Source organism: Crocodylus siamensis, chromosome 1 (genome assembly GCF_052110815.1).
Source record: "Crocodylus siamensis isolate JL-2025a chromosome 1, ASM5211081v1, whole genome shotgun sequence".
Lineage (NCBI taxonomy): Eukaryota > Metazoa > Chordata > Crocodylia > Crocodylidae > Crocodylus > Crocodylus siamensis.
In genome coordinates this window covers 132,723,142-132,795,230 of record NC_143395.1, presented here as the reverse complement: position 1 = coordinate 132,795,230, position 72,089 = coordinate 132,723,142, and the positions used below count along the sequence as shown (strand labels likewise).

General features: G+C 44.3%; 1 long non-coding RNA gene across 1 annotated transcript; it reads right to left on the bottom strand.

Moving 5' to 3' along the window:
- Nucleotides 1–30,437: 30,437 nt before the first annotated feature.
- LOC149873345 (uncharacterized) lies at nt 30,438–51,369 on the bottom strand. The gene is made up of 3 exons (XR_016439857.1): nt 50,853–51,369; nt 34,588–35,267; nt 30,438–30,623 (listed from the first exon to the last, which is right to left on the bottom strand). It is a non-coding gene; the product is annotated as an uncharacterized LOC149873345 (long non-coding RNA).
- Nucleotides 51,370–72,089: the final 20,720 nt, after the last annotated feature.

The following is a 72,089-nucleotide window of genomic DNA, read 5'->3' as shown; positions in this document are numbered from 1 at the left end:
AAAGCATGTTGCTACTATTTTGGGCTCATATAATACATTCTATTATATGAACCTTGCAACTCCCAAAAGGGCTTGGTTTCTGACTCTGGCAGTGGGACAAGAAGGGAAGAATCATATTCTGCCAGGTCTCTCCACACCCTGCAGCAACAACCTCCCTTGCAAAGGAAATGCAGGGCCTAATACTCATCTCTCACAAAGAAGAGCCCTATTTTTATGTGGGCCCACATTAAGTCACAAATTGGCCCTAGGTCATGCTTAATACTCACTGCCTGAGGGAAAAAAAGGCTTCCCATAATGATCTGGCCAGTGTGGCAGTGCTGTGTGTTTGTGAACTGGATGGGGGTGGAAATTCCTTGTTGTCTGTCTGGATCCATCTCTTGTCTCTCATACCTAGGTGTAAACTGTCTGGGGAAGGGACTGTTTTTTTGTTCTTTGTTTGCACAGAGGATGACACAGTGGGTTCCTAGTCTATGGTTGGAACTCCTAGGTGCTACAGTAATACAGACACGAAGGATGATAACAATCACCTTTTTATCATTAGTTTGGTACACAAGATCTCACTGTTGTTACCCTAGATCTCATTATTTAACACAAAAATCACCAGTCCTTCCAAAACTCCATCTGCTGCAGTGACCCACATGGCTTTCTGCTTCCCATTTAGCCCTCTACCAGATGTCCCCCTTGTGCCTAAGCAGCCTAGGCACAAGTCTGCATAGAGCTAGAGGTGCCAGCTTTAAATGTGATGCTATGGGGATCACATGCTCCAGAGAAACTCCCTAGAGGCCCTTATGCTTGTTGTGCAGCCCATTTGCACTGAAGTCTAAACTAGAAAAGGCTGCAGGTCCACACTTCTAACCACACAGTATTTTCAGTATGATCAATAAGCATCCCTGCTATATGCCTTAGGTTCAATCACATGCCTTCTGCCAAGCACCCCTCCCCCCCATCTTAGGTTGTAGCACATAGTGGTTAGTAATACTTCACACTGACACCATACATCACAGACCTATCTCATAAATCTGCAGTTTCATGCAGGAGATGACACACAGGATCAATGCCTGACATGGATCTATACTAGTGATGCCTGGCTTGGAGCTGTTAATCTGTAGGATCAGTGACAGAGTTTCTTTGGAGCTGCTACACTGTTAAGTATCATTTCAGTTGTTAATACAAATCCATTAATCTTCAGCTCCGTGTGGTGATACGTTGCAAAGGCTCCAGTCTATTGCCATGTATCATGTCACAGCATAATATGGTGTTGTTAGGACAGTGCTAACACATTTATTTGGGCACTGAGTGGTTCCGGGGGGTTGGTACTGAGCACTGGTGGAATAGGTTAAAACCTAGGTCAGTTCTAGGTTAAAACCCATCAGTCACTGGTAAGGACAGCAGGTTGTCACCCCCTGGTGGATATAGGATGGCCTTTGTGTGAAATAAATTGTCTGGAGTCCTATCCCCACTCTGTAGGAGTTCTGTAATTGCTAGCAGTCTCAAAAAAGAGGCCAAAGGCTGAAGACCTTGATGTCTATCTCTGCCCTGGAGATGGTCCCTCTTGTGAAGGAGGGAGGCATATAGGCAGCAATGCGGGTAACCTTGTGCTGCTGCCTGTGGTGTGCCTGTCACCAGCCCAGCCCAGGTCAGGTGGTGCTGCAAAGCCAGGGTGATGTACTGAGAAAAGGATGTAGTACAGGTATCCTCCCCTGAATACTCCAAAATAGCTGGCCGAAGTGTCTGCATATAAAAGGACCGAAAAACAATTTCCAAACAAAAGATCAGCCTGCAGCTTAGAGCTACAATCAAGAGTCGGGGAGCAGGTGCTGGGATCCTTCCCTTCTACTATCCCCCCTAAAAAGCCCACATATCAGGGAGGGCATACAGCCCGTGCTGTACTCCACAGTTGGACACCCTTGCTCAGTCCTACTCTCAACCTGTCCTTTACCTCAAAGTACACAATGCAGGACCACAGGGAGCAGTGGGGACATCTTTTTGTGCCTCATCCACCACCCTTCGAAAACACATGCAGATTCAATTACAAATAAGGGCACCTGAAATAATTTTGACCCTAAGATAACTATTAGGTTTGTAGAGAGTTGAGGTTTGCCAGAGTCTCACGTCAATTAATCTTAAGTGTGCTGTGCCAGTTTACTACTACAACAATAGCTTTCTTGGTGACTGGCTTGTAACTATGGGTTAAACTCAGTTTGGCTGTGTAGGCACAGTCCATTAATAAAAAAACAGCATCTGTCAAATCTCTTGTGGTCAGGGGTGGATCCAAAGTGGGTGCAATGGCGTGATTACACTCTCCCTTTTGGTCCCTGCTGTGGGAGCAGCAGCTGGGGACTTTTTGGTTTCTTGCCTTGCTCCAGCCAGTCTGAATGAGAAACCAGGCTCAGTTGTGAGTGGCAGTTGACAAGGAAGTGGATGGCTTCCCTCTCCCTGCCTGGTTTTTGTGTATGTTCCCCCTGGCCTGAAAGCAGGTGAGAGGAGGGGAAACATGCCCACCACTACCACTCTGTCCCTGGCTGAGCCCTGCTCCCCGTGAAACCTTCATCCCCACAGCCCTGGCTGGAGCTGGACACAAGAAGCTGGGTCAATGGCAGCATGCGGGCCCAGGGGCAAAAGTAGAGAGGGGGAGATGGGGAATGGGAGGGGACCAGGGAGGGGTGCCAAATGAGAGGAGATGCTTACCTGATTTATTATAGTATGCATTAGAAAAAGAAAAATCAAGAGGGTATAAAAAGATAAGTATGGCTAATTCTGAGAAATGGAACTATAATAGAAAAGGACAAGTTATAATAAAAATCATAAATAAAACAAAACCCTTCAATTTTATTTTTCTCAAAACTTCACCTATTGTGGTCTGCACAGTGCCCCTGCCACTGCTGATGGTACAAGCTCTCAAGTGCCGTCCAAACTCAGCAATGTATTTGTGACGTGACTCTGGGTCGGTCTATGGTGAGTGCTCTCAAGAACACTGGAGACTGAAATCTCAAGAGTGGCTGCAGGAGACATCCTCAGAGTGACTTGAATGCCACATTTCCAAGCCGGGAATGTATAGAGGGAGCAGATGGGCATGGCGATCATGAGCAAATCTTGTATCAGTAGGTGCAGCTACACGTGCAATTACTCTGATGCAATAAACTTTGGTGCAGTTTCCACTAGTCAGCTGCTCCCAGGTACAGTGTTTACATGTGCCCCCAAAACTGCAGCAATTTGAGCCAGGGTGGAGCAGCCCCAGTGTGGCAGAGGCCCTTCAGGGTCAGCCCTGGACTTTGGGTGGCAGCTGGCTGGAGCACGAGGAGAGGTTTGTAGGTTGCTGGCTGGGGCACAAGGGTGCTACAGTATAGGGCTAGCCAACAGGCAGCCCCTCCACTGTAGCACCTTCATGCTCCAGCCACCATCTACACATGTGTTGCAGTGGTATAAATTACTTCACTGTAGGATGGTACTTGTCCTGGGCAGTACTATCATATGGCAAAGTTAGTTAGGTTACTGAGCCCTGATATGGGTGCAGGAGTAGATGGTGACACTTTACTGTGGAGGCAATTAGTACATGTAGATGCACCCAGTGAGGATATGATGTAAACTTTTCTCTTTGTCTGTGCTCTCTTAACCACCTTCACAGACGTTAATGTAGTGCTGTGCTGAGATGTCCACCCTGCTTCTATTCTGGGGGTAGGTACCATGCACCTTGCAAGCACAGCATCTCAGAACAGCCCTGCCAGGTGCTATAATTGCAGAGTACAGACATCTCCTCAAGTGTTTTGCAGCCTGAAGATCAAGGACTGTGTTTGTATGGTGCCTGGTAGAATGACGGTCTGGTCCAGGACCAGGGCTCTTAGACACAACCGTAGAACAAACAGAACAATAAGAAGAGCATATCTAAAATATACATACTTCGTACATGCATGTAAGAGCAAACATAGATGAGTCTGGACTACAAACAGGTGGAGAATGCTTGTTGCCTTTACCAGATGTGAAATACTGTTGTTTTGAGTTGCAGAGCAAACAATGTTTAACTAGTTAATTATTATGGTAATGAAGAAAAGACTGTAGTAGTATTTTTCTCTGAACAAGTGAATAGGGTTGTTAATGACTACAATAGTCAAGCAGTTGGTTTCAATAACTTGTCCTAAAGAGAGCACCTCCAGTAGGTAGCACAACGTTCCTTCATACCTTTCCCATTCCCCAATTCAAATAGAAGAATGCCATTTATTGAATTACAGACACCATATGCAGTAGCATACTGGGTTTTTCTACAAGACATTACATTCAGGCATCGATAGATTTAGGCAGGCTATACATAGCCTGCTGAGGCTAATGATAACACACAGGGTTAGAATTACACTTTGACTCTTGTGGGGGGTCTGCAAAAAAATTAAAGCAGTTCACTGGAATGAGCAATTTGATTGGAGACTTCCCCAGGTTATGATTTTCAAACCTTGCAGGGGGGCATTCATTTCTTATGGGGGGGCTCAGCCCTCACCACGTTCCCCCATAATTCACACTCTGATAATACATCCCAAAAGGAAAGGCAGCAAATAAAAGTGGAAATCCAGCATCTGCTAGAAAGTAGATCAGGGTAAAAAGCCTCAACCTAATTATTTCCTCAGAGCATTTTCTTCCAGAACAATTCCTACAGTGATTTCGTCCCCCTCCCCCGCCTTAGAGTTTCTCCCACATGGAGTATAGTGCAGATTTATCACATATATTTAAACAATAACACATTTGCTACATCTTTCCTGCCTGTAGCCAGATAACTATAAACTACCTTTTCTGCTGTTGAAAAGCTTATAAGACCCATGTTGTAATTTGAATTAGACTATGGCAGCTACCCTTAAGCATCCACTATAGACTTGTGGTAATAATTAGCATACTACCAATGGCCCAAATTGTCTTATTTAAAGGGTAACACAATCCATTTTTCTATTGTTGCAGAAGAACAATATATCATTGAACTGTTGTAATCCAAATTGTGTGTGCTTAACTAAAGCATAACAAAAAATGTTTTTTGGGAGCTTTTTTAGTTAGAAAAAAAATGCTCTCTCAATTGTATTCCTGTATTCTGTGTACAATGCTAAACCAGGTGTATTTCTAGGTGATGTGTTTGCTATGGGTTTTGGTATTCAGCAGTATTATTTCTTTATCACTTTCTTTGATGGGTGCTGGACACAGAGCGGGTGACACCAATATGGTATATTTGATGGACTGTAAAAGTCTTACATTTAAGAAAATAGCAAAAGGATCCATGAAGTGTTAGAGAAGAGAAAAATAAATAAATATATTAGTAGCAATATTTTTGATAATATGTACCTGTTTGTCTACTTAGGGGACTTCCAGACATACTTAAGATGTGAGACGCATTTTAAGTAGACATTTGATGAATAACTTTATATAGATATATATTGCATACAACACTGAGCAGAGGGTTGTACTTGATGACCTCCTGAGGTCCCTTACAACTCTACTTTTCTATGGTTTTGCATTGTCTATTATAAAAGCTTGTATCTCTTTAGAGGATTTTAATTTGCTTTCTTTTTAGTACCGGTGTTGTTTTACATTTATATAAAAGTTACTTTGATGAGAGATAGTTGCAGAGGACAAGAAAAAAAACAAAACAAAATATGCAAGATCTACTGTCATGACTCATTCACAGCGAGAGAAGCTCAGACCTTTTGATAAGTGAAATGGTCACATTTTTCAATGATTTGAACACCCTGTAGCAATCTGCTCACTCAATCTGAAACACCTTCTTGGCAGCTACATCAACTTGTGCTCTCCGGAAGAACTTTAAAAACAATTGTAGGCCTTAGTATTAGGTGTGGTAAGACAATAACTTACTCACTGAAGTTTAGCTGCTTCAGTTAACTAAGCTTCAAAAGCCTTTAAGTTGAAAGAAGTACAATTTCATTCCTTTGTCGTAAACAATGACACCTAGGCATGTCCCGAATTAAATTTTCTGAAAAGGTAGTTCACTGTTTAAATAATGCCCTGTGAAACTTGTTTGCTGCTTAATCAATTTCTTGAAAAAGAAATCATGGTTTGATGTTTACCTTTGACCTTGACAAAGCAAGTCTCTTGTAACTAGTTTCTTTTAGCTTGAAATAAAGCCCAATCCATCTTCTGTCAACAGAGATAGCAAAAGTTACAGCAAAGAACTGAAACTCCTGTCAGCCTCAGTGAGAATACTGAGAGCATTATAAATGCAGGACAGATCCCCAAGCGTGTTTTCACAAGCCATTCAGGCCTATCTGTTCATTTCAACACAAACAGCAGGAAAACAGCAACATGGCTCCCTGTTATCCTACTCTAGTCCATCAATTCACAGCTCTACCGCATACCTGTCACATACACAGAGAGTGTATAATTCAAATTAATCCCCAATGTCCCACCAAACACACCACTTCATTCATGTATGGCAAGATGAACTGGCAAGTCTAATATTAGTTCTGGGTAGATCTGGGCAATGTTATTGGAATATAGTTTATTCATCAAAAATGCTGCATAGAGTTAACCAAAACTTCACAAATTCAGGGTGAATTTTTCCCCCAGCCTCCTGCCCCACCCCCACCCTCACCCCTCCGAAATAATCCAGAAAAGTAAATAATTTTGTTTCAATATTTCAAAAAACATTTTGGTTTCGAGACAAAATTTATCCTAACTTTAGTTAATGAAGTAAAAATCCTCCCCTCCTCCCCCACCAACATGAAATGTCCCATTTTGGTTTTGGGCCACATTATACATTGTTTGAAATGAAACACATTTTTAAGGGTTTATTTTGGTGAAAAAAATAACCCCCAACATTTTCATTTTATGTCTGCTCAAAATGAAACATTACTTGATGGTTTTGGTCCCCAAATCAAGAATTTCAGTTATTCACTCAGCTCGGAAAGATACCTAGCAATTGTGAAATATTTAAACTACCAGAAGGACAATTTTTGACTGCTTTTTATATTTGTAATAAAACCCGTCTGCAAACAAAATTCATCAGGCAGTTTCAAGTGAACACGGTCTAAATTTTAAGCATGTCTGGGTAAGATTTTACATAGTGTCTGATAGGTTTGTGATTGAAAACTTGCAAACAAGATCAGCTTTGATAGAATTTCAGTTTGCAGTTTGTCTAGAACTGGGACTCAAAGCTATATTCACTGAGTGTGAATTGCAGTCTGAATAAACAAACACCGTCATGTAGCACATTTCTGAAAATGAATTCCTCATCATGAATACAATAAAAAATTCAGTATCTTGAGCAGTTTTCCGAAAAGGAAAAGTCCATTAGGGATGAACCTAATAGCAGCACCACTTTTAAGATTTGTTGTTGTTGGGGTTTTTAAAAATGCTACAAATCCTTATTCTTAAAGTTTCCCTTCTTAAAATCCTTCTGCAGAACTTTATGCACACATTTAACTTTATATACTGTGACCATGAGAACTCTAACTCCCCAGTTTACCAGGTTTTGGGGTGTTGTTTGGGGTCCTGTTGGTAAGGTTGTTTATTGTGAGCCACTCGAAGCCTTTTAGATAGAATGGGATATAAATCCAATAAATACCTAAGTATTAATTATTCATTATATAAAACAATAAATTTAACATGCCCTGCAGCTGCCCCCCCCCCCCATAAAACACTACTCTGAATAGGTTGTCTCTTGAAGAAGTGTAGTCACATCCATGTTACCTGTCCGCTCCATGTTTTTGGGGAACCCTGACACAGGACACAGACTGTCTGACTCACAAAGAATCCCCCCCCCACCTAAACAGAAACTAATTAAGATGCAGTGAGAAACGCACCTAAAACCCTCCAGATAAGGGTGACAAAAGTGGAACAACTGCCCTAGGTCTCATTTGCATCTGAGATGGGAACAGATGACCATTCATTTACATGAGAGATGGAGAACAGAAAGCCTGAAGCAGAGACCGCAGTGAATTCTGGGATCAGCGAAGCAGGGGAGCACTGCATGATGGGGAAGCTGTGCTTCAAATACTAATCAACCCCACACCCTGCTCAGCATTTATCAGACCAGTTCTAATCTGGATTTACAAAGGACTTTTCCTCCCCCCTCCGCCCTCACCTCTAAGCAAATGTAAGTTCATTGGGCATCTCGGGCCGTACAGTCCCCGGTCCCACTATAGGAGGCCTATGTAAACTTAATTGGCTACAACTCGGTTGCCGGGTTGGGGAATGCTGAGGCAATAGACCGAGTCCGAGGGGGTATGGGCAACATTTGAACAATGGTACAGGGTTCATCACAGTGTCCAGCTCGTTGGAGCCCTGACCACAAGTGTTGTCATACTTTTCCCGAGACGACTGGTGGAAGTCCTCTCCACAACAGGTTATGAACACTCTAATAATTGCCTTAAGTCTGTTAAAAGACTATAATAAGATCTGGAAAAGTCATGCTAAGTTGAGGCTTGTTCACAGCAAGTAAAAATCCAAAAACCCTGATGCTGCAATCTATTGTTTCTGAAAACACCAGGAGATATCCCATCAAGTATATCTGCTATTAATGTCAAGCTGGCTGCCAAGTAAATGTTTCCTGAGTATCAATCAAGTTCCTGAGATGTTCCACCCAGATAACTAACCCCTTGTCAATAGAAAAGACAATTTAATTTACAATATTGAGAATGCTTGAAAAAAACTGAACTGGGGGTATAAAAATCTGTAAAAGAAGCAGCAGTGTGTGCTGACACCACTCGCTTTCTTCTGGAGAGGCTGCAGGAGGAAGATCATCTCCCTTCAAGGATCTTGCTGAGAACTTTGACCTGTCAGCTTTGCAACCCGAGTGCCTTGGACTGGTGAGATCCCAGCTCTCTCTCTTTTCTCTTCTCTCTCTAAGAATAGATTTCTGAACTTGAACTGTATTAGTTAAGCTTGAGCTAAGTTTCCCCAAATACTTAGTGAAACCAGGGTATACTGTGACTGTTTGTGTTTGTTTTTCCTTTGCATGTCTATTGCTACTAGTGTCAATATATATTTCATCTACTTAGCAATAAATAACTTTTATAGTCAAACTGGTGGTAACTGGGTATATTTTGCCTTCTTTACTTCTCTTTCCCCACTTGCTCTGCAGCAATGCCCCTCTTACCTAAGTCAAAGATCCCTGTGAAGCCTAAAAATACTGTGGGGTCTGCTCATCAAGAGACTAAAAGATTGGAACGTGCCGAGTTCGAAACACATAAGGGGATCAGCTTGTACAGGCTGATTGACCCAGTTTGGCTCAGATGTGCCCTAATGAACTGAGTGCTGGCCCATGAGGGTGTCATCTGGACACGCAGCCAGATTCAGAGGGATTCTGTTTAACTGTGTGCTTGTGTCTGACTGTGGTTATTGTTGCTCTGATGAACTGATTCTTGGCATATGAGGGTATCAGCCTGTCCATGCTGATCAATCCGGCCAGGTCAGGCGTGTCACGTTAATCTGTGTGTGTTTGTGTGTATGACTGATTTGGGGACTGGAAAAACCCAGCCCCACTGAACTGAGTCCTGCAAAATAGCTCCATTGTGGGTGAGGGCTTGCAGAAGGGAGAGATACAGCTCCATACAGAAACACAAGTAACACAAGCAGCACATTGATAAAATTACCAAGACCCTAGCCCTAATAAATGAGCACACCCCAAAGCAGCGGGCAAATCTGGTAACAAAATTGGTTTAGAAGGTAGGCAGCATGTGGCTCTAATCACGTGGTAATTGTTGGGTAGTTGCTGCAGAGTGGTAAACTGAGGCACCAGTCTGAAAGCTTTACTTTCTTTTTTTTTTTTTCTTTTCTCTCTCTCTCTCTTCTTTCTTGTCAGACCAAGCTCCTTCAGCCAGGTCCCTCTCTCAAAACCTTCTGTAACTTTTAAGTTAAGAACTGTGCTGAAATAACTTTAAGACTGTGCTATAGAATTAAGAGTTGTGCTTTAAAACTAAGATTGTGGAGTAATACTGTGTCAGTGTAAAATCTAAGTGACTGCGTAAAAGAGACTTTTTGATAGTAAGCATTAGTGTGATAAGGGAAATGGAAATGTCTGGAAAAACCCCTTTAGCTGCTTGTTTGAGGCAGGAGAAACCCTGCAGGTTAGAAAGATGGGTAATAAAGAAAGGAAAATGTCCCTGGGAAAAAGGGTGCTTCAAGGGTAAGAATCCCCTGATTGAGGCAGGTTTAAGTTTTGAACAGTACTGCACCACTCTTAAGCCATGTAGTAGGGCAAAAGATGCAGCTGCTGCCTGGGCATTGTTTTATGCATGTTTGAAAATGATTGAAATGTTGAAGGGGAAGCAGGAATTGGAGCTTAAAACCCCCCAGTTACAACAGCGTTTGCAAGATTGTGAGATAAGTGGGTGTGATTTTGTAGCAGAAAAGCTTAAACTGGTAACTTTGCTTAGAGATATACAGGAAGACAGAAACAAGGCCAGCAAGACTTTAGAGCTGTATAAGAAAGAATTAACACACACCAAAGTGTTGTTAGAAAAAGCCAGAGCTGCAACTCGTTTCCTGGCAAAGGAAAACAAGGCAGCAAAGACAGCAGCAAGTCATCAGAAGTGTGAGGCAGAGATCAGTAAATTGCATGCCCAACTTAGTGCTCATAAGGGAGTGGTAGCAGCTGTAAGGTTGAGAGAGAATTTTGAGTCCCCTGAAAAAGTAAAAATACTCCCTGATGCAGTCCCCAAAAGCCCATTCAACCCCGATTGGCTCCCATATGCAAAGGAGGTTAAACGCTTAGTTGCAGGAGATTGTCTTCCCACAACGGAGCTAGTCACTGACATAGTGAGATGGTCTCCCAGTCAAGCCAAGGCTATTTCTGAGAGACTGGGGCCACTGAACTGAGACACTGCTATTGCACGGCTGGCTCATGTTTGGCAAATGTACCCCTCTGCTGATGGCATAGACTTAACTCAGCTCAGTTATGTGCCTCTCCTTGTGATGCAGATGCTCTAAACATGGGCATAGGGTCTTGGGAGCGAACTGCTCCTGGACCCCGGAAATGGATGATAAGTGCTCTTAAAATATTACTGCCTGCATCTTCCCTTAAGAAATTGTATGTACTGAAAAAGCAGAAGCCAGGAGAAGCCCCAGAGTCTTACCTGATCCGAAAGAAAATGCTAGCAGCTCTCTCTGATTCATTACCCCAGACAGAAAAAAATGGAGTTATCACTCTCCAGTATCAGGGACCTGAATTAATACAGAGCACCTATGCAGGATTAAATTCCCAGACAAAAATGACCATAGGGGTTGTGGATTTCGAACACATAGCCTGGAATGAACTAGTGACGAAAATCAAACAGGCAGGAGATTTGCTGCGAGAGACTGGTGTCTTAAAGAAACAAGCAGGCAAAAAGATTACATCAGAGCCTGTGCAGGCTATCACCTTTGCAAATAATGGTCCTCACTCTGCCAGTTGCCCTCCCAATTCTAATTGCCCTTTGCCTCACAACTCTGGGCAACGACAACCCAAGGAGTCTTTTAGAAGAATGATTTGGAAAGAGCTAGTGAATTTAGGGGAGGATATAGGAAAATATAATCGCCAGCCCATTAGTCTCCTGATTAATGCTTTGTCTCAAGCCATATGGAGAGCAGAGCTAATGCAGGGAGCACCCCCTCAGCCCACTGCCCCAGGACAGAGTGCATCCCATGCACCCGCTCCCTGTCAGCGCCAGACCCCTGCCTCCTCTCCCGAGTGCAGTCTCCAGAGGGAGTCCGCTGATCAATAGGGGTGCCCGGTTCTTCTCGGGCCTCCCCAGCTGGTCGCAAGATTTCAGTGTGACGTATGGGGGAGACCCACTGTGAGGGCTACGGTGGGGAACCCAGGGATGTTAGCCCAATTGCTAGTGGATACTGGATCTTCTGTAAATATTCTAAGTCCCCAGTGGCTCTCTGGAGGGAGACCTACCATGAAACATGTTCAGCTCAGTGGATATGGGGGAGAAATTCAGGAAGCTCCTGTCTGGCAGGATGTTCCCTTACAAGTTAACAGATTGCAAGGAAAAGTAGAGTGCTGTGCTCATGAGGGAAATGAGAAGGGAATCCTAGGAGTTCCGTTCCTCCAGGCATTTCAGCTAACTGTAGATCTAGCTAATGGGGTGTTATGGAAGTTAAAAGGAGGACCTGCAGAAGTCTCTGCTGTGCATCGTTGTGCTGCCATAAAAGCACCTACTGCCACCCTAACCTCCATTAGTGATTCATGGGTACAGGAATTTCCCAGGTTGTGAACCAAACATAAAGCTGAGTGTGGAAAAATAAATGCTGAAGTTTTAATTGAAGGAAAAGATCCCCCTCCTCAAAGGCAGTATAAATAGGCAGCTGCAGCAGAGGAAGGCATTAAGGATACTATACACTGTCTCTTAAAACAAGGAGTGCTTGTGCCTATGCAAAGTATTTGCAATTCTCCAGTATGGCCAGTCCTTAAAGCGGACGGGGTCACTTATAGAATAACAATAGATTTCCGTGTCTTAAATGCAGCCACCCCTGCCGCTGCTCCTGTGGTAGCTAAATACAATAAAATCTTGGCAGCAGTAGCAGCCGGCTCCAAATGGTTCTCTGTAATCGATTTGGCTAACGCTTTCATGGCTATCCCCCTCCATCCTTCATGTTAGTATAAGTTTGCTTTTACCTATAGGGGACAACAATATGCCTTCAGCCGAACTCCCCAAGGTTTCCACTCTTCCCCTAGTATTTGTCATGCCCATGTCACTAAAATGTGGAACCGTTTGAGCCCTAAACACCACTCACACATGATGTCATACGTGGATGACATTTTGATACACACCCCCACTTCAGAAATGAACAGAAAAATCACTAAGGAGGTGCTGACTATAGTACAGCAAACTGGATTTAAGGTGAATAGAGAAAAGGCTCAGTTAGTGCAGCAACAAGTGAAATACCTGGGTGTATATCTTGGAGAGGATGGTAGGTCTCCAGATCAGCAAAGGGTAAAAACGATAGGAAAGCTGCCTGCCCCCACAGACACACACTCTTTGCGAGCTCTTTTGGGAACTTTTAACTTCTCCAGAGAGTTCATTAAAATGTTCTCTGACAAAGCTAAGGCTCTGTACAAATTATTAAAAAAAACCCAGGATTTGGGAATGGGGAGCAGACCAACAAACTGCCCTGGCTACCTTGAAACAAGATTTAGCTTGTGCAGCAAAGAAACACTCTTTGACTCACACCTGGGATGGTCCTTGCTTTACCGTAAATCAAGCCAGTCCCAATGTTTATCAGGTTAAAATCCTGAATGGAAAAAGGTAGAAAACCTTGAAAAAAATGTTTTCATTCTTCACAGCTCAAAAAATGGAAGGGTAAACCACCGGACTGTCAAGGAATAGGGTAAACAGTCTTCTCTATCCTGCCGGCCACCCTTCTTGGCTAGCAGGAAGGAACGGCTTTGAGCCGCTGGAAAATGCGCATCGGATAGGCTTGTCAGTGCCTACCCCGATGCTGAGGCAGGAAAAGGCCAGAGAAGTGCTCAACTTGTTATGGCCACCCTCCCGTAGATCAATGCTCCACTTTTACCCTGCAATGTGATCCCAGCTTCTCCCAGTATATACGGGGGGAGTGTGGGAGTTTGTTTTTCTTTTCTCTGTCCCCTCACAGGTCTCCAGACATGAACTCTGATGTCCCATAGCTGCGCCCAAACGCTGCTGTATCTGGAGTCACATGTCCAGACTCTATTTTGCAAATATAGAAGTTTTTGCTAATAAACTGTCATATGCCACTGAAAATATGGGGAAAATGGGAACTCCATTAACTGCATCCTTAAAAATGTTAAGTGAGGAACAACAGCTAATAAGTAAGGTATTTCCTGGGTGGGAAAAAGTCATAGAAGGGGATGAAAAGTTATTGATGTCTGGTGTACAGTCTCTCCAAAATAATGTATCATTGGCTTTAGCATGTAAGCAAGCTCAGGCTCTCACCCAAAATGTCATCATGGGAATGATTCGGCAAACAATGATGGAACAAATTCCCATGGAAGCAATCAACCTGATTCGGCCCCATGCAACCGAGGAAAAATTAGCCCTCCAGCTCTGCAGCAATGCCCCTCTTACCTAAGTCAAAGATCCCTGTGAAGCCTAAAAATACTGTGGGGTCTGCTCATCAAGAGACTAAAAGATTGGAACGTGCCGAGTTCGAAACACATAAGGGGATCAGCTTGTACAGGCTGATTGACCCAGTTTGGCTCAGACGTGCCCTAATGAACTGAATGCTGGCCCATGAGGGTGTCATCTGGACACGCAGCCAGATTCAGAGGGATTCTGTTTAACTGTGTGCTTGTGTCTGACTGTAGTTATTGTTGCTCTGATGAACTGATTCTTGGCATATGAGGGTGTCAGCCTGTCCATGCTGATCAACCCGGCCAGGTCAGGCGTGTCACGTTAATCTGTGTGTGTTTGTGTGTATGACTGATTTGGGGACTGGAAAAACCCAGCCCCACTGAACTGAGTCCTGCAAGATAGCTCCATTGTGGGTGAGGGCTTGCAGAAGGGAGAGATACAGCTTCATACGGAAACACAAGTAACACAAGCAGCACATTGATAAAATTACCAAGACCCTAGCCCTAATAAATGAGCACACCCCAAAGTAGCGGGCAAATCTGGTAACATCCATGCATTGCCATGTGCAGGCCTGGTCAGCAGGAAGCTAAGTAGCATCACCATCCTGCAATGCTCATTACCCCACCTACAGTGCCTGACAGATGTAGCTGGTCTGCTTCCAGTTTGGGAGGCAGCCTGCATTAAGAATGTATTTAAGTGTGCTGCTAAGAGGCACAGTAATTTACCATGTAGGCATCATTTTAGAGTTGTCTTGCTGATTTCATTGGGCTACTAAAGGGGATAGGCTATATGCATAAGTCTTTGCAGGAATAGGGCCCTAGGGAGATGAGGTATAGAAGGAGGTCAGAAGATGGGCTAGAAAATGGTCAGAAGTTATTGCTGCTTTCCATTGGTCCTAGCAGGCCAATGTCTGAGTTCCTAAGGTGGCTAAAATCCTACTAAGGCCCATGTTGCAGAGTTGTTGGTTGTCTAAGGCCATAGGCAGGCAAGGTTCTTTGAGTAGTTGCGATAGCTTTTATTATACCAACTAAATAGTTGGAAAAAAGTTCTTTGCAAGCTTTTGGGCAAAAACACCCTTCTTCAGACACTGGGGGACTCTCCTGCTGTTATGTATTCTCCAAGGTAGAAAAGAAGCACCTTTTGTAGACAAGCCTACAAACTTCATGTCATAAATCTACTGGATACAAAAAACCATGGACTTTATATAGATATTGGATTTATGACACATTACAACTTGCCTGACATCTGATATACCAGGTAACCTGCCTCCAGCTGACCACTTGCATTCCTTCACACATTTCCCTCCCTTCCCCCCCTCCCCTCCTCTCTCTACCCATAAGCAGAGGAAGAAAAAAAAAAATTGGGCAGGGGGGCTGAGTGTGCATGCATACCTCTCCAGGCAGGGAAGTTTGAGGTGGGAGGGAGTGGGGCTGGGGCTGGGACCAGGGAGGGAATGGAGCTGAGTTGGGCCCAGGATTGGGCCTGGGGCCAACTGCCCATGCAGCCACCCTTTCCCTTGCACCCGGGGGTCATTACCTGGTGTCACCCCCCAGTCCTGCACTGGTCCTGTGTGCCTCCCTGCACCAGCCCCAGCTCCACACCACCCAGAAGGGCCTAGAGCTGGGGGCCAGAGCAGGGCTAGCCTTGGCTGCGCTGCTGGGACGGAGCTCTCAGGACCCCCTACCCACCTTGCCAGGCCCTGCACATCTGGGGTGGGGCATGGGATGAAGCTGCAGCTTGCCCAGTGGAGGCATAGGAAGAGGTGGCAGCTCCTGCTGCTGCTGCACATGTCCTGGGAGACACGGGAGGCACATGCCTCCAGATCTACATGGGGCAGGGCAGGCTGAAGCCAGGGCAGCACTGGGCTGTTCCTGGCAGGGGTGGCTGTGCTGTGCTCTGGGTAGGCAGTGGTGGTGCTGCGCCTGGCCTGCGTCGCTGCCCAGCCCGCCCAGTAGCGAGACACACATGGTGCTTCACCACACCATGGTCGAAGCAGTGGCAGTGACGTGCAGAGGCAGGGAGCAGAGCCCAGCCTGCAGCTGCAGCCCACCTTTGCCCTGTGAACAGCTTGCGGGGGGAATGTGCCCCCCCCCTCCAGCTCCCCCATGCTGTGCCTCTGGACAAGCTGCCAGGCTCCGATTGTCCCAAGACCTGACCTGGCTGGGGCCCTCAATCTGTGCCTCCCCCCGTCCCCCCAGGCAGTCATAAAGAAAGATTAAAAGAAACTTACCCTGTGCAGCCAGGATTGCAGCTGGCCTAGCAGGCAGGTAGCTGAATATGTGCACCCCTCCCCTCCACTGCAGCAGCTTGTGGCCGGGCTGCCCTGGCATGTGGGCAGGGGGCTGTCTGGTAGCCTCCCCTTCTACAGCTTGTCTCTACCTTGTCTTCCAAACTTTCACTCTTTTGCATTTCAGACTTCTGGTTGTACTTTAGCTTCTTGTCCACCTTGGAGAAGATATAACAGCAACAGAGTTGCTCAATGCCTGAAGAAGTGTCTGTGCTAGAAAGCTTGCAAATAACATTTTTCCAACCATTTAGTTGGTCTAATAAAAGTTATCACATCTGCTCAAAGAACCTTGCCTGCCATTGAAGCCCATGAAGACTCTGCTTGTATGAAGACTGTAGAAGAGTTGAATAGGGAATTCTAGTTTAGTCTTATTGACTTCTATAGGCTACACATGTGAAAGAATCAAATGTACTATTGGAGCTGGGCAAATGCTAGAAATTTCATTTTAAATTACTGAACAACAGCAACAAGGATTCCATTCACATTGAAACCAAATGGAAAATCTAGAGGTTTCTTTGACAAATAGAAACAACTGACTTGAAAATTCATTTCAGGTTAATCAGGAATGTTTTGTTTGCCTGAAACAAAACATTTCACTAAGTTTTGAGTCAAAGAAAATATTTAGTGCAAGGTGAAACAACATGTTAAAACGCTTAAAATGTAGTTTAGTTAAAAAATAAAAAATGCTCATTTGCAATGAAAAAGAAAGGATTCACTTCAAGTCAAAATGAAACTACTCTGATTTTTTCTCTTGCTTTTAATTTTAAACTATTTAGCAAATCTTACCCCAATTCAGAGCTTCAATCTCCTTGAAACTGCCTTTTCTTGGTGATTTTATTATTTGCCAAAGAAATGTTGCCTAGCTCTACTGAATATACTTTCCTACTTCAAAATAGTTCCACAATCCATTTGAGCTATTTAAGTGTCCCTACTTGGTAATCAAAAAAGTTCTCTGTCTCTTCTTAAGAATAAAGGTTTTCAGTTTCTTGAGATCCAAGCAAAATTATTCAAGACCTAACACAAACAGGTGATTATGGGCTCAGCTGATGAATTTGAGTCACCAATATCTTTCATTTCATCAGAAGAAGAAATGCAGAAGGTATTTGATACAGAAGCAGAACTGAGTGTTGGCCTAAAAGCCTAGTGGTAGAGCATGTGAAGGGTCTGAAGTAGGTTTTGAACAATCAAGGGCAGCAGAATCTGAGAGGCGGGTCAAAAGCAGCAATGCAAAACAAAGCATAGCAACACCAGCTTCCCTCATCCATAACATTTTTTATACTAATCTTGAATACTTGTTGCTTAACATGTGGGGGAGAGAGGCAGACAGGTGAGGTGGCAATCTAGGAGGAGTTTGGCACTACCTGCTGTTGCGATAACATAAGCATCAGATAAACGTAAACCGATCCACAGCAAAGGCTAATCCTGAGCTGTGGATAACCCTCTCCCCTTCCCCACTGTGGTGGCCCTGGATACAAGTTTCAGAGGCAACCTAAAGATTTCACTGCAGAGTTAACATGAGTTATTCATTTATAAGATAACTTTTATAGTTAGTTTTGCTTCCCAATCAGGGCACTCACTTGAACAACACTTGAGCTAAATTGTGATTGGATTAAACACACAGGGTCATGATGTTAGTATCTGGCCTACTAAGAGATCCAGCTCATGGTGGCTTGGAAGGAAAAGTCAGTGGCACGTGGCAGCAAGGACTCCAAAGGGGGCAAACCAAGATCGTTCTGCCTACTATGTGCCATTCATCCCAGCACATTCTTGTGCTGTGCCCCTCCTCCCCCACTTGCATAGCTCCTGCCCTAATCTGCACTGCTGAATTTACCCCTCAGCATGGTCACTGGCTACAGGAATGTGGCACTTGGTGACAACAGCAAGCAGAGTGTAGCAGGGCACAAGAGAGTGAGAGGGGGAGTGCGGGGCAGCAGCAGAGGATTGGTGGCCCATGGCAGTGGCTGGGACCACTGTTCATGAAGGCTGCTGACCTTTGCACCAGCGCCGTACCTAGACTCCTGATGACCCCAGGCAAACTTTTAGTATCAGCCCCCCCCAGTCAGAGATAATGATAATAATAGTAAAAAAAATTACCCAATTCACCCATGCCTGTGTCCAGCCCTGCCCTGAACTAGGGAATCAGCTTCTATTTCTGATTTGACTAGCCAGCTTGAGCTAAGAGCATGACAACATATTTGCGAAGGATGCGTGTGCATAGAAAGGATGCGACAGAGGGGTAAGACTTTAGTCAGAGTTTGTGTTAGCTCAGTGAAGATAATGTCATATTCAGCTCTAGGGCAGAAAGATGTCAACTAAGTTTTCTCGTTTAATCTCACACCTCAACTGCCCTTCCAAGTCTGAACTGAAGTACATTTTATAATAATAATAATAATAATAATATCATGATGCAAGAAAGCTTGAACTGCTGCTGCTACATGGCATTGTAGCATACTCTTTAAACTGCTAGTCCAGCCTGATTCAAATAATACTGCATGTTCTTTCAACATTTACTCCTGAGCAATAGCTCCCAAGCCCTATGCCTGGGTACAAATCAGAGAGAACTCTCTCACCCAGTGGAATTACACCAAGTTAAATGAGCTGTAGACAATAAGGAAGTGGATGTCTCTCTCTCTTCTCCCCCTCTTACTTTGTCTTCCCTTTTTTCTTTCCAGCTTGCTAGCTAGCTTTGGAAGAGAACATCAAGTTAACAATAGTCTTTTAAAAAATCTATACATTTTCACTCAAGTGAAACTCCAGCTTAGAAGAACTCTTCATTCTTCAATTTTATTGGAAAAAAGAAATAAAGTCTTTCTGTCTAAACTTACAATCATTTTTTAACTTCTCTCAACAAAAGCTGTTCCATCCCTGAGGTAGCTGCAATTGGATCATATTAGTAGTTTCTTCTAACCTGACTTTAAATTCACTAATTCAATTTGAAAGGGGCTAAAACAAATGTAATGTTATATTACTTTGACAATTCTTGGAGGTGATCTTTGGTCCCGAGTGGAAAGCAGGGCCAGATTAATGCACAGGCAAACTAGGCACATGCCTAGGGCCCCGAGCTACACGGGGGGGCAGTTCTTCCCTCCACAGTGGCGATGCAAATGACCCCATCTCCCTTCCCTTCCCCTCCTTTCCCCTCTGCTGGCCTTGCTGCTGTGGTAGCTGCTTCTTAGTAGTGGCCTCACTCCCTGTGGGCAGCAGCACTAGGGTGAGGAGGGTGGGTCTTGACTGGTCTGGGGCCCACAAATTTGTTTGCCAAGGGCCCACTAAGGGGTTAATCTAGCCCTGATGGAAAGTATTTTCTCACAAGCACCAGCTTGCCAGTTTTCATGTAATGCCTCATCTTCCTGATTGCAGACTGCATTTGGACTTATTTTGTTCAAGAACATTCACAGACCCTTTTGAGAGCTCCTGTTGAACTTTTGGTTAGAAATGAGCGGTCATTAAGTTTTCTAGGTTGAACATGAGCTATGGCCACATGGCTCAACTTCCTGAAAACCTCATTTTAGCCATCCCTCAGGTAGAAAGCTATCCATCACTGGCTGACCTCAAACAGCTTTAAACAGGATACAGGCAGGGCAAATGGACACTGGATTTAGGAATGAAGAACAGCAATCATGTGTGAAGTTTCAATCACCCTCCTCAAACCAAGTTGTTTTACTCTTATTCCAGGAAACAATGTTGCTTTGTTTTTTCCTCCTTTTGTGGGAAAGATGTTTCTCGTCTCATTCTGGTCTGTTCCCTGCCCCCCTCACAAAGCAGGTCTGCAGACAGGTTAACAATATTCACTTTTGGTGCTGGCCTGTAATCCATTCTAACCACACGTTCCATTTGGTCAGACAGAAGTTACGTGCTGTCAGGAGCCACATTGTCACCAAACGTTTGTACTTCATCCATAGGCTGTGGAAGGGGTGGGCTAATGGGGCTTAGTCCCCCAAACCTGGGGCAGCGGTAGGGCCATAAGGCCACCCAGCTGAGGGCTTTCATCAGCTGCAGCAGGGATGGGGAGGGAATAGGGCTGAGGCTAGGGGAGGGGCAGGTGCTGCACAGCCAGTGGGGTGTGGGACTGAGCCACAATTGACTTGTCCGGGGGGGTGTCTCCTTGTGCTACACGTACCCTAGGAGGCATGGGGGCATGTGCCCCTGGATCTGTACAGGGCAGGTCAGGCTGCCACTGTGGGCTGGGGTTGCACCAGACTCTTCCCAGGGATGACTTGGAGAGGGGCAGGGCAGGGTGTCCCCTCTGGCCCAGTGGTGCAGCCAAGGCTGACCACCTCCCCCAGTGGTGCGGGGCCAGTGCATGGAGGCAGCCAGGGCTGGTGCAGAGCTGAGGGGTGGTGGATTCCTTGGTGCAGGGGGTACCAGCACTGGACAACAACCCCGGGCACAAGGGAAGGGGTGGCCACACAGGCACTGGCCCTGATCCTGATCCTGGGCCTGGCTTGGGTCTGCTCCCTCCCAATCCTTGCCCTGTCCCAGCTCCAGCCCCAGCCTAACTCCCCCCACCCCTCTTCAGTCCTTTCCCCTCCCCCTGCACTTTCCTGCCTGGGGGTGTGTGCGCCTATGTTTGCACACTCAGCCCCTCCCAACATTTTCTCCCTCCGCCTCCAACTTCATCCTATGCTCTTGCTGCAACTTGCATGGCCAAAACTTGCCTGACCATCACTGAATTTAGCTCCTGAAGTTCTGCAGATCAAAGTGAATATGGGTTTCAATTCAGCCCAAGTTTATGGTAACTTCTGATAGGTCCACTGAGTTGGCACTATGTTGAAAGTCCCCAGTGACAGGAGTGAAAGTTGCAGTCATTTTTCTATATGACAGCTTTCCTCAAGTTGTACACACCCTTGTCAGAGGCCAACAGAGCTCCAAAAATGAGCAATGTTTTACAGGAGTGGTAGTTTAGTTAATTAGAGGAAAGGACTAGAATCAGCACTGAGGTACAATCCTCTACTTCACCCTGAACTCCCTGCATGACTTTACTTTCTCTGTACCTCAGTTTTCATTCTGTAGCTCACAAAGGGTTTAATATTTCCAAAGTACTCTGCAATAAAATTCAGTGTAGAATTAGAAAAATATTATAATTGGCATCAAATGTCTTGCCTTTGTAAGGCTTACAGTACTCTGAATCACTGCCATATTTCCATCTTTACAGTGATTTTAGATGTGAGGAATCTTAGGTACTTTAACATTAAAATCACCAGTGCCTGAATGAAGTAAAACCCATGAGAGGGTCCTGTACATTTGTGCAACAGTGAGCTTTTGTGCTTCTTTTTCTACATATTTGGGTATTTTCTTTTAGCACGTGGGAAAGCAAAGGGTTAAGGTTCCATCTTATATATTTTCCAATAGAATTCTACTACATCACTAAGCCCTTTCAAGATGCTAGCAACGTCTTACTCCAGAGATTTGTAATTGTTTGTCTGGTTGCTGGGTCAGGTGTGGCATGACCCTTTGAGTCTGGATCCCTGCTGTGCAAACTTAAGCCGCAGTGGTAGGCCCTATTTTTTGTGCTACACAAGTCTTTTGTTCGATTGTAAAATGAAAACCTACAAGTAAGAAACTGCAAGTCTCCATATTGAAGGTTTCATAGTTGGTAGGGTCAGAAGGGACCCAAGCAGATCATCAAGTTAGACATCCTGCCATGGAAAGGATGCTGGGGTCAAATGACCCTGGCTAGGTGGCTGTCTGGTCTCCTTTTGAAGATGCCCAGGGTAGGGGTGAGTACCACTTCCATTGGAAGTTGGTTCTAGCTCTTAGCCATCCTGACTGTGAAGCAGTGCCTCTTGATGTCTAGCCTGAATCTACTCTTGGTCAGCTTCTGGCCGTTGTTCCTTGTTACCCCCGGTAGTGCTCAGGCAAAAAGGGACTCTCCCATTGCCTGCTGGTCCCCCTTGGCCAGTTTATAGGTGGCCACCAGATCCCCTCTCAGCCTTCAGCTTGCTGTTTAAGTTTCACACTGGATGGCATTTTCATTAATGTGCTTCACTCTTTTTCTCTGAAGTCCCTTTGCTTAAGTCAACTTAAGACTTCAGTCAAGCATTAACATTTTGTTAAGGTCTTTAGGCTATATCCAATTCCCTCTTAAGTTAATGGAAAGAGTCTCGGTGACATTAAAGGAGTTTACATCAGGCTCTTTCCCCTCTCCTTCCCATTAATAATGGAGCATGATTGGTTTTCCCCCTTAAATATGAAAAGGTTACTTCAAAGAAGTCCTGCATTGTAAATGGAATAGTCACATGACAATACACATGGCTACAAGGCTGCCTAGAGTGGAACCTCTTTTGTCATTTAAGTGCCCTTATTTCCAGAATCATGAACAGAATGATAGATCAAGTCTACAGGTTAGGTTGTGGAACATAGCCCAATAATACTTAAAGCCTATTCCATAATGATGTATTATGGCAAACATTACACATGTAATTATTTCTATATAAGAATATTATTTCAACATGAAAATAATTTTTTACTGGACCAAATCCATTTACATCCAGTTTCTACATCATGGAGAAGGAAGCTTCTTTAATAGTTAGTTGGATTTGGCTAGGAAAATTAGAGTCCTTACTCATTCAGTACTCCAACTAGAGTTAAGGTCACTAAGGACTGAGTAAAATCTGAGCTAACGACTGCAAGATTTAGGTCCAAGAACTAGAGGAAACATAATATGTAGCAGGCACTTTCAGTCCTGCAGTGGGAAATGTTACGATCTCTGAGTAGGTCACCCTACACCTACCTCGTTTCAGATCTCCTCTGTTCTCTAGTTAGCTCAAGAACAGCCAAGGGGGGGCCCTGCCCCTTTTTAAGCATTGCATTCCTCCTCTCAGGGTCTAAGTCAGTCTTCACAAAAGAAACAAACTATTCCTTAGGCCCTTGTAAGATCGTATCCTTGTCTTATTTACCTTTGTTTCAGGGACTCTGCCTCCCACTCTTTCTTGTCTTCCCAGCATCATCTGAGTAATGGTGCTCTATTGATCCCACTATTGCCACTCTCAGGAGGCTTTTTTTTCCAAGCCTTTTCTTAGCCCTAGCAACTTAACCAATTTCCTTTATCACTGAGACAGGTTCTCATACTGGAAATCTGCTTAAACCCTGCCAGACTCCCTCCCCCACTTACCTCTATTGTCTATCCATCAATCAATCCTTAATCAACCACAGGTGAGTCTCCTTCAAGTCTCACAAATTTAGGCTCTTCCCTAACTGAACAGAGAGTGCTTCTTTTTAAGCTCTAGACTCTGCTCTCCTGGAGCAGAAAACACAGCTCAGAGCTGCAAAGTATCCTGGTGTGCTGTAGGACTGTGAGTTAGCTTGGACATAGATGGGCTCTAGGACAGAAGTTCCATAAACTAGTTTGACCTAAGTCAGTTCAGTCTGATGCTACATCCAACCAGATTAGTCTTAAATCAGTTTTGGCCATTTTGAAAGTGGTTTAAGTATGCTGAGCTTTTGTTCTGTTACTGGTTTCTGATCACTTAAACCAGTTTATGTGTAACTTCTGCCCCTAGCATTTGGTCTTTCTGGAGTTACTGACTTAAAATGGTTGGCCCTCTTTTTTTCTCAATTACTAACAGACCTGGAAGTATCTTTCCCCACGTGTAATACTAATATATCCTTCTCCTTTCCAAAAAAATTGAACAGGAATATTAATAAACAGTTTTGCCTTCCTTATTAAAAAAATTGACCATGTCCACCTTGTAAAGGGTCTGATTCAACACAGAAATTTCTTTTGTTACTTATGTATTTTAAAAATCCTTCAGAACTATCTTCTCACTGCCCACCATGAATGTCTTCCTTATGTTTTCAGCTTCCTTTTTAACTTTCTGCACTTCATAACTTCTAATTTACTTCAGTTGCTATCAATTTCTGTTTTTTCTATCCATGATGTATTGCTTTTATATTTCATACTGCTGCCTTCATTTCACCACTGAACCAAAAAAGGGCTTGTTGTTAGAGCTGTCTGATTTCTTGATAGTGGAACTGAAGCATTTGTCTAGTCTAGCTAATAAGCTCTTCCTAAATAGCTCCCAATTTTTATTCCCTTTCTTCTGTCTAAATTTTTACTCCCAATTAATTTTGCTCATAATTTTCCTCAGCTTTCAGAAATTAGTCCTTCTGAACAGCTAAATCAGCACTATCCTTTTTCTGCCTACAATTAGATTGTGATGACTAGTCCCTAGGTAACTGCCAGATTCCAGGCTAGTGATTAATTCTTCTTATTTTTCCCATCATACCTCATGTTGAGTGCTATACCTTTTTTGTATTAGGATATTATAGTCTATAATTTTTAGGAATTTTAACAATGTTTTACTAGTGGCTTCATGGAGGGCATCTGCTGCAGTGTCACAGTAGGGCACATGTGCTTTGCTAATTAGTACTTTCCTCCTGGGAGAGCAATCCGAAAATCCTGAAGTAGACTTCGGTTCCAATTATATATGGATTATGTTGGCACCTCTTGCTCAGATGATAGTAATACAAGGCATACCAGTTGGTCATAGAGCAAGCTGTGTTTCCAGCTGTTGAAATTATCATCGAGTAAACCAATTCAACTTCCCTTGCATTAATGTAGATTATAGATGTGTAGGTGTTTGCAACAGTTATGAGCCAGTGAAGGGTATGGTTCACTGACTGCCTAAGTCACTTTGAAGTTCTGGCACATCTCCAGACATCACACACTTCACTTACAAAAATTAGATCATGGTGACAGTTTAGGACACGAGGTTGAGTGTGTGTGTTTTGTCTCTGTTTTGGAAATGTATCCATCTGCTAGCTGCTGGTGCCTGTAACATCTTCTTGCCTCTCAGCACAGCTTGCTGTTCCTCCCTTTCGATCAGCTCTCCAGGGGCCCACTGTACAAGTTTGTGCAGGTCCAATGCATGCAGAGAAGTCTTTTATTTTGCCACTGAGAAAATCTGCATTTCTGTGAAGATAGTAGAATCCTCTGAAGTTTTTCTTAACCTCTCCTTTTCCCCTTCAGGATTAGGGAGATGCACATTTCATCTTACTCTCAGTGATTCAATTAAAATGCACAAAACTGCTAGCTTTTCTATCCATCTTGCCATTCATTTGATTGCAAGTCTCCTTTAAGGCATCCGAGCTTCCTTTAAGGTAACCAACATCAGGAGTAAAAATCCCTTTAAGACTGATTTAAGGTTTGTATTGCTTGTATTCAGCAGAAATGTTGCACCATCCTTCTGAGCAGCTGCTTTCCTTTCAACCTGTTCAGCAGGAAGCCTACCCATTCCTTTGCCAGTTCCACTGGGGAGAGTGGCTGTGAATAATTCATTAAAATATTCCTTTCTCTTCCACAAACATACTAATTCACAAGGGACTAAATCTCCTTTTACTTGATTGCAGGTTTCCCTTTGTCTTGCATAGTTAAATTACCTGTGATCACAAGGGGCCTGTAACTTACCTTACTATAGAAATATTCAGGATAGACAGATATACTGATGACTGGGGGTGTTGCCTTTAACACACAGGGTTGAGGTTCGTGATGTATAATCATTCTGCTCAAGCTGGCATTGTGTCTATTCACATCTCAGTGTGCTGCTCAGACCAGGACACAGGCTCAAGCCCACAAAAATGGATTTACACAGGTAGACTATTTCAGAATAGTTGGTATCCTCTCTTCTACTGACAGTGGTAGCAATGAGACCCTGACATTTTAATGTGTGATTACATGCGACACATGAGCTACACAATAAATGACTGCATCTACTAAAAAGAGGAGGAAGAGAATAACATTGCATTTCAGGTGCATGTTGGAAAGAAACAGTATCAACATAAGAGCAGAGAACTAAGAATAGAGATCCCTGGATTCTTTTCCTTGCTCTGGCGAAGGCTTGCGGTGATGTCTTGAGCAAGCCATTTAACCTCCTTTTATGTTGGTTTCCTTAGCTGTTACATACAACCTACCTCTCACAAGATATCAGGGGATTCATGTGTCTGCCTTGCTCTGACAACTCTAGATGGAAGTTTGCATTAAATGCCATGGCCAGAAAAACAAAACAACCCCCCAAAACCAAACAGCAAAGCATGAAATGTGGAGTAGTGCATGTGTATGGCTTGAGGTACAACTAGGCTACAACTAACAGTGCCCATTTTAGCAGGCAGTGCACAAGCAAACATGACAGAGTGCCTTTTGGCACTCTCCCAAGGTGAGAGTGCCAAAAGGCTTAGCTTTCTCACTTAACCTAAGAAATGAGGAAACAACGACCCTGACTCCTTGCTTTTTAATATATTGGAAACCCTTTCAGGATGGGCCAAGGAGAAGTAGAGCCTTTTTATGTATTGGGCTTTATCCAATGTGCACTGTAGACATTGCCAAGATGTCTATTTGCTTCAGTGGAAGCAGGACAGGCTCCACTGCTTGTTTTTGCATTTGGGAGTCCACTTTAATGGTCTGCTATAGTAGCCTGGGGGTGGGTCCTTCTTCTCACTCAGTCTCTCAGGCTAAGTATACGGTTCCTTACAAAGGCAATTGTGAATCTCTGCTGTAGTCACTCTCTGAGCATTATGACCATTGCACCAGTTGTGGTAGTAGTTCTGCTGAGTGGCATCACTCATATGTCCACACTAAAGAGAGTGAGGTAGGGGGAGTTAGATGTACTCCGCTTCCCTAGGCCCTGATCCACTATGAGGGTTGACCAAATAGACCTTGCTTCTCCTATAACAAACAGTTCCCTGGTTGTTGGTGAGTTAATGACTGGAACAATAAGCTTGTTATAAACATCATGGTTGTGATTCTGGGCATGCCTTTAGCAAGACACGAAGAAATAGACCTCAATCTCTTTGCAGGTCTTCATTGTATTAGGGGGCTGCTGCTGGCACAGCTTGAGCTGGTAGAGATATGGTGGTAGACTCGCTCAGTGGAGATGGTGTGTGGTAGTAGGAAGGGTTATTCTGACAGCTTCACCTCATGTTCCTGAACGACAAAAGCTCCACTGGCAGAAAAGCCTCTTCTGTCACTAAGGATGTATCCAGATGTGGAGATTTTGCTGGCACAACTACATTGTCTAGGACAGTGCTTCTCAGTCTTTTCAGACTCAATGCACCCCTTGATGGACTTAAGGCATCCCCTTGAGAATTTCTGTGAATTAAGTAAGACCCCATTTCAAAACCTAATTTATTATAATGCTTACTTTGCAGAGGGGTCAAGCAATGTGGGCAAGGGAACAATCAGGCAGGGAGACCTAGAGTGTGCCCTTATCTTCTTATCTTTTCATACCTTGCTTATTTCCTCATACTTCCTGCAGCACCCTTCAAAGGGTCATGTGGTTCCCCAGCACCCTGACTGAGAATCAGAGATCTAGGAGGCACAAGTAAAAATAATAAATCTTTTAAGAAGCATTATCCCCCTCATTTGTGCCCACCTTTAGATATAAAAATGAAGGCTTATTCACTGCTGCATATAATCCACACTCATACCTCAGAGCCTTGCACTTTTAGCCAAGTTAATTTAAGACATGGAAAACCAGAATGTGGGCCAAGTGTGGCTTACTAAAGTCTACATTGTAGCCTATGGCTTATTCAGGGTAGAGCACCGAATGCTGGGAACAGGTCTCTGTTGGCCATATTTCTATTAGAAAGATTAAGTCAACTGCAATCTACTCCATTTTATGTAAACTAAGGGCAGCTCTCTGGCTTCTGGCTAGCAGCCACTGAAACTAAGGGCTGCAAAAAGTTTGGGCATCCCTGGCTAAGTATGAATTGCCAGCTGCTTGTAATTGGATTGCTGCCAGTAACAGAATGACTGGCTGTCTTTCAGGCTAAAATATTGTTTTTATAAAATACTCATCTCAAATCTATTTAGTGCCTTCCAATAGTTATATTGGGACTTATCAGCTGCTCTGTCTGTAGCATCTACACATAAAGATGACCTTCTTCAAAGCTTAATGAAGAGTTATAAATACAGTATATGTGACATTCAGGCTTCCTCTTTCAGCCTCATGGTAGGAGGCAGTGATAAATAGCAGCTATTTCAGCAGCAACACCAAACTGTGGTTTAACCCATTCATGTTCATAGTCTTTCACATTTAGTTGAAGGAAAATCTGAAATACAAAGTAATCGTACTTCTGAAACAGGCTAGGTGACCCCATTCATCACGACATCTTGTATAATTTATAAGACTTCCATCCAAAGATCTCAAATAATTTGGAAACTGTTTGGGGCATTACTGTCAAAGCACCATGCTAGGGAGTGCTGCAGTGAAACACGATGCACTTACTGGCACATCTCAGACACTGCACAAATTGCAAGTGTGCTGGTGCAAATGTATCTGAATCAGCAAGCTTGTGGTGTGCACCCAGTGCCACATTAAAAGTGGTTATGTTATGTCCCTTCAGGGTGCAGCACAGGAAAGAGCAGACATGTGATGCTTCCCTGTGACTCTCTCAAGTATGATACATTGGCAGAATAGACATACATTTCATCTTGCAACAGTTTCACAGCAGAAGGTTAATTTTTATTCCCAACTTCTAGATGCAGAAATTGCAACAGAAAGCTAGCAATCTTAGACTTGTATGTCTAAAGATAGGTCATAGGATCACAAGAAAGTAGGACTGGAAGGGATGTCTCAAGGTCATCTAGTTCAGCCCCCTGCTCCAGGCAGGATCATCCTTGAGTAAATCAGGAGGTTGGACTAGATCAGTGGTCTCCAAAGTGGGGTAAGCAAGACAATCCATTGGGGTGCGGGAAGAAAATATTAGAACTTTTATTTATATTTATATAAATATAAATATATTGGGGGGTGCATGCTCAAAAATGTTTTACTGATAGGGGTGTGCAAATATAAATATACATATATTGGGGGCGCGTGCTCAAAAATTATTTACTGATAGGGGTGCGCGATCAAACAAGTTTGGAGACCACTGGACTAGATGACTAGAGAAAACAAGGGGGCTGGATCAGACAGCCCTAGTGTTGTATGACACTATAATCTCTCTTTAGACAGGTATATGCTACTGCATTTGAGTGTCTAATTTTAGGCATCTATGTTTGACAGTTCTGGGCTAAGTGTCTCCCATGACTCATCGTCACAGGGGAAGCCTTTGGCTAGTAGGAAATACCAGTCAGATCACCTGATTCCATGTCCTGTGCACCAGGACCCTCCTTTCAAATATAAGAGTGGCTTGTAGAGTGGCAATGTGTCTGATGGTTAGCGCACAAGGTAGTCATGGGCTTAGGAGGCCTGGTTTCCCTGTTACAAGATGCAAGTCAGTTGCTGTGTCTTCAGTAGGAGCCATCTCTAGCTCACAATGTCATTTGATTCAGGAATGGTTGACAGGAAGACATTCTCTTCAGTTCATCCTCTTCTGTCTTGTGAAGACTGCACTGTAAGGTCTCCCACCAATCTGAGGTTACCAAGTCCACCCTGAAAAAGAGTAAGACCATGGGCAACCTCTCACTGTTTTACACAGTATTTATAAAAACACCCCCAGGCATCCTTCAATAGTCGTCCCATAAACAGAACACTAACTCTGCTCAGTGCAGCATAGAACATCATGTACAACTGCACTTGGACAAATTACAGTTGATCTAAGTTAAACCTCCAAGAGTCGTTACTAGTTGCAAATATTTGTATGATAATATTATGCATTATAATATAAGTGCAGGGCCCAGTAAATTTTCTCAGCATGTTTTTCAAAAATCTCTCAGAGCAAAGGAGACTGACCGAGGTATGCTTCCTTCACTGTCTGAGATCTGACTGACTAGCACTGTGTAACATGGAGCTTATGCATAATTTAATGATGCGTATTCCAGAACCTCCTGCAGGTACATTTCTCAACACCCAGCCAGACAATCTATTTCAGTGAAAATGAGACCCACTCGCTTCAATTATAAAATATTGCTTTGCATAAAACATGTATATATGCAACATGGATTAAATGGGTGCTTTGTTTTCCCAAAAGATAAAATTATTATTATGCTCATCCTTTGTCTTAGATGTAAAAGATATGCAGTGAAATCTTAGCCCTGGGAGTTTTGCCATTGATTTCAATGAGGCTTTGATTGTTATAATCCTTTCATTCACTTTGTGGAATAAACAGTATTTGGTACTTAATGTCTTTAGGGAAGGGTCATGTAATGCAATGAATTACCCTCTATGGATCTTGACTCTTTGAACAGCTTGGTTCAAGAACACCACAGTCCTAGACAAAGTTGATTCATTCCATTTCAGTTGATTACTTTTAGGGACAGACTTGTGGTAAAAACATTGACTTGAAATGCAGGAGACCTGCGTTCAATTCCTGGTTCTATCACTGACTTCTAGCATGACTGGATGAATCTTTTAACTTCTCTGTGCCTACTTCATCTGTAAAATGGAAAAATAATGCTTCTTGTTTTCATTTTTTTGGCTTGTAAATTTACATCAGAAGGTCTTAAGGGCCAGAATTATATCAAACCACATGTTTATACTTCATGTAGCGCAAAAAGAGGCTTGTTTCTAGTTGAATTTTCTGTTCGCTACTGAAATATAAAAAAAAAAAATTAAATGCCATGCTGTTCATTTTTCTTTATATATATTATTATTATACATAAATGAAACACCAGCAAGTTAACTATAACTAGAGCTGTTATGAGAAGTGTTCTTAAGATTACTCAAGGCTTTCCATTTTTATTTTTTTCTTGAAAATGCTTATAACTTTTTGAAATGTTCATGCTTCAAGCTGAAACTTCCCATCTCTGGTTTCTGCGTGAGTGTGAATATGCATTTTTTTAAACTTGAGCCAAAAGGTCCAGCTATTCTAAAAAAATAAGGAGAGTTTTTACCAATAATAAGACATTCAAAAATCTTGTCAGCTAACATTAACTACTTAAGTCTCATAGTTCACAAGATAAGCTTCATAACTGTTATGGATAGCAGGAACAGAAATTGTTCTTGATTGGAGATGTGGTGCATTAAATCCATTATATTGCTTCATAATTTCCTCTTTCCAAAAATGTTTCGATGTGCAGACTGAGGACTTCAATGTTAGTAATGTTAAAACACAATGGAGTGAATTCCCATATCATCTGGTTGTTTAGTAATGACTGCCCATCACCTCTTACAACTTTTCTATGTGGCTAAATACAATTTTATATTCATGTACTGCTCCTTATACAAAAGACTCATGCTACTTTTAATATGAACATATACTACAATTCTTCAGTTGTCTGGTAACACTTAGATCACGGGTGGGCAATTGTTTCAGGTAGAAGGCCGCTTAATGAATTTTGATGAGCTTCGATTCATAGAATTCAATTCATACATGTTAGGGTTGGAAGGGACCTCAAAGGATCATCAAGTCTGATCCCCTGCCAGTGGCAGGAAAAAGTGCTGGGATAATGTGACCCCAGCCAGGTGCCTGTCCAGTCTCCTCTTGAAGACCTCCAAGGTAGGGGAGAGCACCACCTCCTTTGGAGGTCTGTTCCAGATTCTGGTGACCCTAACTGTGAAGAAATTCTTTCTGATGTCCAGCCTAAATCTACTCTCCATCAGCTTGTGGCTGTTGTTTCTGGTTATTCCAAGGGGTGCTCTGGTAAACAGAGCATCTCCTATTCCCTCCACCGCAGTTAATTTGTATACTGCCACAAGATCCCCCTTCAGCCTTCTCTTGCAGAAGCTGAAAAGGTCCCTCAGCCTTTCCTCATAAGTCCTTCCCTGCAGGCCTCTAACCATACGAGTGGCCCTCCTCTGAACCCTCTCAAGGTTGTCCACATCCTTCTTGAATTGTGGCGCCCAGAATTGGATGCAGTACTCCAGCTGCGGCCTGACCGGTGCTGCATAGAGGGGAAGCATCACCTTCCTGGACCTGTTCATGATGCACCTATTAATGCATGACGAATTGCAGTTAGCTCTGCTAATTACTTCTTCACATTGATGACCTGTGTTCATCTTACAGTCAACAACAACTGCAAGATTTCTTTCTGCTGCTGTGCTGCTGAGAAGGTCATCCCCTAGCCTATAGGTGTGTTGGTGATTCCCTCTCCCTAGGTGCAGAACCTGGCACTTGTCCTTCTTAAACTGCATCCTATTGTTCTCTGCCCACTTGGTTTCTTCCCATCAGTGTGTTTGCTTTGCCCCAAAGTTTGGTGTCATCTGTGAATTTGGGCAGAGTGCTTTCCACGCCCTCATCCAGGTTGCTGGTGAAGACATTGAACAGCACCAGCCCAAGAATTGAGCCCTGGGGGACTCCATTGCCCACATCTTTCGAGGTCTATACTGACCCATCCACCACCACTCTCTGGGTACGACCCTTAAGCAATTTCCCACCCACATGACTGTGTTGTCATCTATGGCACAACCGTTCAATTTGCTTATGAGAATCGGATGGGATACCAGGTCAAAGGCCTTCTTAAAGTCCAAGTACATGACATCTTCCTCAAGTCCTGTGTCTGAGATTTTAGTGACCTGGTCATAGAAAGACATAAGGTTAGTCAGGCACAATCAACCTGATATGAACAGTGCTTGTTGCCCTTCAGCGTATTATTACCCACTGGACTCGCACAAATGTGATCCTTGATAATTTTTTCAAGGATATTCCCAAGGATAGAGGTGTGACTAACCAGTCTATAGTTACCTGGATCCTCCTTCCTCCTCTTCTTGAAAATAGAGACCACGTGGCCCTTTTCCAGTCCTCTGGGACTTCATCTGAGCACCATGAGTGCTCAAACAGTCATGCCAGTGGCTCTGCTATGACACTAGCTAATTCTTTCAGCACCCTTGGATGGAGCTCATCCTGTCCCACTTATTTTAAACACATTCAGCCTCTCCAAGCATCTCTTTACTAGGTCAGTGCTGACACATTCAGCCTCTTCAAGCATCTCTTTACTAGGTCAGTGCTGACAGTTGGTGGGCTGGTGTTTCTCCTGCTTCTGTCAGTAATACGTTTGGGAGATTTGTCTAGATCCGAGTTCAAGAATACAGAGGCAAAAAACTCATTGAAGAGCTCTGCTTTGTCCTCCCTATCTGGCTCGTGTCTGCTCATGTCTATCTTGTAGGGGTCCTATACTGCCCTGTGCCACCTTTTTGCTCCCTATAATCTTGAAGAAGGACTTTTTGTTGTCCTTAATTTTTGTTGGTAGCCTGAGTTCTAATGCTGCTGTAGCCTTCCTAACTGATTCCCTGCAAGTGCGAGCCAAAGAGCTCCTTGGTAGCCAGCCCCTGCTTTCACAGCCTGTATGCCCTTTTATTTGCCCTTAGGCTTTCCTGGATTTCTCTGTTTAGACAGGAAGGTTTCTTGGCTTCTTTTGTCCCCTTTTCTATGCAGTGGGATTGCCTCCTTCTGCGTCTGAAGGATCACTTCCTTGAGGAATGACCACCCTTCATGGACCTCCACTTTGTCAATGCTCTTGAGCTTTAATACCCCACTAACTAATCTCCTAAGCATTCTGAAGTCAACCTGTCTGAAGTCTAAACTTCAGTCCTGCTGGTTACTTTTCCCACTCATTGCCAAACAGTGAACTCAGTCAACTAATGGTCACTATCCCCTTGGTTGCCTTGTACCTGCAGATCCCCCACCAGGTCGTCCCCCATAGCCAGCACCAAGTCCAGCAAAGCGTTCCCCCAGTGGGATCGTATACCTCCTGTGTTAGGTGGAGGTCCTGTGTGCAGCTTAAGAACCTACATGAGTGATTAGTTCTGGCTGACTGATCCTCCCAGCAGATGTCAGGGTAGTTTAGGTCACCCATGACAACCATATCTCTTGCCTGTACAACTTCAGAATGCTGCCTAGAGAATTCCAGGTCAAGCTCATCCTCCTGGTCTCTATAGTAGACCCCCACTACGAAATCCCTTTCCCCCAGGCCCCCTTGTATCCTAACCCCCAGTACCTCAGTTTGGATCTGCTTTGATCCCATTTTGATTATAGACGATGTATATTGCTCCTTACCATAGAGAGCAACATTCCCCGTTTTTTCCCCACTCTATTCCGTCTGTGCAACCTATAACCTCCAATGCCTATCACCCAGTCGTGAGTAGGGTCCTACCAGGTTTCAGTTATTCCAACCAGGTTGAAGTTGTTGCCTGCAAGCAGGAGTGTAAGTTCCTTTTGCTTATTGCCCATGCTCCTAGCATTAGTGTAGAGACATTTAAGCCCCCCAGTGGGTGCCCTTGGTACTATCCCCTGTCCTGATGTCTATTGGGCCCTTTAGTGCTTACCTGGGCTGATCCATTGCATGGCTTGTGGTTCTCTGAACTTAGGTTCTCATTGTCCACTGCATCCCTGTTCCCTGATGAACCTAGTTTAAAGCCCTTCAGAGGAGATTGGCCAACCTGTAAGAGAACAGACTCTTACCTTTAGAAGAAAGATGAAGACCATCTTTTCCCAGGATACCTCTCTCATGGAAGTGTGGATGGTTGTAGAAGCCAAAACCCACACAATGGCACCAACTCCAGATCTGCAAGTTGACTTCTTTGATGCAGGCATCTTGGTGTTGATAGTGACCGCTGACCGGGAGGATTGATGGGAAGACCACCTGTGCCCCCAACTCCCTAAGCCTGGCCCCCAGAGGTTTGTAGGCATTCATGATATAGTCTGGGCTACTCCTAGCCACATCATTTGTGCCCATGTGGACAAGGACCATGGGATAGTAATCAGAGGGCCAGATGAAGTCGGGAATCCTCAGTGATGTCTCGGATCCTGGCACCGGGCAGGCAGCAAACCCCTTGCAGCATGGGATCCAGTTGACAAACAGGCCCCTCTGTTCTCTCAGGAGGAAGTTGCCCACCAGGATGACCCTGCGTCTCCTCTTCTGCGTGCCTAGTTGTTGCTCAGCCTGCATGGTTGTTGGGGATGTGTCCTCCCTCATGACTTCCTCTGCTGCATCATCTTTCAGTGCTGCCAGGGCTTTGTATCTGTTCCTGCTGTGTTGGGGAAGCAGTCACAGCTGTATGCTGTCTAGCTCTGGAGGTGACCATCGTCTGTTCAGCTGCCTTAGGACCTTCTTGTGGTGTCTCTGTACTAGGTGTCAGGTCCTGCAGAGAAGAAAAGTAATCATCAATTTCATCCTCTGCAGCCCTGATCCCCTGCAGCCTGCTCACCTCAGCCTGGAGTTCCCTCACCTGCCCCTCCAGAACCTCAATCCAGGCACATGTGGGCCAGGTGAGGGGACCCCTGGCCCCCACGCTGCCCCCAGGCCCCAGAGGTCCCACTAGGGAACCCCTGCAGACCAGGGGGGCAGGGCACTGCAGATCCAGCCAAGGGCCCTGTCTGAGTGGAGGCCTCACAGGAGCCCTGTGGCCAAGGCAGCAGCAGAGCAGGATTCCTGGCTGCACTCTGTGTCACCACCCCGATAGTAACCCCCTCCTCATTCACTCACTTGAAGTCTACGTCTGAAGCTGCTGTCTCATGGAATTCAGGCCCCTTCTGTGCATCCTCCTACGTGAACTGCTGTGCAAACTTCAGCATACCCCTAAAGAGCACACCTGTTTGCCTGGCCTGTTTGCATGACTCAGGAGTACAGCTCCTGCCTGGCTCAGCTATATGGGGATGGGAGGGTGGAAAAAACCCCCTTCCCAATGCCCTACAGCTGGCTGGTTCCTTGCCCCTCCCCCTCATTCTCCCTAGCTTACCTTGACAGGTGTCCTGCCCCATGGCCACCATCTTGGGACCAGAAGTCCCACCCCCTAATCCATTACTTTTACCATTGGAAGTCTCTCCCCTTGCCCCAGAAGTAGTCTTTTTGGGAAGGGGGTTTGCCATCATGGAACTGGAAAAAGCCCAACAAATTATATAGTAAAAATTAAATATTGACAAATACCATATTTTAATTTTATTTAAAAAATATTTTTGTCCAGATCTGAGTATGTTTGTGTGGTGTATATAGAGGTGATTGTACAATAGCACAAAATGAAGTCTTACTCTTGGATACTGTAGGGGAGTGTGGTATGAAGGGGTGGGTATGGGGTTTGTGGGGAGCTGGATGTGTGTGTGTAGATGTGTGTGTATGTGGGATGTGGCGGAGGGAGTGTGGGTGGGGGGTGGGTATGGGGGATTTGTGGGGACATGTTTGTGGGGGTATGTAGATACAAGTGTGGGTGAGTAGAATCCTAGAAATATAGAACTGGAAGGGGCCCGTAAGATCATCAAGTCCAGTCCCCTGCCATGCGTAGGGAGTTATTGGGCTCAATGAGCTATCCAGCCTCATTTTGAACACCTCCAAGGACGGTGACTGCACCACCTCTGCTGGGAGTGTGTTCTAGATTCTGGTGTCCCTTACAGAGAAGAAGTTTTTCCTTTATGTCCAGCCTGAATTTACCCTCTATTAGTTTATGCCCATTCATCTTTGTCCTCCTTTTGAGGTGCCCTCCTGAAGAGTTGCTCTCCTAGTTCTTGATGCTCCCCCCTGTTGTACTTGTAGGAAGCTATCAAGTCACCTCTCAGCCTTCTCTTACTCAGACTGAATAAGTTCCTGGAGACTCTCCTCATAGGGCCTACCCTACATGCCCTTAACCATATAGGTGGCCCTTCCTTATAACCTCTTGAGCTTATCCACATCCTTTCTGAAGTGCAGTGCCCAGAACTGGGCACAGTACTCCAGATGAGGCCTCACCAATGCTGAATAGAGAGTAAGAAGTACCTCCTTGGATCTATTGGCCACACATCAGCTGACACATGGCAGGGTTTTATTTGCCCTTCTGGAAGCCTCGTTGCACTGTTGGCTCATATTCATTTTCCAGTTAATCATGACCCCCAGGTCTTGTCAGGTACTGTGCCAGCCAGTGGACCACCACCCGTTGTATAGTTGTGGTGAGGGTTCTTCCTACCCAGGTGAAGGACCTTCCACTTCTCCCAGTTAAGATTTCATAGATTTCATAGACATTAGGGCTGGAAGGGACCTCGGGAGATCATCGAGTCCAGCCCCCTGCCCAAAGGGCAGGAAATCAGCTGGGGTCATAGGATCCCAGCAAGATAAGCATCCAATTTACTCTTGAAGGTGTTCAATGTAGGCGCTTGAACCACCTCCACTGGCAGACTGTTCCAGACCCTGGGGGCTCGGACAGTAAAGAAATTCTTCCTTATGTTCAGCCTGAAACGGTCTTGCAGGTGTTTGTGACCATTCGACCTCGTCATCCCATGGGGCGCTCTGGTGAACAGGTGTTCCCCCAGATCCTGGTGGTCACCCTGATAAACTTGTAGGTGGCCATCAGATCACCCCTGAGCCTGCCCTTTTCCAGGCTAAAGAGTCCCATGGCTCTCAGCCTGTCATCGTAAGATCTGTTTTCCTGACCTCTGATCATGCGCGTGGCTCTCCTCTGGACTCTCTCAAGCTTCTCCACATCCTTTTTGAATTGTGGACCCCAAAACTGGATGCAGTACTCCAGCTGCGGCCTCACTAAGGCTGAGTACAAGGGGAGAATGACGTCCCGGGATTTGCTCGAGAAGCATCTATGGATGCACGCCAGCATTTTGGTCGCTTTACTAGCCGCAGCATTGCATTGGAGGCTCATGTTCATCTTGTGGTCAATGATGACCCCCAAGTCTTTTTCTTCTGTAGCGCTGTCGAGCCTATAAGGGTGCTGCAGGTTTTTCCTCCCAAGGTGGAGAACCTTGCATTTTTCGGTGTTAAACACCATGAGGTTCTCGTCTGCCCATTTGCTGAGCTTGTCCAGGTCAGCCTGGATCACCCTCCTATCTTCTGGCATGGATGCTTTGCCCCAAAGTTTGGTGTCATCGGCGAACTTGGCCAGTCCACTCCTGACTCCAATGTCCACATCGTTAATGAAGATGTTGAACAGTATGGGTCCCAGGACAGAGCCTTGAGGGACCCCACTGGTCACAGGCAACCCAGGCTCGACTGCAGCTACTGGCCCCGCTCTCCCCAAGACAAAGCGAAAGGTGTTTGTTGTGGGAGACTCCATCCTGCGGGGTACTGAGGGGGCAATCTGCCGCCCCGACCCTTTAGCCCAGGAAGTCTGCTGCTTCCCGGGGGCCCGCATCTGAGACATTGCGGAGAGGATCCCGCAGCTCCTCCAGCCTACAGACCACTACCCCATGCTCCTGATTCATGTGGGCACCAATGACACGGTTCGGAGCACCCCCAGCCAGGTCATGAGGCGCTACAGGGAGTTGGGAGCGGGGCTTAAGGGTCTGGGAGCTCAGGTGGTGTTTTTGTCGATCCTCCCAGTCTCGGGCTATGGGCCGAGGAGGGAGAGGAGGATCCATGCGGTGAACCAAAGACTGCGGCGCTGGTGTTATCGGGAAGGCTTTGTCTTCCATGACCACAGCCCGCTCTTTGGAGAGAGAGGCAGCGAGCTGCTGGGAAGAGATGGCCTCCACCTCTCTCCCCTGGGGAGGAGGCTCTTCTCAGCCAGGCTGGCTGACCTGCTCCACCGGGCTTTAAACTAAGCCCGCTGGGGGATGGGGGGACTACTGCCCCTGCTGGCCCGCTGAACGGCCCTTGCAAAGCCAGCGGACCAAGGCACTTAAAGGGGCACTTAAGGGAGCCCACCCCTGCCCCAGCCCTGGTACAATCTGTGGGCAAGGCAAAAGCCCCCAAGGGCACACTTGTCTGCCTGTACACTAATGCCAGGAGCCTGGGCAACAAGCAGGACGAGCTCGTCCTCCTGCCCAGTGCAAAGAAATATGATGTCATTGGGATAACGGAGACCTGGTGGGACTCCACCCATGACTGGACCACGGGGATAGAGGGCTATACCCTGTACACGAGGGATTGTGTTGAAAAAAGGGGCGGGGGTGTAGCTCTCTATGTGAAGGAAAGCTACATGTCCCTGCAAGCTAATGTTGGCGACCGGCATGGACAGCTAGAGACCCTCTGGGTAAAAATTTGTGGGGAATTCGGCACAGGGGACACAATGGTGGGAGTCTACTACAGACCTCCCACTCAAAGTCCCGAGCTTGACCAGGAGTTCGCCCGGGAACTGACTGAGGCCGCTTGCTCCAGGACCTTGGTTGTCATGGGTGACTTCAATTACCCGGACATCTCGTGGGAAGATCACTCAGCAAAATCCGAGCGGTCGCAAAGCTTTCTCTCGTGCGTGGATGACCTATACCTGACTCAAGAAGTCTATGGGCCAACAAGAGGCAAAGCGCTGCTTGACCTGGTACTGGCTATGGGGGACGACCTAATCGGCGACCTAGTGATTGATGGGAAGTTGGGTGACAGCGACCATGAGCTGATCACCTTCACTATCCGCCGTAAAGCTGGCAAGTCAGTAAGCAACACAGAAGTCCTTGACTTCAGAAAAGCCGACTTTGACAAGCTCAAAAGGCTTGTCGGTCAGGCCCTCAGGGACCATGACCCCAGGGAGTTGGGAGTTCAAGAAGAGTGGTTGCTTCTCAAGGAAGCAATCCTCAGTGCACAAGCTAAATCTATTCCAACACGGAGGAAAGGCAGCAAGAAGGCACAGCAGCCCCCCTGGCTCTCCAGGGACCTAGCGGACCTACTGTGGCTAAAAAGGAAAGCCTACAAAGGATGGAGGATGGGATTCACCTCCAAGGAGGATTACTCCGCGCTGGTCCGGTCCTGCAGGGACCAAACCAGGAAAGCCAAGGCTGCAACTGAACTCCAACTAGCTTCAGGCATCAAGGACAACAAAAAGTCCTTTTTCAGATATGTGGGGAGCCGGAGGAAAAGCAAGGGCAATGTTGGACCCCTGCTAAACCAGATGGGGCAACTGACAACTGACGCCCAGGAAAAAGCCAACCTATTAAATAGGTACTTTGCGTCAGTCTTTCATCAGTCACACGGGATGCCCATGCCTGCTATGGGACAGGGAAATCTGGATGAGGGGGATCCCCTACCCTCCATCAATGCTGACCTCGTGAAGAAACACCTTGAGAAGCTGGATACCTTCAAGTCAGCTGGTCCTGACAATCTGCACCCCAGGGTACTCAAGGAGCTGGCGAGCGTCATAGCCCAGCCCCTGGCACGGATCTTTGAAAACTCCTGGCGCTCTGGTGTAGTGCCCAAAGACTGGAAGAAGGCCAATGTGGTGCCGATCTTCAAGAAAGGGAGGAGAGTGGATCCGGCTAACTACAGGCCCATTAGCCTGACTTCTATCCTGGGGAAGATCTTAGAAAAGTTTATTAAGGAGGCCATCCTTGAGGGACTGGCCCAGGCTAACATTCTAAGGGACAGCCAGCATGGGTTTGTTGCGGGTAGGTCTTGTTTGACCAATCTCATTTCCTTCTATGACCAGGTGACCTATCACCTGGACGAGGGAGAAGAGATTGATGTCATATATCTTGACTTCAAAAAAGCTTTTGATCTGGTATCCCATGATCACCTCTTGGCCAAACTGGCCGGTTGCGGCTTTGGCTCCACCACGATCCGCTGGCTGGGAAATTGGCTTCGTGGTCGGACCCAGAGGGTTGTGATTGATGGCAGTCACTCATCGTGGTGTAAACCTCATCTGATTTTGTTCCGTCCATAAATCCAGTCTGTCAAGGTCATTTTGGATCTTTGCCCTGTCCTGTGGTCTGCCTATGTTTCCCTACAGCTTCTTGGTATTCTCTGAGAACTTAATCATTGAGCTTTCCACCCCTTCATCCAAGCTGTTAATGAATATATGGTATGGAGTTTGTGGGATGTGTGGAGGGGTGGCTGGGGGTGAGCGTGGGGGAGGTTGTGGTCGGGTGTGTGAACATAGCAGGGCTCCCCCCAGAGGCATGTAGGTGTGTGTATGTTTGGGGCGTACACATGATAGAGGGTGTGGGGGTTTTGGGGGGTGTGGGTGGGGTGCAGTGTGTAGGTGTAGGTGGGTGCAGTGGTTGTGGAGTGTGTGATTGTGTGTGGGGGAGGGTATGGTTGTGGGGTTTTCAGGGGAGGGTTTGTAGGTATGGTGGGGTGTGCATGGGACCCCCTGCATGTGCTCTCCTGTGCTGGTTAGCACCTGCTCCCAGCTCACAACAGCTGTGAGCCCATGAAACCTGCAGCACCTCTCCACCACCACCAGCAGTGCTCAGCCCCACCCCATGCCTGCTCTGGACTTGCCCCCACAGGAGTGGATCAGCTGGAACCCACACAGAGCCTTGACCTGGCCTGCTCTCCACCACCTGCCTGTGATGCGTCCTGCCACCTCTTGGGCATGCAGCAGGGCTGGGGGTGCCTTTCTAGGCAGCCCAAGTGGCAGGTAGCTCCTTCTAGCTGCTGCCACCACCAGCCCCAGCCGCACAGTACCAGTGGGGACCTGCACTGCACAAACCCAACCCCACGTGTCCTGCACCTGCTCTGGACTTGTCTGCCTGGGCTCAGCAGTGGCAGCATGGGATAAAAGCTGTTACTCAGCACTGAGGAAAAGTGGCCCTTCCCCCTCCCACTGCCAGCAGTTCTCTCCTGCAGCTGCCTGGAGCCTGTGCTGGCCTGCCCTGCATCTGCTCTGTGCTGTCACCACTGCCCTGTGGGGAAGCCTGGAGGTGGTGATGATGGTGGCATAGACATAAGGATGCTCCACGCGGGCTCCAGATGGCTGCAGTAGGGAACTGCTGGCAGTGGGAGGGGGAGGGCCTGCTTTCTCCCCGCATTGAGCAACAGCTTTTGTCCTGTGCCACCACTGCTGAGCCTGGGTGGGTGAGGCCAGAGTCAGCACAGGGTGACTGTGCAGTATCACAGGGTGATACTGGTCCCAGCCAGTATCATGGGGATGGGGCTGAGGCTGGCAGCAGTGGCAGCCAGAAGGAGCTACCAGCCCCCTTTCCACTGTGGAGTTGCCCCAGCCCTGCTGTATGCTCAAGGGGTGGCAGGACACGCCATGGCCAAATGGTGCGCAGGCCAGGGGATCAAGGGATTCACTGCAGGCCAGACAAAGACTCACTGTGGGCCAGATCTGGCTCATGGGCCATATTTTTCCCACCCCTGACTTATATCATTCTGTAATATGACCCAACAATCCAGGAAATCTGGTACCTTTTGCCCTCTGTGTTCTTTAACACCTCAAATGTTTAGCTTTGCAGTCATGACATGATTTTTTTAAACACTTTCTTTTCTTTTTTGTTGCTTAAATTTATAGAAAAAAGGTTTTAACTCTAGTTTTCATTTTCATCCAATGCAAGATTATAATATGGAAAAACTGACTTTAAAAAAACCAAACAATTATCCTCTATCAAAAAATACAGTCACTATTGTACAGTTTTAATAGAAAGCTGTCAGCTTTGGCAGGGAGATTTCTATAATCAAGATGGTCCCTGGAAAGAAGTTAGTCTTGTCACATTTAAAAAAATTTTAAATCAGGAAAGTTTAAACAAAACCTTTACTTCTAATTTTATTGAAATGTTTTGGTTTGCTGAACTGAATTGAAAAGTTTTGTTTTGGGTCAGCAGTTATAGCTACACAAGATGCTTTACTCTCATGTATGGTATCACCGTCTACACATGCACATCAATTAATGTGCAAATTTGTCTAATGTGCCTTTTTCTAGTACTGATATATACAGTTATTAGAAAAATGGTGCATTAACTAATGATCCAAAGTGCCTGTATAGACCCTGACTGGGATCAGATTGCTCCTGGTCAGCCTAGGAAGCAGGCGGCACTGCTGCGTGGCTAAGCCCCAATCTCTGTGGGGTGTGGAGAGCTGTCCTGGCTCTGGAGGCAGCTGCCTCCCAGCCACATGGAGATCAGGACCTATCCCAATCTCCACGTGGCAGGGAGAGCTGTCCCAGCTTTGGGGTCCTGATCTCCATATGGCTGGAAGGTAGCTGCCCACAGAGCCAGGACAGCTTTCCTAGGCATGTGAAGATCAGGACAGGTACTGATCTCTATATGGCTGAGAGGCAATTGCCCTGCAGCCAGGATAGCTTTTTCCACCCCGCAGAGACTAGGACTGGCCCCTGTGCTCTGTCCCCTGCCAGCCTGGGGCTGGCTTCTGCAGAGGGACAGAGAAGGGCAGGAACAGCTTTGGACTAAACTGCTCCCATCGGATGTGTGCCAGGGTGCAGTTTAATGCACCTGAATTTTCTGCGCAGAACATTCAGATGCATTGGGTGCATCTACATGTGTGCTTTAATGTGCACTAGCCTAGTTTAATGTGCATTAAAGTGTCACTAAAAATGTTGTCCTTCAGTTAATATGCATTAAAATAGGCTAATGTGCATTAAAGCATCACTAAAAAATGTCTCTTTAGTTAGTATGCATTAAGATAGGCTAATGCACCTTTCCCTTACCATGGAGGTACTAGACTTAATGCATATTAACTAAAGCATGGTAATGCACATGTAGACATGCCCATTAATTCCTTGTATAGACACACCCAGTTTGTCATTAAATTGCAGCTGCCTGGGCCACTGTGGTGCCTGTGAGATATTTGAATGTATGAACTGAATGTGTGCATGAGACTCTCAGCTTAACTTTTGTTTGCTGAGCCTGCTGATGGCACCTAATTCCTACTTTTACTTTATGTTCAAAATATATCCAATGCTGGCTAGGATGGTAGCAGTCTTACCCACAACAGTGTTTAGAGTCATTTTATTTATGGCTGTGCTTGGATGAATATAACAGTGCATACCAGTAGCTCTAGGATTTTGAAAAAAATGGGTTCAGAGTGGGCCAGAGCATAGCAGGTAGGATGCTGCTGTGAGAGGAGGTGTTGCTGTCAAGAGTGAAGTTAGGTTTTCCTGCCTCCACAGCCACTGCAGTTTTATATGGCAAGCAAAGATCAAAAGTCCTTAATATGGCAGCAGCTACAGAGCCAAGGAAGTGTTAGCTTGGGTCTTCATGGCAATGCATTCTCTCTCAACAGCACCCTGCCTTTGCTCTGCCCCACTCTGCTTTGCTACTGTGAATCAAAAGGTGTGTGTGTGTGTGAGTGACTGCACTGCTGCATGTGCCCTGGATCTGCCATGAGTGGTGCCTCCTGAGAGGTGCAGCTCAGGTGCCTCATGGTCCCAATTCCCCACTGTGGAGGATGCAAAAGTCTCCAGGCTTTGATTGTATTATGCCTAGAGTTTTTAATGCCGCTTTCTAAAATAACAATACCAATAAGATGTGTTCAGGTACAATAGGACAAAAAGATATTGGCCTGTTACTACATAAAAATAGCAAATTCTTAATAAGAAGACAGAAAAGGCAGACACATTCACTCAATATTTCTGTTCTGTGTTTGGGGAAAAAAGCCAAATGCGATAGTCATTTCATATGCTGATTATGAAATACTTTCCATTCCAACACTAGATAAGAAAGCTGTCAAACCGAAGCTATTAGAGCTGGGCTTTTAAAAAAATCAACAAATCCAGATAACTTGTATCAAATAAGATGATTAAAATTGCTGGCTGAGGAACTTCATGAATCATTAATGTTTATTTTCTAAGTCTTGAAACACTGGGGAAGTTTCAGTGGATTGGGAGAGAAGTAAGATTGTGGCAATATTTAAAAAGTGTAAATGGGATAATCCATGTAATTTTAGGCCTGTCAGCGTGACATAGGTTTAGATAAACTAATAGATAAAATTATGGAATGTTTCACACAAAACTCAATTAATAAAGTACTAATGGACTGGCATTAATTCAATTAATGCCAGTTAACATGGATTTCAGTAAAATAGGGTTATGTTAAAATAACTTAATGCATTTGTTTATGAGTCTCCAAGGTTGGTCAACAAAGGTAATAGTGCTGATATGATAGACTTCTGTAAGGTATTTGACTTGGTACTGCACAACATTTGGATTACCAAAGTAGAAAGATACAAAATCCACCTGGTTCACTTTAAATGGATTAAAAACCAACTAACAGATCTATTTCAATACTGCATAAAGACAATCATCCTAAAGTGAATAAAATTCTAGAGCTGTCTTGTAGGGTTTAGTTCTTGGCCTTATTTTAACGCACAGTACAAATATGGGTTTTAATAAAGTCAAACGTACAACTTGTATATCCTAGAAACCGAGAATATAGACTTTACTCACAGGAAATTGAATTTTTTGTAGGAGACTAAGAGATCACAGTACATTGAATAAAATCTAAAAACTGAGTTAAGATTTTTTTAATGTAATTTTGGGCAATAGCGCAGGAAACAGCAAGGAAAACAGCATGTGCCAATGTTATGGACCTCAAGCCCTCAAGGTGGCCAAGAGGCAAATGTGATTGTCGCAGGGCACTGAAGTGCCTGCTCCTAAGAAAGGTACAGGTGCCGGTTGCCGGGGCAACCACAGGGGTCAGCTGACCGGAAGGGGGCAGGGCCTGGCTTATATAAACAGCCTAGGCTGAGGCCAAGCAGGCAGTTCCCCTTTGGCAGCTGAGAAAGAGAGAGCTCTGCTGGGAGTAGGCATAGCAGAGAAACCTGATGGCCCGAGCATCATTCCGCGAGATGGTGTGGGGTGGAGGAAACCCTGGTAGGGAGAGGAATGATGGATAGCCAGTTTGGTGTGGAGTTTATGTTGTAGCCCAGGAGTGGGAGCTTTCTGTTTTGTTGTTACTCCGGAGGACGGGGTGAGGTTGTAGGGGTTGGAGGAGGCCTCATGGGAGCGCCTCAGTAGCGTGGGAGTTCTTGGGGCTGGAGAGGGTGCTGTGTTTTGGAGGTTGTATAGACCCTGGCCCCAGTGGGGCAGTGTCATGTGGGGGAAGCCCCAGGGAGGGCGCACACAGGCCCCGGCGCAGGCAGGAATTGCAGGGCAAGGCCCCGGCGCGGGCGACTGTATCGGGATAAGCCCCAGGGAGGGCGACTGTATCGGGATAAGCCCCAGGGAGGGTGATTGCATAGAGAGTAGCAGATAAGCCCGGAGGGCATCCGTGAGGGTGTGGGCACCAATAACTGACTCACCAACATCCAGTATGTCTGAGAGGCTTGGGGCATGGTGTAAAGGGTGGTAGGAGCCACGCATAGCCCATAAGGTGGGTGCACCAAAATCTATCTATACAGACCAGGGGCCAGGATAAGTAAGAGCACCGTGTCCAAGGGGACAGATAAAGGCAGCCTCCCTTGTAATACTTTGATCTTCAAAGACATGGTGGGCGAGAATGAGGGTGCTTGATTGCCAACTTGGCATGGTAGGGGCTCCAGGAGAGATCACGGCCGCTCCTGGGTCCCCGCCCTGTGACAGTGATCATTGCATACATATAAAAAGGGAATATCAAATGGGAGCAGAGAAGGTATTTACCTCTATATTTGACACTGGTTTGACTGCTATTGGAATCTTGTACCCAGCTGTAGTGCCCACAGTTCAGGAAGGATGTTAAGGAATGCGTTCAAAGAAGGGTTCAGAGAACAGCCAGGTGAATGATTAAAGAATAGGAAAACAGTGAAAATTTCAGGAATTCCATGAATTAATCTTAACAAAGGGAATGTTATGGAAATGACTTAATCATATCTTAGAAGCAATTCCCTCCCCATCCCCACTTTGATAATAGAAGACTCTTCAATCTAGCAGGCAGAATGACAAGGAGATCTAAATACTAGATCATAGGATACTGAAGCTAGACAAATTTAGGCTAGAAATAAGACACAAGCTTTTAACAATAAGGATAATGAATGATAGGACTAATTTGCAAGGTCTTGTGGTAGATTCCCCATCACTGGAAATCACTGAATCAAAATGGGATATTTTTCTAAAAGCAATGCTCTAGTTCATATGGGAATTAATTCAGGGAAATCATATGGCCTTTACTACAGGTCAGACTAGATGACCACAATGATCCTTTCTGGCCTTTTAATATATCAGTCTATGATTATTTAACAAGCAGTCTGACTGGGAGCACCAGGCAGGTAGCAGCCAGGATGTTAATGGTATTGCCAATACTGAGGTCACATTCAAGAAGGAATTTATTGCTGAGGAAGAAGGTATTGACAGAACAGGCTCAACAGGAGTCAGGTGTAAGTTGACAGATGGGTCAGAGGTAAGGGAGATAATTTGGGGAGGCCACGAATACTTGGGATAGGCTGAAATCAAGGGATTAGACTGAGTTCTTTGAAAAATAAAGAACAGTGATTAGGAATGGGAGAAGAAAGTGGAGAGAGTAAGGGGTAGAAGGATGAGAGGTCATGAAAGGAGGAGGCAGGCAATTAGGTAGTAAGGAGATGGATGATGGTGGGAGTACACAGCAGGAAGCTGGAAAACAAAATATGACTGTCCTAACTGTTAGAGCTTAGAAACGACTATACTGTTCAATTGTGCCAGCTCTGATCATTTTCAGGTGTTTCAAACATGTTCTGAATTTTTGATACTTTTACCTCTCAGGCAGAATTAATGTAATTGCTGTTGTTGATTCAGAGACTTGGTGGCATATCTGAGGCCTGGCACTTCTGGGCTGAACCAGTTCTCTTACCTTGTGGCATAGTCACAATAAAGTCTCAAGAAAATCATGCACCAGATGCAGTATTTCTTTTCCCCAGAACAGCAGTTTTTGTGGTGCCTGTGGGAAATGGCTAACTACTTGGGTAATAGGTATATGAAGAGACCACTTCAATGAAGAGGGCAATGGTGGGATCCAGCGTGGAAGCTAGAGTACATTAAGCTACCATTGCTTCTTTTCAAGCACAGGTGAGGAAGCTAAGGATCAAGGCCTTGAAGTGCTCATCTGGAAGTCTAGCTTTTCATATACTGCATAGCATTATCTGGAGGTACAACCTGTCATGTTTAGTTTTCATCAGGTCTTGTAATATCGTTTGTAATGTCTCTAGGGAGCAACACATAACAACTTATGATGTGTGCTCCCTGCTATAATTACCATTTTACCAGGATCATAAAAATCTATATTCTGAAAAATATTAAGCTAATTATTTGAAAGTGTTAAGTGCTCCAAGAAGGAAACATGGCTAGACAATATAACTTTATAGGTCATGCAGATAAAAAGAGATAAAACCCCACATAAGTAATTTTTGCTTATAAAATATAACTGTTTCTCCAAGGTAACTGTAATCCTATTGTTATACAACATCAAATAAAACAAACATCATATACACTCAAATTCTGTCTTTAATCAAATAATCTCCTCCAACTAGCCTGTCACATCCAGCCTTCCACTACAACACGAATCACTATTTCCTCAATTTTACCCCATGCCTCCCACGAATGTAAATAACTAAAAATTCAGCATGGCAGCCAACTTTTACCCCTTTCTCCGTACCCACATAACCAGTAGGTCCCTTTTTTTTTTGGCCACTGGAGTTTTTCCTCAACCTCTTTATTGGTTGTCTATTTGTGATGATTTTGATTTACAATAATGCCCTAAGCTTTTCAGATCAAAGGGTCTCAGGCTAAGTCACCTGTCACACCTGTGTAAAGCTCCATTAACTGGATTGGGGCTGCATGGTCAGCAGAAAGCAACATTTAAACTCTCCTCCACAAAAAGGCTGAATCCTGTGAAATCTTGACTCCTTTCCAAGGGATGCTGGGGTTCTTCAGCCCCCATCAAGTTCAGAGACAGCCAAGAACATTTACTTTTCACAGGATATGAGTGGCATTGTACAGCATCAAACCTGTATAGGCAACGAGAACACAACTGTGTCCATTATCAAAAGGCATCAGCAAAAGCAGTGGGAGCATGATTAATTTCTAGGGGCCAGGAAAGTTGAGGGTAGTTCAGTTTAATTTTGCCTGGTGTTTCATTGTAAACCTGGATGCTTTACCTAACTTTTCATATTTCTGGGACAGATTAAGGAGGTCAGTCAAGGACAGCTAATGTGCAGCAGTCATTTGACTTTTGTAATGTCATTGCTTATTTTTCTCATAGCTTGCGTGGTCACTTCTCATGCACACACTGAGAAACTCTAGCTGATGTAGAAGATTTTCCTATATTTAGAAACATAATTTCAAAATTCCTTCCTTATAGGAAAGGAAAATTTGCCTTGATGGGTGTAAAGCCATTATTATGCATTATTCAAAACACTGACAGTCTTGATTTTCATGCAGAGAGAGCCTCCCCCATATAAGCCAATACTGATTCCCATTTTCCCTTGTGATTTTTGCTTTGCATACAAGCTGCACGCAGCCTCGGGCTACTGGTTTTGCCTTCTGACTTGGTGTGATGGGAATACCCTCTGCATCTGCATCTGCTCAGCTTGCTTCACCTACAGAGCACTCAAATCTGTCAGAAAGATGAAGTGAGGGGAGCACTGTTTTCAGTGGCTTATTTATTGTAAGCACAGAGATGGCAGAGACTCAGGCTGCCAATGTCTTAGTCGTTAGACTTTAATAAATATTTTTCTGTCCTGTAAAAAGTTTCTAGATTTTTTATTTTTCTTCACTGGGGCAAAACTCAAGGACTTTTGGAAGTCTTCATGAAAAATCAAAGCCAGAAACTGATCCCAAAATAGCCAATTACAAAACCAGCTGAAGATTCTCTTCAGACTTATGCTGTTCAACATAACTAGAACTGGAATCAAAACTAAACCCACAATTCTCACATCCAAAATTTAGTGGAAAATACACACTAGCTCTGAATTTCATTTCTGGAGCCTCTCCTTTTTGTAATAAATTGCATCTCCAGCACACAGATGCAGCATGACTTACAACTGAATGGAAAGGAGCACTGATGCAGATACATCCATCTGCACAAGAGTTTTATAAAAGAATTTGCCCCCTAGGAAATAAGACTTAGATCTGGAAGGAAACAAACACATTTCTCAACTTTTTATTTGATTTAAATAATTTCTTTGGCTGCATGAAATATTCAGTAATGATCAATGATGCCTGGCAAGAGCATAATAACTATCCTTTCTCTGCCATTCTGTATTGTGAGGATACAAATGGCATCTTTTTCAGGATAGAAATCTAATAGCTGGTAGCACAATCTTGGAGGATGCTGGGTACCTCAGTTAAGTCTAAAATAGTTTATCACTTTGCAGGATCTCTGTATGAACAGTTCCATTCGTGTTCTGATGCTTTTCCCTCACTCTCTGCTGGGATGAGCAGAAAAGACAACTTTGCCCACTTTCCAAGAGCCCTGGGCATTTTTCACTGGATGCAACCACTGAATTAACATTTGAAACCTTTTTTTTCCCAATGTCCATTTTTCCAGTTTGTGTTTCCAGAGGATGCTGCTTCTCTTCTTTCACTTCCTCTTTTGTGCTTTGCTTCTTTGGTCAGTCTTACAAACGTCCTGCTTTTGACTGCTAGAGGTTGCAGCAGATCCAAGAGAGCTGACTTTTCTGCAAGGGTTAATCTGAGGGGAACTATGCTAGGTGCATGAAAAGGCATCACCTCTTTAGCTTGCACTCCTGGTGCAAGGAGTCCAGATGTTTGACTCATTTCTTTATTTTTACTCTTGGTGGGCATTTAAGTGTCTCTTATCCCCTCAGGTTTCTGAAGCCCTTGAAGAGAGAGATTCACTTCTTAGTTACAGAAGCAGCCTGTTGTCTTCAATGTTGCTCAGGAGCTCATATCTGACAGCTAGAGCCCATGATAACTGGCTCTGATATTCTCTGAAACAGGAACTACTTTTACGTTAAGCCCTTTTTGTATTGTTAAACTCCCCCCCCCGCCACTTTTCAGGCCCTAAATCATCCCCCACACCATAATTTTAGGTGCACAGCATTTCATAGCATCTGGCCTGAATGTTCTCTGGGATTAGAGAACCAGTGTAACAAGCAGTAGCACAAGGACATATTATCAGGATCAGAATGAACCTATTCGGTACTCTGCTGAAATTCTGATGTAGGAATTTCTTACCATGAACTGGGACAACTGGCCCTTTCCCTAAGTTAGTGCTTCTCAACCTCAGTAAACCCAAGGCACCCTGAGAAAAAAAAAACAGCTATTAGGTTTCACTCATTTCTTGATTATGGAAAAATAACAGCAATTCTTCTGCTGCAAAACCCCCAGAAAGACCACAGCAGGTCTGAATAGTTTTGATGCTATGAATTCATGTGGGAAATCTTCCCATTTATCTTGTGAATCACGTGTTGGTGTTTGCACACCTGATAGTGCTAATATTGTGCGGTACCCCACAGAGCCTTTAAAAGGATCTGATGGCACACAGGTTGGGAATCACTATCTTAAGTGGTTATGGTCTTATTTTTTTAAGATTTGGAACCATCTCCAATAAGGTTAAAAAGTAATTCATTTTATCTGGGAAAAAAATTAACATTTACATTTAAAGGTCTTTGTGTGAAACCTGGCGTTTAGGTGAAAAAAAACACTTACGCTTATTTTAATAATATTAACCCCTGTTTGAGGAAGTAGAGGATCTTTTCTAGAAGCCAGTATCCCTTTTGCTTTCCTAAACCCCCCCCCCACCCCCAGTTATACTACAGCAAAGAAAACGATGTCTTGCAGCAGAACTGCATTGTCCCTGAACGTTAGCAAGCATCCCTCCTCATAAGCAACTACATACATGACTGGGATACTTATCTGTATTGAGGGGATGCCTGCTTTTTCTTTCCTGTTCAGCTTCATGTTTGCTCATGTGAAATAATTTCTTATTCCGTTATCTCACTCCCTCTCTTGGCTTCAAGTTGCTTCCACTCATTTTACATTCACACACATTTTTTGCTTCTTAACTTCCTGCTGCTTCCTGCTTCTTAACTTTCTGGGACTCTCATTGCTGACACTACTTGGTCTTCATTTGCTGTCTTCGCAGCTGCTTTGTCTGGTAGGAGAGAGGCAACATGCGACAAGTGTTGGTGACAGGAAGGCAAGGTGTGAAGCAGCAGGATATGTGTGGGTCAGGACACTATCAGACAGGGGGAAAGCATGAGGAGCCTGGCAGAGAGGTACAGCTGTGTTCCAGAAGTAATCCTGTGATTCCTTGATAACTCTGTGACAGGTGTGAAAGATGTATAGTGAGCACCTGTGCTGCAGCTCGCTTGGCAGAGGGAGCTCCTAGAGCCCATTAGACAAATCTTCCACTCCTCCCACAAACCATGCAAGCTTCATCATTTGCTTTGTGTTTTAGGTTGGAGAACACGTGTGCCAAGGTCACCCCTGCATCTGTGGGGCTGGGAGAAAGGGCTTGTGTTGCTCCCACACCACTGACTCTGCTATCTTATAAGTAAATCTTTGAAGGAATAAAATTCATTATGTCCAATAATACACTTGTCATAATGTACATGTATTGACATAAGTTAATACATTTGAAATTGTAATGAGTGGGCATATGGTGCACGTGCATACATGTGTGTTCATGTGCCAGGCGTGTGCCATTGCCCTCTGTCACCTGGAGTTAGAACTACAAATCCTACACAGGACATAGAACTGCAAGGGGCCTCCTGGGTCAAAAAGTCCAGTCCCCTACATTTGCCAGCAATCATTTACCCACAGGTTCTTCAAAAAAATGCCACTTCAAACCTTCAGGCACAAAACCAGAACCACCAAGGACACTACAGCACAGTAAAAGCAGGGGAGATGAAGGTACTGCCAGCACCATGACACTTCAGTGAAAAGGAAGTAATCAGTAAATATATCCTCAAAGAACTTTAGGAAGAGGTCCATCCTGCATGCTACAAAGCAAAGCCTACAGCTGGTAAAGGCTAATGGCTCAACTCTGTAAGCTCTCTTCCTTCAATTGAAGTGGTAAGAGAAAGGACATGAATGCTAGCTCCTCTGTTATTGTGAAATTCTACTAGTTGGCAGTCACAGAGCACCTACAGTATCTTTTCCCAGCACACCTCTTTGATCTGAAACATCTAATCTTAACCAAACCAGTATGTTCCATACTCTCTTTCTTTTTGTTTCAGTAGCTGGGACCGCTGGCTGTCTGCAGAGCTTTTTAAAGACCTTGAGGAAAGACATTACCGGCCTGGGAGGAAGTCCCACTGCACATGGTTTTCACCAGGGAAATAGCAGATTTTGGTATCATATAGTGAAAAATTGGGTAATGCTTTTAGCTACTTTCCTTTGCAGGAATGAGCTGACCTGCGTTGCCCAGACACACAATTTTCTCCAACCAAATACATTGTGAAATAATAAAAGACAAGCAGCCAGCCAGAACCAGCAAAATGATTTTGTTATGTGTAACTGAGACTTCTGCTTTTCTGTTTAAACTTGGGTTTTTTTTGCTTATGTCATCCTAGCCACGCAACCATGATCCATTCATCTGTTTCTTCCACCTCTCCCTCTGACATGGAGATTAAAAGCTACCTTGGGCAGGGCCTGCTTAATTTGTTATTTGTGCATACATCACTTAACATGATGGGGCCCTGAATTTTAATTATGGTTCTCAGGTGCTATGATAACATATTTAACTATCCAATCAGGGACAACAATAAAGACATTCTTGTGCTTCAGGCTCATGGCCATAGGAAGTCAGTGGCTTACCAGCCACAATTTGGCATTGCACATTGTTTCTTTCACATGCAGCCTCACAGGAACAACAGAGAAAGCCAACAGACTCTCTCCAGATTAAGTGCACAGATACCTGACATACAAAGAGGCACAAATATCAAAGCACCTGTTATCAGAGCTTTATATTTGGAGAGAGCATAGTTTTGCAGATCAGGACACCTGGGTTCTTATCTCAATGCATGACCCTGAGTCAGGGACGTAACAAATAGTTTTTATGTCCTGAACAGCAGTGGTTGGGCCACCAGTTTTGTGCCCCCTCTAAGTCAGCACCTGGGCCTGGCACCCCACTTGCACCCTAGGCATGTGACTGCCCTGAACAACTCATTTGGCCTTTCCCTGTGCCTCAACTTATACATCTGGAAAATATGGACAATATTTTCCTCTTGTATACAAAAAGTTTTGGGTGGAAAAGAGCTGCATCATTTCAAAACATGGACCCAGGCACAGAAGTGTTTAGCATCCTTAGTTCCCAGTAAATTAGTAGAACTCATTGGTATTCAAAGTCTTGTAGGGTTAGACCCTGTTATAATGATATAAAATGATGGTCCAAAAAGGTTGGAAACCGAAGTGCACTGTGTGCTTCCTCTGAAGCACTGTTTGCTGCAGAAGGACAGATTTGCTGGACTAGATGGACCAAAATACTGTGGCATAGCTTCTCATATGTAGTCACTTTATTCTTCCCTTTTTATCGCACTCCTACTTATGCTTTGAGGAAAATAGCATGGTCATTTTGGGTGAGCTATTCTCCTTTTTTACTAGGGTTTTACATAATGGCTTATTCTGTTATCAGTTATCATTTGAATACTCTGTATGCTTACATTTTCACAGGCCAGTAAAGAGATGGTGCATTTGCAGTAAAGGTAATTTTTACAATAAATAGTACATGCACCAAAATTGGAGTTTTGAGGTGAATTTGAAACTATTTGAACATTTAAGTTGAAGTTCCTGATTATTTTTGGCCAAAAAAATATGAGAATTGTAAAAAATATGAAAACATTTTGGTTTGACATTTCAAAATGAAATATTTCACTTTAGAAATGCCAAAATGCTTCCTGTCAACTGTTTTTAAATAAAACTTTTATTTTTCAATTCAAAATAGCCATTATTCTTAGAAAGAAAACAGAAAAAAAGGTTCAACAAAAGGGGTTAAGTATTCTGGAAATAAAGCAAAACATCTCATTACATTGTTTGGATTGGCCCAAACAAATTATTTTAGGGGTTTTAAATGTTTTTTTGCCACCCTCCTTAACTACTAAACATTTCCATATTGTTTTGACTCAAACTGATTCGTTGTCTCTAGATACCTGTGTGTGTATACGCTAGCAACAATGTGTAATACTGATGTGAGCTATTTTTTTTTCATTCCTGGCAGTTTAACCTGGCAAGTGAAATAATGGAATGCCCCTTCACGGATCTCAGAAAAGAACTGCAATACAGCATAGATGTTATACTGTATTTCTCTGTATGTGTGTGTGTATAAGATTGTTAAGCCAGACAGCTATATATTGTAACAGTAATACCACGAAAATAGGACTTTTCATCTCCAAATCCAAGTGCTCTATAGGGGTTGGTAGGTCTTATTAGTACAGTATGCCCTAGGATAGATGCTAAAGCAATCTGTCTGGCAGACAGACTACTAGTATAGTACAGTATAATATAGACATTAAACCAACGACCCAGAATCAAGCCAGCTAAAATCTTAATCCCTTTTAAATAGATTCACAGACATCTTTTCATTGCAAACATTTGATCTGATGAGACACTGTGTGTTGTTATTCTACATTTATAGGGCGACATGACAAAAGCTTTCAATGCTTTCACTTAAATAATGCCATTTTTGCTGCTAATTTGTCAGCACACTGCTATCTTTGCATAGCGTGCTTTTCAGATTGGAAAGGAAAAGAATATCCGATTTGTACCAACACGGTCTGATAATAAACAAAAGGCTCTATACAGTGAGTAGTGAGTCATGTAAGACACAGAGCTACAGAGACCAGGGTGTCAGAGGTTAGAACAATAGCAAGCCTGATTAGAAAAGATACTTTTAGCCTGAGTAAGTCAGGAGTAAAATTGGGCAAAAAGCTTTTATAAATGTTCACCCAGAAAATGCAGTTTTAGAGTGGCTGAACTACTTATGAATTCATACTGAATTCTGGTAATAATTTAGGCTAAAACAAAAGTAGAAAATATTTTCAGAAATGTCAACAAGGTACTGAAAACTGTTTGGCATTTTTGCAATGAAATGTTTTAACGTTTTGGCCCATGCTCACAAGAGGATCTAGGGACCACTTGCAAAGTGGAGAGGGAAGAAGTGGAACACTTCTCCATGCCCCGTAGTCCACCTTGGGAAGGACAGGGTTCATCCAGGATACGGGCAGGAGCAGATCCTGTGAGGGTGTAGAGGCACTGTCACACCCCCACTTTGGCTGTATGATGTATGCACAGTGAGCTCTCAGAGCTCACTGGCACATCAGCAGAGCACCTGTTGGGTGCTCTGCATGTGGTGTGAGCTCTATGAGCTCACTGTCTGGTCAGCAGGGTGCCTGCCTGGACTCTCTACTTTCAAGCAGCTCCAGAACCAGCTGCTGTTTGCTCCTTCTCTCCTTCCTCCCATGCCATCCCTCAGTTCAGTAGCAGAGGAAAGGCGAGGACTAGTGGTAGCCAGGATCACACACCCTTTGGCATATGCACAATGAGGTCTCTTCACTGTGCATGCGCCACACAGCTGAAGGGGATGCAGCTGTACTCCCATCTCTGTGACATGGATATGGGAGATGGACTCAAGTCCCCTTTTTGTCTGTTTAACACTGGGGGTTTCCTGACTCCTTTAACTTGTGGCATACAAAGTATTTGGAGACAGGATCCCATCAGTCTCTCCTGTTGAAGCTGTTTCACTTTGAACAACAACAGGTACTTAAAAACTTACTGGATCAGGGACTGAGACCCTGCTGCTCCCCCACATCTGCCTCCAGGTGAGTCCCCTACCCACCAGGCTATGAAGCCATTTTCATACTCACTGGGTGCATCTGCCCACATGCTTTATGACAGGGGCTGGCTGGGACACAAGGGTCTACAGTGTGGGGCCTGCCTGCTGGCTAGCTCCCACACTGTAGCACCTTCATGCCCCAACCAGCCCCTCTGCAGCATGTTGAGCCAGGGCAGAGCAGCCACTGGACCCTCTGCCAGCCTGGGACTGCTCCACCCCCACTTAACATGCTGTGGTCCTGGGTGCATGTGTAAATGCCACACCCAGAAGAAATACACTCTAGTGTTAACTGTGCAGGAGTTTATTGCTATGTGCTAATTGCATGTGTAAATGTATCCATGGTCTCTCTGGCCCAATTCATATCTAAGTAGTTGTACAGTATGGAACAGTTTCAACAGGAGAGATCCAGAGACAGCCACCCTGAATATTTCAAGGCTCACTGGTTAAAACACTCTTTTGGACATGGCAGCAGAGGTTCACGCCCATGGTTGGAATTAAGCAAAGAGAGGATTTGAATCTAGGGGCCAGATCCTATTCCACCTACTAGGCACCTAAGTGTGATGCTTTTCCAACCTGCTTAAGTGCCTGAAAAATCATTAGTGCAAAAACATGAGAGGTCTTCCGCCTGCTCACTGCTTCCTGTGACAGTCTTAAAGCTAAATGTTGGTGTTTTGCAAAAGTAAGTGCAGTAACATTTTTTAAAGGATTTGAGCCAAGTGGAACAGGACCATACTTAGATGCTAAGTCCATTTAGGCACCTAATATGTGGAATAAAACCTGGTCCATACGTTCTCCACATGTCTTAGCCCTTGAGGTATAGGCTAAAGCCTTAGCTAGTGAGTTTGTGCTCTGACCAAAGCCCTGTTGGGTGGTGGAGAGGGGCTGAGGGGTGCTGCCCAGCACTGGGAAGGTATGTGGCAGTCTCACCTGCTCTGTCTGCTACTGTGGCATGGTCTACACACCCTTGGTGGCTGCTGTTTCTACAGTGGTGCAATGTCCCTGCACCTAGAGTCCAGCCCCTGTACCGCTTAAAAGTAAACCGGAAAACTTAGATTGCTTCTCCCTTGGGCTTTTTGAACATTTGTATCTGGCCTGTAGGTCCATCTTGCTCAACATCCTATGTCACACAGTGGCAAAGAGTAGATGCTGCAAAGGAGAGTGAATAGGGTATGCCAGTTCTTCTCCCACTTGTAGCACTTTAAAGTTCCCCAAACAAATGCTTTGGAAAACCCTTTTCTTAAAAATGAAAAGTTCATAATTTTACAAGGAGGAAGCATTTTACCACCTGAAATGCTGATTTTTTTTTTTTTTACAAGAAGAAAGCATTTTACCACCTGATATGCTAACACCAGGTTCCTGCCATTGTTGGAGCGAATTTGCATCTCACAGAGCACAGGCACACAGATACCTCACCACAAGAGAGATTCCTGCCCAGAAGAGCTTTCTATCTTTCCACTCTTCTGTGAAATACAAAGCATCATAATCTGAAGGAAATACATTTCTACATCCTGCTTGTCATCAGACAACTTTGAGATAAAAAGACTTTTTCACCCTTTCTCTGTGCCTACCCTGGACAAAATGAACTATTCCAAACAGGAGACTTCACCATACCTTCAACTCTCCTGTGAAATATGAATTTTCATTTCTACCTAGGAGAACTTTTACAATCTCTGTGCTCTCCTACATCTGATGAAGGGTGAGTGTGCCTGAAAGCTTGCAAGTAAATAGATTGATTCCTTTTGTAAAACCTTAAGCATGTTTTTGATTGATTGAAAATTCTGGGGAAAGGTTCTAGTTTTTGTTTTTGATTTTCTAGAACCAAAAGTCAGTACTTAAAACAGCCTCCCCCATAAAAAAGGGTTTTTTTTCTCTGCATGTCTAAACATTGGAGAGTTTACAGTATGAGAAATTAAAAGTGGCATGGCTTCTTGCATCTCTCTCGGAGCTTTTTCTGCAGATCTCTTTGTTTAGAGCCACCATTCGGTCTAGTTATTAATCTTAAAGGTCTGTTAATGTTAAAGATCTGTTTTTTTTCAGAGGTACTAGACAATTCCTTTTAACTTCAACAGGAACTGCAGGGTCTCAGCATCTTTGAAATTGTTGGAGTCGCATTTAAAGGTCTGCAGCCACCAATTATTGAACTAAACATTCTTATGTAGTCCAACAGGCAACTTCCTCACCTGATATTGAAATCATTTAAATCTCTTGTTTTAAGAAGCTTTTCCCATATGAAATCTGAAACTGTTATGGTTCAATATTGATGTTTGTGATCATGCAGTGAGTGGTCTGATTTATATTATATAGGTTGTACTGAAATACAGTGATGCTGAAGAAAGACTACATGTCACAGATCCCCTGTGACTATTTCAAATAGAAGATGTGAATCTCATAAGATAACCCCCCACTGAATAAAATGTAATAATTTGAGGTGCACCAATATATTGGTTGCCTATTGCCTAAAGCAAGCACTAACTGCACTTGGGGGTGGCGGGCAGATGTAGATGTGCCTAGCTAGTGTTATTAGTACGTTCCTACTTTTTGTGTTGAGTGAATTAATAAAAGTACTGAATTCATTTGGTCCCGTGAATGATGACTGAGGAGTTCCAATAGTACCTGCCTCACAGCTCCTCCTTTCGGGTCAAACAGTTATCTTCTTTTCAGGCAGTTCCTTAGCTACTTTAGACAATTTTTTCTACTGACCCATATTTTCTCCAGTTTACCTAAGCATTTTCCATGACACTGTATCAAGTCCCTTTACTAAAGTCTAGGTAGATTTGATTTACTGCATTTCCCATGCCTACAAAATCATTTCCCTTATCAGAAGAAAACAGCATGTTAATCTGACACCTTTGGTAAACTCATATTGCATAAATTTTCCATTTAATTACATAGCTTTAATTATTCCTTTGTTCAAAATCTGTTCTGAAGCTCTCTCTTTACCCTATTGGTTTTAATTTCTGTGGAAAGGTCTAACTGAGCTTGACTTTTGTCACTACTTACTTTATCTGTATGCTTTCACATTTTCAAGGGGGAGCTTTCTTTGGTACTCCATCTCCTTTTCCATTCTTTGTAGAATTTCTGCTGACTCATAAAATCCCTTAATCATTCAGTTAGATCTGAGGCCTGGCCTGCTTGTTTGTTTCCCTTGCAAGGGATGCAAATTCCAGATAGCTTTTGCACTTCTGACCTGAAGAAACCCCATGCTTCCTTCACAACTGAATTCCTGAGCTCTTCAGTCCATCTGACTTCATTAACTACTTCTCTTAATTTCTTAAAGCTTGCCCTTTTGAAACTGAAAACCTGAGCTACCTATCTGTTTCTCTTTTTCTTCCCTTTAATTTAAACTTAATTAACTTGGGATGACTTGAACAACGGATGTTTTCCATGGCCAGCGTTTCTCAGAGTTTACAAAACCCAAATCTGAAATAGCAGAGCCTCTTCTTTATTAACTGAATATTTGGTGAAGGAATCTGTTGGCTATCCCACGAGGAGTAACTGGTCTTTCACAGTAATTGCAAAAGATATTCTTTAATGTATTCTGGGAAGATAAAGTTTCCCATAATGACAGGATTCCCTGTAGCATTTGTCACTGGTTGGAGAGAACTCTACCCATATCCCAACGGGGCTCCACAGATCTATTGCAGACCCTTCATCTTGTCCCAGAGGAACCCCTTTACCCAACAGACCTTTCTCAAAATGATTTTGACTCAAGCCAATTCAGCTGCATCCATTTTATCAGTTCTTATTTTTTCAGTGTCTGCAACATCATTAACTTGCAGCACCTTACCTTTATTTCTCTCTTTCCTGAACAGTACATAACCTTCAATGTCTGTATTCCAGTCACGGTTGCTATTCCACCAGGTAAATGTGTCATTGGAAAAATGTAACACATATTCTCAAAGGCTGGGGGAAATGCACGCAGCAATAATGCCAAAAGCAGATGAAGCAGGACAGTGAACAGCAAATGAAATATGAGTTTGGAGTGCCTTATGGCTGCAGAAAAGGTTGTTCTGATTTTGGCCTGAATTAGCAGAAGTCTCTCTTTCCTGTAAAGGGAGTTAGCAATCTTCTCTACTGATCTGGCACGTCAGCATCTGGAATATATATTGCAGTCATTTATGGGCACTGTGTGACAAGGAAGATATTAGCAACTGAAGGAAGCTCAGAAAAGAGTAACAAGAACAGAGGCCTGGGGTGATTAATTATACTGTGATTCAGTTTATGCACACACATTTAGTTGGGCACGGAAATGGACCATTTGATTTTGATTTGACTACTCACATGCTTAAAGTTCATCACATGCTTAAGTATATTGCTGAATCAGGGCCCGAAGGAGGAGAATAAAAAAAGCGAAGTAAGTAGAGCGTGGCTATGTGACCACTAAGTGAGGCATATATGAGTCTACAGCTATTGGCAGAATGTAAACGGTGAGTTAGAAGGCTATAAGATTTATAACTGAGATTTAAGTAGGGGCACAAAGAAGACAATTAGAAAATGCAGGCAGCGTATCAAGAACTTTCTTGGTTTTAATTCTTTAGTCAAGAATGATCAGTGATTATGGATGCCTCTATTTTTGTGTGCCCTACGTAAAACATCTTAAAGAGACTTGTTTTTCGGCGGATGGGTGCTCAACACTTTCTGGAAGTCAAACCTCTTTGAGGCATCTCAAACTGGGCACTTAAAATTACTAGTCATTCCTAAACAAACTAGCTCTTAGCTGTGCAACTTGAATGGTGTATTAAAGCAAGTTTTACATATTTAATTTCCATAACCTATACAAAGACTTCTTCCTTTAGGAAAAGCAGGAAATATTACAAAAAGATAAACCCCAGTTCTATTTGAAACAGGACTGAACCAGATAAAGCTAAATTACAGCTATCTTTGTCATTAGTAACTAAATATCTGCAGGTTTTGCCTAAAAGCAAGGGGTCAAATCCTATAGTTCCCTACATAGACAGTATTTATAGTGAATGAAAAACTGGCCCCACTGATGTCTGTAAGAGTTTTGGAGTATTTAGCCCATGAGAAGGAACTGTGATCTTGGGGAAGTATTCTACTAAATGCTTAAGTGAATTAAACAAATAACTTCTTATTTATCATTGGGTTTATTACAGTCATGACATAAGACAGATGGTGATCTAAGGTTCAGGACCTATTTCTCTGCTGTTGAACTATTACTGGAACATCTGGAAATGAGAAAACTGGCTGACTTGGATATTTTAGTGCCAGGAAAGTGTTTCTTAAAAAAAAACAGTAGAGAAAAACAGAGCCAAATCTTCAAGGAATGGTGAGAATTCACACACACACACACCCAAATCCCTTGTCATTCCTGCTCCTACACACATGGTCTCTGGTGGGATTACAAGGAGACTTGAAAGCTGCTCTTCTGCCATCTTAAAAGTGACATGTGGACTGAAGGAAAGCATTTGCTCTGAGCCTGGGCTTAATGAGATCCGATGTTATCTTAAACACTAAGCACTTGATTTTTTTAAAGCCACTGTTCATTTTAGTCTCTGAAGGGCACTTGGCATACTCACTGTCCTTCTTCACAACGAGCAGTTAGCAGCGGACAAGGCAGGCTTTCAGATTGGCAGAATAGTTCTTTCTGCACTGTGTGAGAATGCTGATAACCAGACATGTGGAACAGAAGAGGTGCTTGGGAAACATATTACTTTGCTTCAGGTTTGGGAATTATGTACAGCCAAAACACTGCCTGTTCCCTAATCCCTTTCAACCCCTCCCCCCCCTTAATCCTCCCTTTGCCCACTATAATATTCCCCTAAAAAAGGAGAAAGTAGTACCAACATTAGGTTAAGGCTTTTCTAAGCTGTACTTTTTGCTGAACTCCTTCCCATGTCATGGCCAGGACCAGCCTCAGGCACCAGCATGTGGCTGTAGGTTCCTCCTTTTCAGATTCTGTTTCCCACTTGAATAATGGGACTGAAGGCAGAACATATCCCACTTCTGGACCCAATGCTTTCCCTTTACCAGAGGCATAAGAGGTGGGAAAAACCTGCTGCTATCAATTAGTGAGTATTGTATTCAGTTTGTTGAATCTCATGGAGTTTTCCTAACCTCCTGGCTTCTTTAGCAGAACTTTCGTGAGTTATAGAGTCATGGGGCACGTCTATATGAGATGCTTTACTGCATTTTATCTTAACTGACTGCAAAGTATGGGCACATGTCTACACGTGCATGCCCTTACTGGGCAGTAAAAATGGCTAATGACTACTAAATTTGATACCTGCAAACTCATGTGTAGACATGACCCTGCACTAAGTTTAGTGTCGGGTTTGCCTTGCCACTGGGAACCTCTCCTATCCTAGGGCTGGGCTGCAATCTGGCCCCTCAGCTGCAGGCTATAAAAGCCTGAAGCTATTTTGTGCCTTGGGGCACACTGCAAAGAAGCCTGGTGGTTCCTGTGCAATTCTCAGGACCACTGCAGGCCTTGTGTACCCCCTTGGGCAGAACACAGGCTACATCTGCTTGGTCTGTCCTCTTCCAGAGCTGCTGCTTCGTCACAGGTAAGTGTTGCAAAGGGCTGCACCTTGCTGCACCCCTTGCCTAGCCCTGATGTCCCCACAGGGCTGCTGGCTGGCTGTCTCTGGCAGCAGTGCCAGCACCTGCGCCCTGCTGCTGCTCACCCCCAGCAGTTTCTCCTGTCTTTGCAGGTCCTGTGGTGAAGGGCCTTCCCCACGTGGCTTCTAGTCCCAGGAGGAGGCACCTCATAGTGCTCTGGGATGGTACCAGATTTTGGCATCCTGGGACCCAGGCTACACCCCTGTGGGTATCAGTTTAGAGGCTGATATTTTATTTAGCCCTCTGGTCACAGATATTTCCTGATCTTACTGTGCTACACTAAATTTAGTGCCAAAGCCCTGCATATGTAGACAGCTGCCAAAAATCACTTCCTGTGCATTAGCTTAATGCGCAGTAAATTTAGTCATGACTAATTGTACATGTAGACACACCCATAGAGTCATGGAGAACAGGTCTGGAAGGGACCTCCAGAGGTCATCTAGTCCAACCCTCTGCCTGGGGCAGGGTCATCCCTATCCAAACTATTCTATACAATTATAATCTAAATTCTACATAAGACTACCATCAATCTTTACACAACATAGACCTAACACCCTATTCATGAACCTCTTTGCTTCTTGTAATTTAAACCATTAGGGGTTTTTTGCCGGGGGGGTGGTGCTCCCTCAAGGGTTTGTGGTTTATATGTTTCTAATTTATATGCTTCTAATTTAATTAATTAAACAGAAGCTAGTGTTAGGTGCTGGGGTAAGAACATGTCCCCTAAAATTAGATAGGCACATACTAGTTGTGATGTGTATGGGTTATATTCATGCATTTTATTCCGCTTTTCACTGTTATTGCTGCTCCAGTTCCACAGTGGTTTGGCACTTATTTTCCTTTCACCTGTGCTTTTTACCCAGTTCCTTCACTGCATTTTCCTTCTTCCTCTTCCAGTTATTGCTCAGTGCAATGAGACTCTGCTAAGGTTCAAGTCCAACCTTTGAACCCATTGTGTTCCTGTAACTTGAAAGTGGCCCAAATAAATTGCCTTTCTGTAAGGAAGTACCATTAGATAGGGGAAGTGCAGGGGTTCCCATAAATAAGAATAAGGACAGCTTGGTTTTTTAGTCACTGCCTGTAATCCTTGATGCTTTTGTTTTGTTAATTACTCCTGGGTGCTTTTTTGTATCTTCTGAGACTTCACGACCTTTCAGTTTGCATTAGACTTACGGCATGAACATCCAGAGGAAGGGGCGTGGTTTGGTCCAAGCCCAGAGAGCACCAGCCATCTCAGAACAGTCAGGACAGTACTCCAGTAGACAGCAGCAAAACCAACAGGATTCAAACAACTCAAACCAATTTCACAGCTCAAATGCAGACACAACTCTTACTTGGGTCAGTATCTCCCCAGAATTGGAACTTGGCTCTTTAAGTTGCTTTTAATTCATTCCTGTTAGGTTGGGGTTTTTAAAAATAAAAATTGGTTGAAAGCCAAAGTATTCCAGAATTTTTGATTTCTGATTGTGGAATTTGTGATGCATAAGATTTGAAATTATATGTTGAGAACAAATCAGTGATCTTTATAAAGCAATTACATTTTGAGTCTATGGCCAGATGCTCAGCTGTTAAAGTCATGACAGTGTCATTGAAATTAAGATATCTACACCCATTTATGCCATCAGAGCATCTGGCCCCATATGTTTCTAAGACAAGTGAGTGGATAAAAGGAGTAATTTGTGTTAATAAACCATTTCTGTGTTCAATTTTAGAAGATTCATTTTCCACTTGTACCCTCCCATCAGGAAAGGTAAATTTATATCTAGAGACCCAAGTCTGGTAAGCCTTTTAGATTTATGAATGTGCCTGACTGTCTGTATGTCAATGCTGAATTGCAGTAAAAGAGCTTAAAGAAAAATGAGTTCAATTTCATAAAGATACGTGTTAAGACCTTGCTGTATTTGTATTAACAGGTTTCATTACATTCTGTACAATAGTGATATTTCATTTAGCCCTCTGGTCACAGATATTTCTTGATCTTACGGTGCTACAAAAGGAATGTATTTTACTACAGTAGTTGTCCGTGTATAAATCTGATCTGTTCTTCCTTCCACATGTTTTTGTCCTACGTACATAAGGGCCTGACTCGCATTATCATGCCAGCCCCATTTACTGAGACAAAGGTCTGGTGGAATGGGTCACGGTTTTAGAACAGAATAAAGACAAGAAGCATTTTCACACATGGATACATTGCAGCACTGAGTGCTTTAAATAGTGCCCAGTGCTGTCACGTATGCATTGTATAAGTGGCAAAATACACATCAGTGCTGAGAAAATGGTGGCAGTGCACTTTTGAACTAAAACACGTCAGAGGTGCTTTAGTTCAAAAAAAAGTGCACCACCACCATTTTTTGTGCGCCGAGGTGCATTTTGCCGTTTATACAACTGCATGTGGTGCAGCAGTTCACCTCAGCTCGTGTGCTCTGAAGTGGCAGATCTCAGCCACGTCACTGGAAAAAAAAAGTATGTATATATGCTCTAGAAGTCTTGTCTCACTGCTGCCAATGGCAGGCAGCCACATCACTGACTTCAAATAGGAGCAAGACTGGGTCCAAGGTTTTTATTTCCAAGTCACTGATCTGAGCAGAGGCATAGCCAGCTCTTTCAGTGTCTAGGGTGGAAGTGGGGGGATAGAGGGGGAAAATGATGCTAACCAGGGGACAGTGGTATGGGAAAGAGGAATCTTACCTGCCTGACTCACCTCACTGGTGGCTGCTGCTACTGCTGTTGAAGTGGCTCAGGCTTGGGCTGGGGGACAGGCAATGGTGCAGGCTACCTGGGTTCCAGTCACTCCCCCTGGGGCAGAGCTGTGCCTCCTGTGGCAGAGCCTCCAGCAGAGGAGACATCGTTCCACATGCCTCCACATGCCTCCCCACTTCCTCCTTCTCCCCACGCCTGCCAATATGTTAGAGCTGTTCCTGCTATGGTAAAGACTTCTGCGGGTAGGGAAGCCATGCTGATGCCATCTTTAAGTCAGTGCCCAGGAGTGCCTCACTTTCCCACTTCCTCCCAGTTATGTTATTGGATCTGAGCCTAGCTTACACTGGCTAGGGCCAGAGTTTGATACCATTGATGGTCCTCCATAAAGCTGAGTAAAAATTATGCTGTTAGTCTAGTTTTAAGAGCATGGGGTCCTGCTCAGAAGCTTCCTTCACAAATGGCCGCTGTTCAGCACTCTTGTCATGAGTGCTGTCATGAGCAGAAGTGCAAAAGACTTCTCCAGCAGGAAAGACCTCCGTCAAAAAAAAACAAACAAAAAACTAATAATGTGTATAGCCATCGAGTAGGAACCCCCAGCAATCAGTCTCAACACCTAGCTAGAATTTAGTAGAAAATGATAACCTTTCTAGAGGGTTTGGAACCAGCTGATGGAAAAGACAATTCCCTCTTACATACTATAGGATGATTCAGAAAACCTAGTGAAAGGAGACTATTTTCTATTGGACATGTTAGTCATTTTCAGTATGGGCTGAATGAATTTAGAGGCTGAGCAATTCTCATATGCCATAAGGTGAGAAAAATCACAACAATGTTGCAGTTTTAAGAAAAGTTATTTCAGCATTTGTCACAAATTTTAAATTCACTAGCATGATTTGTCTAGAACGTTTATCACCGCTGCCCCAGTACTTCAGCAGCAGCCCAAGGACCACGACACAGACTGGAGCATGAGTCCTGTGTTCCACCCAGAGATGGCTGCACTGTAAGGCAACATTGAACAGAGCAAGCCTCTCCTCTGGAGGAGGGAGGATTTCATAGGATGAACCTAAAGGGTAGTGACAGTGAACTTGGTGCTGGTGAAAGTTGCCACCCTGGGACCTGCTTGTCTATGTTGGGAGTTTTAGGGAATCCTCTACCTGGAGCTAGCAATTAACATAGCCAGTTGTGCCTACTAAGAGCTGAGACCTCCTCATAAAAATATTTCTAATCGCTTTAGGCTTTGTAAAAAGCCTTTTAAAAATAAATCCTGCAACTGGGGCCTGAATGACTAAACCAGAACCTTTTAATGACTTCATTTCATAAATCTGTTTTATGGACTGGCTTTAAGGAAGGTAAGATAATTTCAGGAAGTGTAACCATAAAAGGCAATAAAACAGTATACTGCCCCAGCTCCTATAATCCCTGAGCTGTTTTCACTACACAGCGAGGAAAAAAAAGGAAGATAAATTAGCAAAGTACACCAGAGAATATTCCAAGTAGTAAGTTGATGTGTCAGCACCATCTCTGTGTGGATCAATAACAGTCCATAATTTCACTAGTTGTTTTATGTACTTTTGTAGGACAGACCATCAACCAAATCATTAAAAAATCCCTTTATACATCATGGTTAGTTTTAGAGGTTAAAAGATAGGCAGCTTTGTTTCCTAAATCATCCCTCATAGAAGTATATAAGTTTTCTTTTTTAAAGCCCGCTTTATTATACTTTGGGGGATTTTTTTTAAAATGATTGGCACCAGTTCTGATCATATTTTATTGCAGGAGACTGTTAAAAAACCCAGATAATCAGTTGCTACTTACAGCTTCTTCTGTATCCATGGACTCAAGTAACTGCCATGACACATCTGAAGTGGGTATAGATGCCCACTCACTTCCTAGAAAAAAGTCTACCTTGAAGCCATCTTCAGTATGCTTTCTGATTAAAGAGGTGAAGTGGGTTGATTTCTAGCCTGTAGTTTGGGTGGAGAACATTTTATGGGACTCAGTGTTATCATGCTTTTCTGTAAATAGGTCCTGTAAATGGCTTCATAAGCAGAACATGCCATCTTCAACCTAGGGGGAAAAAAGGGCAGCAGGCTGCAAAAACCGCTCCTTGATTGGTTCACCATGACATAAATAATTTTATTGGGTGACTGTAGGTCCCTGTGTTGACTACTATAGTTTTTAATAGTTTTATTACGAGTGTGATGGACTATGACTGATATTCTGAGGGAACAGGGAGGACAGAGAAGAGTGAAAGAAGTAGTGCCAGGGTAGGCAGAAAGCAGGGTCTGAGGGAGGAGCAGGGGAATTTGCAGTGATGGATAAAGACTCTTTGTCTGACACCTGCCTCTTTGAAGAGGAAAACACACCCTTCCCTAGGAACTGACAGAAAAGAAGGAGCTCTCCTAGGTGAGGGTGCTATGGAGCACCAGGTAAACCAGAGCTAGAGAAGAGCCCCTTCTTCCCTTCAGGAGGTCCAGCAGAAGAGGAAGACCAAATAAGGCTTCTTTTAGGGAGAGTCCCAAGGCAGAGCTTCCTCTCAGAAGCAGTATGGTCTATGACAGCGAGCACATTCTTTAAGTGAATGATAGTCAAACCACAGACTTTGGCAAAGAGAAGCAATGTAACTGTTTTATAGAGGTCTATTGTTATCCAAATAAAACCCTTTTTGATATACTTGAGTACTAGGAGCACAAGGCTTTGATTCTCAACATCAAATAAAGTTTGTACTTTGTATATCATTTGCTCCTCTTTCTCCAGCTGGAGGGGCAGGAGGAAAAAGGCTGTCCAGCTGGATTACTTGTGTGACCTCTGTACTGGGTCAATACCTTATATAGCTTGTCATACCATCAGAGTCCCATTGAAATCTACCCTGCCTTCTGCTTGACTTGAGATTAACATGGGTAACTACCTCTCTCAATATTGAATCGGAGAGCCTGGGCAGGCTTTGTCTCTCTCTCTCCCTTTGAGACAGGACTGACATGACTCCTCGCCCCTGTTCTAACTCCTTCCCTCCTTGGAGATTTGGTTTGGTGACCTTCTGTCCTAGGCAGGTCTCACTGAGACCCACCCATCCAGTCAGACCAGCTCTGCTCTCTTTAAAGCCATGCCGTAACAGAAGAACATTGCTGCAGAGCACTCTGATCACACAACAAAATAACCCTCACTGTAAGAGGGCTCAAGTGAAGGTGCTCCAAAGCAGAGTGCTTTCATTATAGGCAACCCACGGTTAACACAGTTTCAGTTATTGCTATTTCGCTATAGCGCTCATTTAAAATTGATATCTATTCCACTGAGCACTCAGCCAGTTTTGCTATAGCACCCAGTGGAATCTGGGAGTTTCAGCTGGCAGGTGGGGAGAAGCAGCAGTGGCAGCAAGTGGGGGAGTGAGTGAGTGGCAGGAGGTGAGGGGGCAGGCATGAGGGCCCAGGGCGAGGTGGCAGGAGCACAGGCAGAGGGGTGAGAAGAAGTGGCAGCAACAGAGGAGAGGAGCACAGGCCCCAAGCCGGTGCCTAGGGCCAGGTCCGGTCAGGGCCAGTGCTCAGGCTGGCAAGTGGGGCTGGAGAGGCCAGCGGGCAGGCAAGGGGGGTGGGGAGAAGTGGTAGCAGTGAGAAGCAGTGAGCAGGGGGGTGGGCATGAGCACGGGACCCATGCCAGTGCCTGGGACCAGGACTGGCAGGGGCCCTGAGCAGGACGGCACAAGCACAGGCCCAAGCTGCCATGTGGGGCTGGAGTGCCGGCAGATGGACAGGGCAGTGCGGCAGGCAGTAACCAGTTAATCTCTATTTACATTCATTTCTATGGGAAAATGGGTTTTGCTTAGCATAGTTCTGCTTAACACTCAGTTTTTCTGCAACCAATTAAGAGCGCTAAGCAGGGATTGCCTGTAACCTGTGTCTGCTCTGGTGGCTGGGCTGCTGCAGAATAGTTCAGCCCCTGGTGTTGTTTCAGGTTGGGAGGGGGAAAAAGCAGGAGAGGGAAGTCTGTTGTGGGGTTTGCCCAGCCATGCTGGGGGGGGAGGAGAGGGAGTGGATTGGAAATTGAAGATCTCCCAAGGTGGAGGGCTGCAATTCACCTACCACCCCCCCCCCCAACTCCAGCACGGGCTGGGGAAACCCCAGAATGGACCTCCCCTGCCTACTCCCCCTTCCATCCTGAGACAGCACAGTGGGCCAGGAGAGGAGGGGTAGGGCTAGGGGAAGAGGCTGCAGAGTTGCAGCCTCTCTCCCTGGATAGGCTTCAAGTTGGAGCTTGATCCCCCACCCTCCAAACACAACAGCTAATATCTGTTGGGTTGGAATGACTGGTCTAACTCATGGTGCTTTCTGTGAAATGCCATAAGTTAGACTGGGGAGCTGCACTTCTGTCTGCACCTACAGTCTCACAGGAGCAGAGCTGGAAGCTAGCATCTTGAGTCAGGGTCACAGAAAAAGAAAAGAAGGTCCAAAAGGTGCCTGAGAGTGGATAGGAGCCCGGGCTTCTCCCGCCCACTTCCCAAGAAGCCATGCCCAGGCTGGCTTCAGGGGCCAGTCTCAGAGACCAGACAAGGCTGCAGTTGTCTCAAATATACCCCTGGAGGGACTCTGTGACAATATCTAAGAGCATGGTCTCCATCAAGTCTGGCTCTACTTCCTGAAGCTCTATTGTTGGAGAAAACTACTTTGTACCTTTCCTACCCAGTAAAAAACCTTTATTATATATATATCCAGAACAGTACTTTTCTTAGAAGGGTCACTTGCTAGATAGACATAGACAAAAATGTTTCTCTCGTCCTGTGAGACTTTGACATTGCAAAAATATTTCTTATCCTGAGCTGAGGTGAAAAAAATCAAAATCCCCGAAACAGGTTTGCAAGATCAAAGCATTTTTAAATAAAGCAATTTCTAAATTCTAAGTAATCATAAATTGAAAAATGGATTCTGTTCCATTTAAAAAAAAAAAAATGTCAAGTTTAGATCAAAACTTTTTTCAATCTTTTTTTAAAGGGTACTTGTTGGAAACTGTTCCTTCCCTGTAGGCAGTTTTGTTTTCAACAAGGATTTTTTTTTCAACAAAAATGTTTCATTGGAAATTCCCAAATACCTCTATCACTCACTGTTTGTCCTAGTTTTCCTTTTCTCCTGCTTGACGCAGACGCTAGTATGAGACTGAAGTATTTGTGGTGACATCCATTCAAAAGGCTCTGTTTAGGATGACTAGTTTGAACATCACTCTTTCCTCTAGAGAGGCAATGGCCCAAATTGAATGAGCAAACAAAAGTTGCCCACAAACATTTTACATTCAAAATCTTATATAAAGCTCTGCCAAAAACTACAGCTTCTTGAGTCGCTTATACCTGTTAATAAGCCAACAATTCACATCTATATAAAACTCTCTCTGCCAGTCCATTCATAGCATCTGATGAAACAGGTTGTTGTCTACAAAAGCTTATGCCTTTCTGAACCAGCTAGTCTCTGAGGTGCCAGTCAGCTCTGCCTTCTGCCTCAATAAAAAGAGGAAGCTGTTGATTTATATGGACATTATAAAAACCAAGACATTTACAAGACTCATTTGGCATTTGTTGAACAAGACCAAGGGTATACTTTGCCCCCTTTCAATTACCCATATTAAATAGCTGTTAAGCATTATTCATACAATGCCAGCACTCACAGAAAGTGAAAACTGGAGTCTTCTGCATATCCAGGGCAGCACTATTACAGCACTGCCAGCAGGGGAAGACTGACTGCTCTGCTCCACAGGCCTTTCTGAACAGGAACTTGTTGAGGAGGCAATTCTGTCTCCATGTCTGCTCAGTCTTAGGCTGCCCCAGCAAAAGGGCTAATTACAGCAGCCATTAAAACAAAACTGTGGATATCTGTTTTCTGGGAACCATACGCAAGGACTGAAGCTTTGTTGAAAACAGGCCACTAAAAAGCCAGCATATGCTGGTAAATTTTATTTGCCACCTCTCTCTCTGGATTTGGGTTTGAACTAGCAACTCTGAGGCAAAAATGAGGGCATTTAACAAATCTAACACTCTGACAGACCAGGTTCTTTGGGTAGAGGTGATCTTTTATTAGGCCAACTAAATAGTTGGAAAAATTGTTCTTTGCTAGCTTTCGGGTATGAACACTAGGCTTGTGCAAGGCAGCTAGTATTCACTTCGGATTCAGCTGATTCAGCAGACAGGGATTTGATTTGGCGATTCAAATCGCTGTCCTGAATTGATTTGGCCGAATCTGATTAGGAGATTCAGCCGCCACCAAATAAGTCAAATCTCCAGTTCGGCCCCATCCTCTGCCCACTCTCCCAGCCCCATCAATGGCTGCCCTGCCCAGCCCCAGCTCCTGGCTCTTTGAAAAAGAAAGCACCCGCTCACTGGC